The sequence below is a fragment of the Panicum virgatum genome, chromosome 9K, assembly GCF_016808335.1.
Source record: "Panicum virgatum strain AP13 chromosome 9K, P.virgatum_v5, whole genome shotgun sequence".
NCBI lineage: Eukaryota > Viridiplantae > Streptophyta > Magnoliopsida > Poales > Poaceae > Panicum > Panicum virgatum.
In genome coordinates this window covers 8,806,438-8,876,940 of record NC_053144.1, presented here as the reverse complement: position 1 = coordinate 8,876,940, position 70,503 = coordinate 8,806,438, and the positions used below count along the sequence as shown (strand labels likewise).

Sequence of the window (70,503 nt, the reverse complement as noted above, 5' to 3'; positions counted from 1 at the left end):
CGACTTCAGTATTTAAGCATTTCTTATATACAACCATGCCATATATCTCCATGCTAAAATTGGCTGCAACTTCATAACTCCATCTTTTCAGCACACTCAACTTCAACATTTTGCCCTGAAATCCCACAGCAACGCGCAGGGTATTCGACTAGTATACTCTATTGCAAATGTCTATTTGGTCCAACCACAAGTCATTTAAGATATGGCATGAGTGGAGAAAATGCATGCAGTGGCAAAGTTGTCTACAGATTGATCTCTTCTATGATACATACAGCTGGAAAGGACAAGACCCATTCTTGTCTTTCTCCCTAAGTCCAGTGCCCTGCCCTGCTCATTGCCTTAGGCTCCAATGCATTGCATCATGATTAAAGCTGTACTGTACCGCTACAAAATGAACTTCTGTAACCAGCCGGCTGGGATGGCGGGAGCTGGTGTTGGCTGGCTGTTCCAGCCCAGCCGAACAGGCTGTATCTCTATTGCACCTATGTTACATTAACCGTACTGTTGGTGATTAAAGCTACAAGTTCTGTGTCAATTGAAAAAAGGCTAGCTCCTTGGTGCACTTGTGATAACATATCATTTCAAGTATGTTGTATGGATGTATGCCAACATACAATTCACAATTCAGCTTGATAATATTTGAAAATGAACTACATGAAATGAAATTTAGCATGAAACTGAGGTAATTTAAATACCTGAGGTATGCACCCGAGCTCAAGAAGAAGTGGGCCAAGGATGAACCCACCACCAGATCCAAGAAGACCACCAACAGTCCCGCCGAGAAGACCACAGAGGGCGCAGAAGATCAGTTGTGCTGGTGACCACTCGATAGAGGCCTCACACACACACTCCAAGTTCCCATTCATACGGCGAGCACGACTCTCCCTGCATAGCTGCACGGCCTCCCACAGGAACACACTCACCGCAACTGGAACCTAAAATATTTAGCACAGCGTCAATAGTTATGAACCAGAAGTGTTTCGTGTGCTCTGATTTGTGTGTGTAACAGAATTAGCAGCCAGCTTTCCATGTGCAATAAAGCAAAGGTTGATGTTTGGTGGAGGTTTGGGAGCTGCTCAAAAGGTGGCTTATGTACATGCCAATCTAGGCCTAACATGGGCACGTGGCTATGTTCTGAAAAGACATACTAAATCCACATAAAAATGATGGCTCAAACTGCAACACAACAATATAGGTTTTAAAAATAATTTAAAGAAAGGAAGATATAACATTAGTTTAGACAGAAACAGTGTCACAAAGTAAAACAATCATCACCTGTAGAATGTTGATTGTCCAGTAGAAAGTGCTGCATGATTTCGAATTATTCTGCAAGAAAAAGGTACTGCAGTTAATAACCATTTCCATGTAAAGGAGACAAAGAAAGGAGTCAAAGGATTGTGTTTTATTCTCATGTGCATGATAGTAACTAAGCTCTGGATAGTCGGTATATTATTAGAAAGTGACCCTGTTAATGGGAGAAGGCCTGTTATCTTTTTAAGGTACCAATCACTGTTATGAAGATTGGCTGTTATTAAATAGTAAAGGTAAAAAATATTCTGAGTGTAGAAGGGATACCTTGAGAACTTGCAGCACCAAGAAACATGACCAGACAGACATTAGAACTAGGATATTCTTCCACCTCAAATTGAACAGAAAAGTCTCCTGAAATAACAAATGACAAATCAGCGATTAGATCACATGATGACAAGCTGTCTTTTGTTTCTTCTTGCCATCTTGCATGTTCAGAGCATCTATCAACATCCGTCCAAGCCCTAATTAACCATGCTAGTGTATGCTCATGAATACCCTAAGCAAGTTAGTATATATATAGCCAAGGATCATTGAATGGATCTGAATAATATTTGTCAACCAATCAAGGCATGGTTTGAAATGTTGATCTGAAAGCTCACTCATACTATATGATTATGTCATAAGCTCCATAGTTGCTTACCAATGCAGACTTCACCTTGGGCTGAGGTTGAGTCAAGAGAGGCTCCACGTAGCCTGAGTCAATGACCACTGCACACGTTCAAATCAGACCACATGTTAAATATATCATAAAATGAATATTAGCTGAAAGATAAAACAACTGATACGCAATGGTATCAGAAAAATCTGTGAAACAATCATGCAAGCAGTACATTTCTCACCATCATTTGTGGCACAAGCAGCCTTTGATTGCTCTTCTCTCTCGCGCGTCTCCATCTGCAACCATTCGCAACAGGGGTTAATAACAAAAAAAAGATACTATCAGGACACAATGATTCGACAACAAGCATCATAACTTTGACAGGAACCAACCAGAATCCTGGTCTCCTCCTTCCACATGAGAATTCCCTTGTAGAACGACCTTGATGAAGTACCTGCAGCAAATTGATCGCACGCAACACACCTCCATCTCATCAGACACAGAAAGTAGTAGGACCGAGCAAAAGAGTACATGCGGCTTGCTTAAATTGGCGGCATGTAGAGACAAGCGCTCATTACCTACAAAGAGGATTATGATGAGGACGGTGATGAGCCAGTAGGGGAAGATGACGCTGAGCTCGACTCCGATGGTGATGCCGAGCATGAGCATGGGCTGGAAGAGCAGCGCCAGCTTGTAGTCGATGACGGGCGCCTCCTTGGTCGGGTGCGACACCTGGAGATTGTACCACACGGATGACGCCGAGGCGCCCATGATCATGCCTGCGCCCAAACCGAACCAAGCCAGCACGCGCGTCATCGAGGAGCAAATCAGCAGATGCATGCATCGGCAGTTGAGTTCGGAAAGCCAGCCCGCTGCTGGTGGCGATCTCACCGATCTGTGAGTGAGTGCCGGGAAATAGCTTACATTTGGAGAGCGCGGCGGCGGACTTGGTGTCGAAGCCGACGAGGAGGTTGAGCATGGGCACGAAGATCCCGCCGCCGCCGACGCCACCTACGGTACCGAACGCGGAGCCGAGGAACCCGACGACGGTGGCCACCACCACCCGCCAGTTGAACGCGAGGTCCTGGAGAAATTGAGAAAACCGACCACAGCGACGCGCCGCGAGGTCAGAACTCGGCGCAGAGCGAAACCGGCTGGCCGGAAAGGGGAAGGAGACGAGAGGCAAAAGAGCAAACGCCTTACGGGCCAGACGCGCGGGGAGCGGGAAGACAGGCGTAGGAGGCCATCGTCGCGCTCGGCGGCGCGCGGGTCCGCGGCGGAGAGGACGAAGCAGGCGAGGACGGCCGCACAGGCGCCCCCCGCGACGACGTAGGCGAGGAACCCCCGGGTGCTGGACCTGTTGAGGCGGCCGTAGAGTGAGCCCGCGTTCCCCTCCATCACCACGCAGGCCCGCGGCGACGGCACGCAGAACTAGTAGTGTAGTATCCTAGCAGCTACGACACCTCCCCGAGTGGTGGAGAAATGCGGCGCGAAGAGGAGTCGACGGCGAAGGGGAGGGGGGAGAGGGGAAGAGAGAGAAGGGGAATGGCGGGCGCCCGCCTCCGCCCCGGTCCTTTATAGGCGGCGGCCCGGCCAGCGGGAGGGCGGGTGCGGATGAGATCGAGATGGATCGCGGCCTTGGGGCCTGGGGATGTGGTGTGTGGTGTGATGGGCGAGCGACGGAGCGAGACGAAGAGGAGGCGCGTTTCGATTTTGGCATCGCCTCCCTCCCTCGGGTCGTGACCAGGTTTTTTTTTAACCGCCCAGTCTGACAAAACCGGCGCCCTCCAGTTCCGGTAAATCGAATTGGTTTCATTGGTTACTGAAAAAACCATCAAATTCAAATTCAAATTCAAAAAGATAGGTTAGGCCGGTAAACCGGTCCGATTTGAGTGGGAACTGGAGAGTTGAAAAAAACCTAAAAAAATCCACTTTAGTTCAAAATTTGAATGTTTCTATAACATGTTTTAGTCTAAATGAACTCTCTAACCATCTTTTGTACTACTTTTACATTAATACAATGTATAACATGTTTTACATTGTATTTTTATATTTTTGTATGCATGTTTTTTTGTTTAACTTCAAATACTCGCAAAGTATACTAAATGAATGAATATTTGAAAAAAAATTAACACCATTAGATTCGTCACAACTTGAAGTACTTTTAGAATTTTTTTATTTTTTGAATTTAAATTTGAATTTTGAATTTGGACCGATTTGAAACCGGAACCGTAACCGGTCCGGACCGGTTCCGGTCGGGATAAAAAACCCTGGCCGTGACGGACCGCAACCGCAGCGCCAGCGGCGAGCGAGCCATCGGGGCCTGTTTGGTTTGTTTGCGATAGTAGGTATCGCAAATTTTAATTAACAATTAGAAGTATTAAATAAAAACAATTTATAAAATTAACTTCACAATCTTTAACTACTTCGCGAGATGAGTCTAATGAGACCTTTGACCGATTAGATGTTAGTTACTGTAGCATTACTGTAGCCAACCATCAATTAGTTGCTGTCATTATATTCGTCGCGAAAAGTTACACCCATCTGGAAAAAAATTTACAAATAAATTTCGTTTAATACTTCATACATATAAGATTCTCTTCTACGATAGGTGTGATAGGTGGAACCAAAACAGGTCACGCACGTGGGCCCGAGCCGCCTGTCTCACCGACCCCTGCTCGCCTGCCTGCCTGGGAGCTGCCAGCCAACCTGTTGACTGGCTGCGGCGACGCCTGCCAGGTGCCAGCGAGCCGAGGCGAAGTTACCGCGCGGTGATTTCGCAGGTGTAAAATTGGTATTATCTATTTAGAGTTATTAATAACATACAAATTGGCACTATCTATTTGTGTTGGAGCGTGTAATTGACTCCATGCATCTCAGATTCGCAGCGGCTGACGCTCTCTCTCTCCCTCTCTCCAAACCGTGCCGTGGATGAAACTTGTCAGCTGACAGAGATCGCACGCATCCTCCTCTAGTAAACGCGCATTCGCTGCATGTGTCTAGCGGCCAGCGCGCTTTAAGACGGGAAACAAATGACTCGGTTTTAGTGAAGTATCAGAAAAAAACGATTTGCTTTTATATAGTGGTATAAAGAAATTATTCAGTTTTAGTTTCTTGCTAAAAGAGCACAAATTTATCGGCAAGAGCGGATTGCCAGTGTCTATATTCCCGAGCACGCTGGTCGGATAGATTTATTTCCCACCGTACAAGTAGTACAACAACGGGCCGGGCAATGTCATCAACTGTTTCCTTCAGACAAATGGATTCTTTGTTTTGTGTCAGGAACATATCCATAAAACTCGCTACACTAGTTTTAGTAGAACGTGTTGTTATACAGTTATCAAAACTGAGAATTTACTAATTTTGCTGGAAAAATGTCATCATCATTATACTCCTATCTTATCCCATAAAACTCCCGCTTCTCTCTCCTCATAAATATTATATGACATCAGCAAATTTGTTGATGTAGCATAATATTTAATACTAACATCCGTTTCAAAATACTTGGCAATTTTGACTAAGACATGGTGTCGGTACCCCAGGACTGGGGTACCCCCTCTTGCTGTGTCTAGGCAAGAGCCTTGTAGTTATTCTTAACTACGTCCAGCATCCGGACCCTTGCGGTCCGGAGCTCTGCTCACCCGACAGCGGTCCCGGACCCGTCCCCTGGTTGGGAAAGGTCCGGGAGCACCACGTGTTCCGGGAAAAGCTGGCGCTCAGCCCGAACGGCCGGAAGCTCCGGACCTCCCGAAGAGGTCCGGATCCCCATGGGGTCCGGGACCCCCTGTATAGTAACCGGACCCCTCTCCAAGGGAAGGAATCGACACCCCGCCTCGGGGTGGTCCGGCGCCGCCACGTGTCAGCAGGCCCTATCACACAAACAGGCAAGAAACGGTCTGGAGCGGTAGAGGTCCGACCTCGTAATCCCGACCTCTGATGTATACCATGACAACCACAATAATAAAGGAGATTTTCTTTCTCAGTTTTATCTAGGCTCCACCTTGATTACATTTATTCGCCTTGGATTAACTATTCTTTCCTTTTAAACGGAATCCTCCTTTTTGTTACTAACAATCCGAGTTAAGTTGCTGGCTTGTGGCCAGGTGGAGACACCCCTTCTAGCTGGAAGACAGTTCGGACCCCTAAGGACCTGCTCTGTAGAAGTGGTACTCGTATCCTGGGGTAGAGAAGCTCCGCGTAGCTTAGCCTGGTAATGTACCCTAAGTTTGCGTACTTCACTACCCCGTTACAAGTACTCTAGTATCCGAGGCTGCTGTCTTTAGAGGTCCCGAGCTCCCTTCTAGTATAAGGCTTGATTTCTTGCACCTTACTATGAGGTCCGGTGACATATTTCATCGGATCGTCAGCAGCGCCTCAAGTCCACTCCGGTGGCCCGCTCCGGCGGAGGCCGCTCGCCACGGTCGCCCCAAGTCCACTCCGGTGGCTCGCTCCGGCGGAGACCGCTCGCCACGGTCGATTCAAGTCCACTCCGGTGGCCCGCTCCGGCGGAGACTGCTCGCCACGGTCGCCCCAAGTCCACTCCGCTGGCCCGCTCCGGTGGAGACCGCTCGCCACGGTCGCCTCAAGTCCACTCCGGCGGAGACCGCTCGCCACAGTCGCCTCAAGTCCACTCCGGTGGCCCGCTCCGGCAGAGACCGCTCGCCACGGTCGCCTAGAGCCAGGTCTGGGAAGTGGTGCTTGCTCCCTGAGCGATCCGAGGTCTGTGTAGCCGCTTAGCTTGGTTCCGCACCCTAAGCCTACACCTTCGTCGCCCTGTGGAGAGCACTCTAGAGCCTGAACCTGGCAACCGGTGTACCGGCCTCAGGGGTCCGGAGCACCCGCTCTTTGCATGAGCACACCGACGCAATCAAGTTTGCGTGGAAACACATCTCGTTAGTGGCCCCACCCGCGGGTTCGTGCCTCTCCCGAGGTGGGCCCGGGGGCCACTGTCGGTACCCCAGGACTGGGGTACCCCCTCTTGCTGTGTCTAGGCAAGAGTCTTGTAGTTATCCTTAACTACGTCCAGCAGCCGGACCCCTGCGGTCCGGAGCCCTGCTCACCCGACAGCGGTCCCGGACCCGTCCCCTGGTTGGGAAAGGTCCGGGAGCACCACGTGTTCCGGGAAAAGCTGGCGCTCAGCCCGAACGGCCGGAAGCTCCGGACCTCCCGAAGAGGTCCGGATCCCCATGGGGTCCAGGACCCCCTTATAGTAACCGGACCCCTCTCCAAGGGAAGGAATCGACACCCCGCCTCGGGGTGGTCCGGGGCCGCCACGTGTCAGCAGGCCCAGACACGTATATAAGGCCGCTTGGTCTCCATATTAAGGCTCACCTACCATTGCATTCATTGCGACAGGAGGACGTCCGCATTGATGTAGCAGAAGCCGAGGCGATTCTTTGACCAGGGGGCACTATTGATCGCGTATTACCAAGATAGTGGAGCTGCTGGCGCCGCCCACGCCGCGCCTGCCAGTCTGCCATAATAGATGGATACGACGGCTCGGCTTCACCCATTATGACGCCTACATAATAGCCTCCACAGGTCACGCCGCAAGCTACATTCCCCCAACGGGCACCTTGCTGACATGACAAGAGAAGACCTCCCTTCGTCAGAGGGTGTGCAGGGCATGGAAGCATATCGGAGGAAAGATTCGCAACCATTGTAGCTGTTTAATTACTCTGCGCAGTACGCTGCATAGTCGCGTTGGGCCCACCTGTCGGGGCATCAACGCCCTATGTATCCGCACCCCTTGGTCTATAAAAGGGGGGCGTCCGCTAGAAGAAAGCCAGGCTGGGTGAAAGCCAAGACCCAGCAGAGGATAGATTCATACACAACCAAGATCAATACCACTCCCAGTCGACGTAGGGTATTATGCTCCGGCGGCCCGAACCACTCTGGATCGTGTGTTCTTATGTGCTTGTCTCAGAGCTAGATTAGCCCAATCGCCTAGTACCTTCCCGAGTACTCCCTCTCTGGGAATAGGCGGGTGCGTTCCGCCACCCGGCTGTGGGTACCCTAGAATTCCCACGACACATGGATACTAAGGCAATTCACCTTTTAATCATGAAATAACTATAATACCCTTGTAAAGGTACCTTCAAGTATTTCTAGAACATTCCTACAATATTCTTGTGAATGCAAAATAGAAAATTATGTTTCAAGGAACGTGAAGTGCCAAATATTTTAAAACAAATAAAGTGGTCAAAAGTAAGTATTTGAAAATGGAGGACAATATTCATCACACTTTTATGATACTAGCGGAGATGAACGTGCAACAAGCACGTATTTAATTTTCCTTCCATTAAACAATGATATTATTTATTTTCCTTTGAAAAATAATACACTATGTCCGGCCGAACCGCCTCCGCCGCTGGGCCCTATTTTAGATCTGGTGGCCATGGAGCCCCCCACCCTCAGCAACCCGGAATCATAAGTTCTAGCACCTCCCGCCACCACTCTGGCCATCGGCGACCTCGCCGGTGGCCGCCCCACCCACCTCCCACCCCTCGCCGGCCACGCCCTGCCTCTCCTCCTTCCCCTAGCTCGCCGGCGGGCGCTCCTCCCTCTCCTGACTGGAGGTAGAAGATGAATAGGAGCTTCTGCGACAGCTCCGCACACATTAGCGCGCGCGATAAATAGACAAGGCGGCCTGCTCGGATTCCATCCTCAACTATCGCAATCTGGATGACTCACTAGTGCTAAGGTGGTGTCTGCGTGGGTGGGTGCTTGTGGAGGTGTGAGTGCCTCAGCACGGCGCGTCTGGAGACTACTCGGATAGCCTCATGTGCGTTGAATTCGGTCAGCGTGGACGCCTAACATTTTACATGGCAGGCCGATGCTTCTGACTACTTTTAAAATATATATATATATATGTGATGAAGATCCACGTGGTATTCTTTTCTCGCGTTCCTTATTCAGTGCCAGTATATGTGTTATGATGTGTACACTTATTTTTGAATATGTGGTTTGGCTTAAATCCATAGTAAAAATAAAAGATATGGATTAGTATATTTTAACTTGCATGCACATGTAGAAAGTTTGTATACGTTGTTTGTAAGTTTAAAATTTGAAATTATGAAGCTTTTAATATGTCAATTCAAATTTACAATTTTCATGTAGATATTTTATAAGATTTTCAAATATATTCAAATATGCATATAAAATTTTGAACATGTATATTGAAATTTAGTGGTCTGTAGAAACTTTTGGATATATGAGTCGAAAGATTTTTAATGTCAATTATAAAGTACTGTATATTGTATATATATAAATTGAAAGTTGAGGAACACATAATTTTTTATAATAAATAGAATATTTTTATATACGTGGTTTACAACATTTTTCAAATGCAAACAATAAGTTTTCTAGTATGTACATTAAAAGTTAGGGAATCTAGAAAGTTCGGTATATCAAACAAATAGCGTATAGTTATGTCTATCTAGCATACGTAGCATAATAAACAAAATACAGTTGTCTATGTACTTATTTCCTGATCAGGAAAAATAAATAAACAATGATTTAGGGCCCGAAGCCAATCGTTCTAAATTTTCAATATATAGATGTATTACAATGAAAAGTAGCAATCAAAGTTGTGTTTTGCAGATCATATGAATTTCATAGATGTTACATATCTAGTTATTTTGTTGCTGGAGGGAACACCACTAAAATTAGAATTGACATTACTTAACCCATCACTTATCATTATTTCAAGGAAAAAGTCTAAATTACTCCCCTCAACTATAGCCAAAGTCTGGATAACCCTCTAAACTATTTTTTGGTTCATTTTACCCCTCAAACTATCCCATTTGGTTCAAATTACCCCCTACTGTAATTTGTCTTTTTCATTTCTCCATGAATAGATGGAGTTTTAAGTTAAAATTTTACAACATGATAGTACACACCATAACACATGTTAGAAAAATAAATCATAAATTTTTATCATTATTTTGATATGTTAGGATATTTAATAATAAATTAGTTGTTAGAGTTCAAAATTATATGAAAACTAATGGGAAAAATTATAAAACTTTTTCTAAATATGCATTGTGATGTCCACTACTACTCTGCAAAATTTAAAATTAAAAGTCAACTTGTGTAAGGAGAAACAAAAAAGATAAATTGTGTTATGGGGTAAAGTAAACTAAATGACATAGTTTAGGGGATAAATTGAACCAAGTTATAGTTTAGGAGGTTATCCAGACTTTGACTATAGTTGAGGGGAGTAAATTGAACTTTTTCCTTATTTCAAACATTCCTTTCTACATCATTTATCATTGAGACCTACTAAGAATTGAATCATTCTTATTCTATCTTGGTTATGATCATTTCATTTGGACTGGATACGTCAAAAGTGCCTCTCACGGTTTTTTTGTCTGAACCTTTTAAGATATAATGACTCCTTAGCGAACGGCCTGCCGGCTGAATGGCTAGCTGCGCTAAGTAGCTGTAACAGCACCGCTTAAATTAAACCGGCTTAACTGCACTAACCATCAATTTGATACTTAATCAAGTTACTGTGCATTTAAAACGGTGTAATTTGACAGGCTGTCGGGTAAATTCCGATTAAACTACTGTACTCCAAGATCATAATTGCACTAGTAGACCCGTACGAAGACGAATACAGATGATACAAGCATACAGCAAAACCAAATTAATTTACAACACTGAGTTTTCCAGAAAGTTCGATGGATCAAATACAGAGTTTTTAAACGTACAGCGGAAGTTTAAAGTGGGGTTTCAAATACAATACGGTAGAAGCAAACGACGATACAAGGTGAACTCCACATCTTGCCCACCGATGTGATGCCGATCTGCCCGACCTTCACGGAGAAGACGGGATCCACTTGACAGTCCACCCAGGAGGAAGTGGTTGTCCAATCCAGGACGCACAGACCTCCTCGAAGTCAGCAGGAACACAACCTGATAAAGGAGTTACAACAACAACCCTGAATATACTAATACTCAGCAAGTCTTACCCGACTAGTGGTATATACTTAGCCGACTCCTAGACATGCAAAACTTTTTGGCTCTGGAGTTATTTTGCTGAAAAGCTACTAATAGTGGATCCTTACTTTCAGTATTTTAGCTCAAGTTTATTATACAAATACCAACTAGGTTTGCATGAACATCTAGAGCAAGCATGGTTGACCACATTATCTTTTCATAGTACCACAGCCAAACATTCTCAGTTCAATCTCATTCCACTTCTTTACTATGATGTGACGAAGTGACCAATGTTCTCTTAACCGAGAGAGACGGCGAATCTATCCGATTTAACCTTGCAAGGTGGACCTAACTAACACGATACATGTAAACCCCGTCGGGCCACACGCATCAATTGTTTCCATCGTTACCACGACATCTGAATCACGCCTGCTAAAACCCAGGTGTTGGGCCCCTCACGGCGAACTCTCTGAGAACCCGAAGGTGGCATCTATCCAACACCTGCCAACTCCCACGCCCGGCGTAGCAGGTAGGGATTCAAAGTATCGTTGTAAAGTGGTACACAGCTTACCGGTTTCAACTACCTCCTACTTCCGGCATGTGATTAGTACTGTTCAATATTGGTCAGCACGGCCAGCAACGGTACAGTTCTCAATCGACACAGGCGGAGACTCAACTTTCCTTTATTCAATAGTCATGTCCAACTTTCCCTCCGCCCGGTCTCCATTTCCATTCTCATAGTATTATTTCTTACTTTCTTACTGAAGTATCAAACCTATATCTCGCGGGTGACAGGAAATCACCCGTCTTCTACCGTATCCTACTTAAGCATGGCAGTGCTATCGACCTATCATGCTAGTAAAAAAACCGGGGTTTCCTAAAGATAATGCATTTAAGGTTCCAAGTAACTCCTAGTACTTAATGCACAAGTACTTAAATAACACCTTGCATAAGTTTTAAAGTAGGAGTTATGCTCCGGGGCTTGCCTTGCAGGTCAGAGGGGTTAGCGACTTCTGCAGGAACTGGCTCGACAGCTTCTTCGGCTTGCGGTTCCCCGACTTGCTGCTCCTGGGTCGGCTCGGCAATCAACTCGTAGATAGCTTCGTTCGCGGCGTCTACACGTATGAAAAAGATGCCATGCAAGAGTTTAAACAATAGTGTGATGAAGAAAATACATAGATGCTCATGATACGATGCCATGCGATCCAAAGCACAAAGAGGCACAGTCAAGATCGATAAGCATTAATTGAGTAACCAAAACAACGAGGCTAAACTGAAAAGGTGTGGGTTCTGATGATTATTTTCTAACTTCAAATTATTTTAGCCTGAAGTGTTTCCTTTAAAGGAAAGCAACTAAACTCACTTAGGAAAATTACACAAGTATAAAGGAAATAACTAGCAACAAGAATAAAGGGAAAAGACTATATCTAAGAACTAAACAAAAACAAAAGCATAACTTGCTGACATGTTATAGCAACAAAATTTTTACCAGATCAACATGATAAAGGTAAAGCATGCCACATAATTTTTTTCCAGCATTTATTGAAGACAGAAAATATTTATTTTAGCCCTAGCAACATAAACTGAACACAAATAAATCTACACAAAAGTGCACAGTAACAGGTCATGAAAATTTTACAGTGGGTTACACATGAAAAGATGAGGCTGCCCCATGAATTTCATAATTTTTAGATCAATAGAACTGCAGATATTAAATAAATAAGCTCAAGCACAAAATAAATTCTAGCAGGGATAAAACGGGCATTTTAACATGCATGAGTATTTTTTCTCTGAAGTTCTGGATCTAAGAAAACTAACAAAATTTACCTTGCATTTTTAGCATTTTTATGTATTTTCCTACAAATTTTAAAATTTGTCAGCCAAATAAACCAATATTGGAAAACCCTAAACCCTGAACCGGCTGACAGCTGGCCCCACTGGTCAGTGAGAGGCCCAGCCCAGGCCCTCCTCTGCTCGCGCGCCACAGCCGGCGCACAGCCAGGCACGCGGCGGCGGCGATGTTCCCCGCCGGCGGGGGCTGACCGGCGGCGCGGCAGGGCAGCCCCACGGCCAGGGCGAGCCGGCGGAGCAAGGGTGTGCAGCAGTGCGGTGGGGGGCGGTGTAGAGGCGGCCCGCGGCGGCGGCAAGGCCGGAATCGAAGGGGAAAAGGGTCGGGGAGCATGAGTGGGTCGCCGGGATGCTCACCGTGCTCTCGGATTTGACGGAGGAAGGCCGGAAGAGGGGGCTCGACGGAGGGGGCGGAGCTCCGAGGGAGCGGCAATGGCGGACGCGGCGGTGCAAGGCCGATTTGGCCGGGAAGAGGGGTCGGTCGGCTCGGGGAAAGGGGCGGAGGAGGGTGCGTGGTGAGGTCGGGCGACTCGGGGCTCGGGGAATCGAGACACAGCGGCGAGGGGTGGCCGGAATAGGCGCCGGTGACGAGCTCCGCTCGGGCTCGCCTCGCCTCGCGTGCTCTACGCGGCCGAGGGAGGGGAAAGGGGAGGCAAAAACGAAATCGGCCAGTGCACGACAGTGGAGAGCTTAAGCGGTATTGGTTCTCGCCGGCACGGCGACGCGTGGCATCGCTGGCTCTGCACGCCGCCGCTCAAGCAGCAGCAGTGGAGCACAGTGACCACGGTCAAGGGTTTTGAGCCGATTTTGACCGTCTAAATTTCAAAATTTCATAATGGCACTCGAATTTCGGCCAAAATAGAAATTGTAGAGGACAAGATGATCGACAACTTTGTTTTTAGGCACAACTTGATATGAAGCTCGGATCATGGAGAAAAATGCGCTCGAACTCGGCTAAATGTAACTACACTGTGCAACTTGATTAGTGCTAATGACCTTGATTTTCCCTGATTAGCGACTAAACACTTGATTAGCGTCAAGATTAACACCAGGGTGTTACAGTAGCGCCCCCTACCTGCCGGCTGGGGTTCGATCCCCGTTGGGGACGGATTTTTTGGTGGCAGTGCAGAGGTAAAAAAAAATCTCCCTCGCTGTGTTCGCCGCAAGGCATTGCTCTTGTGGGCATGAGGCAGGGTTCGGGGGGTTTTTCCGCAGTCGGAGAAGCCGTGGTCGTTTCCTCCTAATGAAATACGGTGGGAGCCGTTTCAGCCCCCCCCCCCCCCCCCCCCCGCCGTGTTTTTTTTTATAATGACTCCTTATCTCACTATATATGTTAAGTAACTTTATGGGGTACTTCAGTTCCATGTTCCCGTAGGAAACAAAGAAGGTTCACTTTTACTTTATGTCTTTTATCAACTGCAAAAAGTTTGGTGCTTTGTTCTATCATCGAAGTGGACTCAAGCGAACTGATGGCGGTCCTAGAATCAAGTGATGGGATGAGATTGTCTATCGGAGGTCTTTGCTTTGATATCACAAACTTAGGCAGGAGTTTTAGTGATTTTAAAATTGCTTGGGTGCGTAGGGATGCAAACTCAGTTGCCATAGTTGTGCTTGTATGGGATCCAACACTGAATGCTCCCAGTTTTCGCTAGACTACATCCCTGAGTGGCTAAAGGGATTAGCGGCTGATGATTGTAATCATGTCTTGAATTAATGAAAATTTTGTGTTGTTCAAAAAAAAAGTTCGGTGCTTTAGTTTATTGCCAATTCAATCCAGCCGGAGATAAGCCCCATGGCCATTTGTATACGTGGTATCAAATTTCTACAAATCAATCTATTTCATATTGGGTCCATTATCAACTATAAATTTTTTTTTGGTGCAATGCAAGCTCTGCTCGTTTCTTCCCAATTCAATATAATCCAGCCCCCACGGTCGCTTGTTTAAGTGGTATTGCATTTCTGCAATTTAACCACTTTCTTCTCCTGTACTATAACCATAGGAATATCTACAACCAAATTGTGCACATGAAAGTTGAAGACTAGCAAATAGACGGCCCAGAAGAAAACTAAAAGGTGCCTATCTAAAACGAGTCTGCCGCATCTATGCATGAGCTACTAGCTTAACAAACACAGACCGACTAAACGAGCAGGAAAAGGAATCACGTCGCAGCGAATTGGCTTGTAATGTTAATGGTAGGACGTCCAGTGCGACGCTACCCACCAGGATTCAAATTCTGGTGCTCGCACCTTTTTTTGGTATTTTCCTAGGTTACACGTTAAGTGGTAAGCGACGTTCCCATCGACGACGAGCGCCAGTGGTGACTTTGAGAATCTTCAGATCTGCCGGTGCTCAGTCCTTCGGAGGTGCCCATAGAGGTAGGGTTTGCGTACATGTATTCATAGGGTGTGAGTGTGTGCGTGTTGTGGACATCTTCGTTGTACTGTGTGATTCTAAGAAAAGAAAAAGAAAGAAAAAATCACGTCGCAACTAAGTAGAACACACACTCAACCAAGGGTGTGTTTAGTTCCACCAAAAACCCCCACAAAAACATCCCTTTCCATCACATCCCCATCACATCTCCATCACATCGAAACATTAAATGTAGCAAATAACCCATGCATGGAGTACTAAATGTAGGTAAATAAAAAAACTAATTACATAGTTTTGATGTACGTTGCGAGACGAATCTTTTGAGCCTAGTTAGGTCATAGTAGGACAATATCTACCACAAACAAACGAAACGTGCTACAGTGCGCTACAGGAGTTTTCACCCCGCGCTACAGTGTATTTCGTGGGATCTAAACACAGCCCAAATAAAAAGCCATTTTGTCATCTTTGCGGGCTCCACTCTATCAAGCACTTTTTTTAACCAACAGCCGTACTGGTACCATGTGCACGAACAAATTACGTCCATCCAAAAAAAACTGTTGTCAGAGATGAGGTCGCCCGCGCTGTCCTCTCCTCCCAACCCAAGCGTTTGCTTGCCGCACTAAGACAGGGAGTGGGTCAATGGGCGCGCCACACACATGGCATGAGGCCATTCTCATTGTGTCATATAAATTTTATTTCCGTTAAATGATATGCTATTATAGTTAAAAATGATGATATGACATACAATTTAAGAGAAGAAATAATAAAGTTTATAGAGATGAAACTTGGTGTATATAGTTACCAAGAGCTATGAAACTGTTTGAAGGATTTAAGTTTCATCTACAAACATTCTTAAGTATATGATAATAAAAATATGAGAGCTGAGCTAACCAAAGCCTAAAGTCGTATCTCTTTAGTTAATATGCAATAATCAAATATGACAACCTATCTATTCAACCGTGTAATGAAACTGTACATTGAGGAGGATGGTTTGGTTGAAGTGTTAAGTTGTGTAAGAGCAAGTACAGTAATGAGCTTAAAGGCAAGTTAGTCAGTATTTTTGTTGACGTGGAGGAGAGAGGAGGGAGATAGAAGAGAGTTTGGCTCTTATTTTAGCACCAAGGCTGATGTGGAAGCATAGGTATTTGTGAGTCCAAATAAAAGTGTACGCAAGAAAGAGTAACAAAAAGGAAGCTAATAAAAATGGTACCACATAATAATAATAAATTTTAGAGACAATTATTGTATGGTCTAGTTTTTATCACTTGACTTATAGTCAAGCACTTAGCTCTATTATTAACCATACTCCAATGTTAATAATGCGCCGGTAAATGACGGGCGCGGGGCACATTGAATAATTCTCGGGCACGTTACCCCAATGTGCACGCCTCTTGTTGGCTGATGCTTCAAGAAGAAAATGACCTGCTCGGAAGTCGCAAAATTATTCTGCAGGGCCGTGTTTGGATGAGCATGGGAATTTTTTTTCAAAAAAAAACGAATGTATGCATGAATTACTAAACGAAGTTTATCTGCGAAATTTTTTCACGGATGGGTATAACTTTTCGAGACGAATCTAATGACCTAAGTTTCATCATAATTGGCTACATTGGTGCTACAGTACCACGTCTAATCATTTTCTAATCGTATGGGCAAAGACATCATTAGCTGCAGTAGTGCTACAGTACCATAGTTGTGGAGTTGATTTCGTAATTAGACTTTATTTAATTCCTCTAATTAGTGCTGTCAGGGATGTAAGCGAAGTAAGAGTACTCCGTACTTGCTTCGGATACTTTATAGCCACCGCAAATAGTTAAAGGAAGTGTGGCCAGTTCTGATTTCTGATTGGTTAGCGTCAGGGAGGGAAAACGGCCACGGTGTATCAGTTTCCCCAGCCACATCTCCAGATACTACACTGACCGAGAAATTCGCCAAAAACAAGTAGTACTGTACGAACATTCTTGACATGCCGTCGGATATCCTACTCTGCACTTCGCGTTCTCTATCTATCACGCGTTGATCTCCCCCCTTGTGCCACTGGTGCCCGGTGACTTCTTCTTTTTTTTTTTGAATGATTGCCCGGTGACTTCCACACGCGAGGGGAGAGACCATATTCGATTCGATCTCCCTTCTCTGCAAGTACAGGTAGCTAGCCTGTCCGCCGATCGCCGTCGACGTCGTCGGCCAGGCGGACTACGCCACCGTACCTGTTCCACATAGACAGAGTGGAGGGCCGAGCGCCACCTCACCCCGGCCGGCCCCCGTCATCGCCGCCCGTATTTAGCGCGCGGATTATTCCTGATTCCTCCTTGATTGCCAGTTCCTCCTGCCGTTTAAAATTGTCGTGGCGATCATGAGACCGGAGACCCTGGTTGCGATCGCCATCGCAGATCCAGCTCCCGGGTCGTCGCCTGGACAGCAATAATTCCTTTTCCTTCCCGGACACAACCACCGCGCCCGGCCAATCGCGTCGCGTCACCTAGGAAGAGCAATTTCAGATATGATGGAATGGGAGATTGAGATGTATTTTTTGTTGTCTATTTTTTAGAAGTCTTTTTAGTCTACACGCTTGCACATTATTTGTGGGTGACGCCGGTATATGCATCTGTATATCTAGATAAATACGAGACGCCACTTGTAGCTGTACTTGTACTTGGCACATTGGCTACTTGGCTCCGTTCTCGTACGGGGACACGGCACACATGGGCGCGCGCTGGACCATCCTGAAAAGTACATGCACGCATGCAGCTCTGTTTGTTTCGGTCCTACCAGCATGTGAGCATGTCAGCACTGGTGGTGCCGGTCCGGCGGGCTCCTCGGCGACACGCTGACACCGAGCTGGTGAAAAAACGATGCTCGCTCCAACTCTCTCTTTCCTATCGAAGCATCGTTTTGCACATTGCAACCAGCGATGCTTTGAATGAAAAATCCTAGCATCGGGGTATGTTCATGCATGTATACCAGCTGAATAGAAAATGATTGGGCATTTGCATTTTTACCCCTACTTTAAAGTGTAATTATAATTTTGCTTTTATTTTTTAACTTTGTAATTTTACTCTTTACTATCCAGAATTCAGTGTGATTTTACTCCTTGTCAACGGTCAAAACAGGGACAAAAACGTAAAGATTAAGGGCAAAATCACAACAACTTGTGAAAAATAAAGAGCAAAATCACAAAGTTAAAAAAAATAAAGACAAAACCACAATTGCACTTCAAAATAGGAGTAAGAACACACAAAAAACTAAAATGATTCCATAGCTGCTCGCCAAGCACAAACAACTCAGTGCTTGCGCAATGAAGATCTACTGTCAGATTATTTATTTGTGCACTAGGACCCACCATCAAGCCTTGCACGTTGCGGCTAAAATAAAAAATCAAGCCTCGGCGATGATGTGATATTTGGAGCATCATTTGCGTTTTGCACACAGCGCGGATGCTCTAAGCCGTAGCAACACCGGTGGGGAGGGTCTTGTGAAGGGGCGCAGGCTTCACGCAGGGGTGGACAAGATCACGAGGTGATGTGGGAGAGGGACCCGTCGTCCCTGGATGACTGCCTCGGTGAGGCATGGGAACGGGAGGACGCGTGGAGATCTCGGCAGAGTTCACAATGCGCTCAAGGGAGTCATGCGGTCTTTGAAACAACGGAGTGCAGTGAAGTTCGGCTCAGTCAGGAAACGGCTGGAGGAACTCAGAGCTAAGCTGCTGGCTCTGTTACAAGAGGCGGACGACGGTGAAGTGAAGTAGATCCAGCTCCCGGATCGTCGCCTGGAGCGAATTATCCCCCCCACCCCCCCCCCCCCCCCCCCCCCCCCGCCCCACTGGTCTGCTCCAACCACCGCGCCCGGACAATCGCGTCGCGTCACCTAGCCACACCTGCTAGGTCAGACAGAGCAATTTCAGGTGCGGTGATGGACTGTGACACTGGGAGATTGAGATGTATTTTTGTTGTCTTGTTTTTGGATATATATTTTTGTCTATACGCTTGCATTATTTGCAGGTGACGCCGCCACGCCGGTATATGCACCTAGCTAGTGGTAGTAGCAGACTGTAGACAATGATAAGTATACGATCGACATGCCACTCGTAGCCGTACTTCGTACGCTGGCTCCGTTCTCGTACACGGGCACGGCACACATGCATGTGACGCACGCTGCACAGATTGGTGCGCGCTGGACCATCCTAAACAGCACACCCACGCATGCAGCTCTGTTTGTTTCGGTCTTACCAGCATCTAACGAAGCCAGGCAGCCAGCGTTGGTGATGCAGGGCCGGCGGGGTCCTCGGCGACACGCCGACACAGGTCACGGGAGGGATTCCTTTTTTTTTTTTGAAAAGAAACGGGAGGGATTCTTGTTCACCTGGTTTGTCTGCTGCGCTGGACGGGCCCACCAGCTCCGATCCTCGTTGGATCTCAATTCTCACGGAATCCTCTCTCGCTGGCCGGCAATGATTCGATTCGATGGACAGTATGGGGAACGGTTTCGTCCCGGCCCCCGTACTCGCGGACGGCGGATCGATAAGAACGGACAGTTCATGCTCGAGCGAAGAGATGATCGAGTATGAACAACCGCTCCCGTTCGGTTCCGTGTGACTAAGCCCTGTTTAGTTTCAAAAAAAATTTCGGATCGAATCTTTCGACACATGCATGAAGCATTAAATGGAGTTAAAAAAAATAACTAATTACATAGTCTAACTGATTAGCACGAGATGAATCTTTTAAGCCTAATTAGTACATAACTGGACATTATTTGTTAAATAACAACGAAATGTGCTACAGTAACAAAATTCAAACTTTTCACCAACTAAACACACTAGTTTAACCTTTTCACATTAAACAAAGATCTTGCCATTTAAAAGTATTAAATAAAATTTGTTTACAATCTTTTCACAATGGATGCTAATTCGAGAGTGAATTTAATAAATTTTTTAATTCATAATTTGCTATAGTAATATAGTAGTAATCCGCTAATTATGGATTAATATACCTCATTGGATTCGTCTTACATATTAGTTTAAAAATTTTGCACTTAGTTTTATAATTAGACTTTATTTAACACTTCTCAATGATAAGATTTGTCTCGCAAATCAGCTTAGAAAATTTGCAAGTAGTTTTAGAAGCCAAACACGCTCATAAGTTCTGTAGCTAGCTGTTCATAAATTCATTGCACACGGCGGAGTCAAGACTAGCCAGCCAGCTAGTCCGACTACGAGATCGGTTCAGAGACTATGTAATGTAAATATAAAATAAATATTAAATAACATTTCCTAATAACATGCGTGAATGGCGCGAGTCGCGAGGGAACCGAGAGGCCACAAGCGCCCGTTCACCATGACCGGTGGCCCGCAGCTAGCACACCTCTCCTTCACGTCGGCACGTACGTCGCGACTCGTGGCCTCATTATGCAATTTCCGCAGTAGCCGTCTTCCGTTCCGAGTCAGGGGTACGGCGCGGCACGGTCTTTACGTACTGATCCACCCAAGCGGAGGTATATATACGATCATGGAGCTAGGTATGGCGAATCTGTTGCGATAAATAAATAAAAAAGGTACGTGAAGCATTGACTAGTGTCCCACCAAACACTGGACTAGCCTTTCCATAGCCAGCGCATCACATGCACGCCAGCATGGGCATTATTAGAGCAGCATCAGCGTTTAGCTTATTTGTTAGATGGGCTAGAGAATGACGCGTCACAGGGCTGCAGAATTTTCTTTCCTTCTCTCGCTCTCTTCTCCAGCCTGCCCCAAGATTAAGATCCGGGTTTCATGTGCTAGTGGACAAAATTGCTAGACTTTAGCACTAGTGTACCCAAACAGGATACAACTAGGGTGGGCTAAAGTTTGGTCAGATATGAGTAGTTAATACAAACTGGGCCAACCACATTTTCTTCAGTAGGTACTACTACTTGATAGCCAAACCCAAGAAACCTCCCACTGGGCACATAGCGTGGCCTAAGTAACGGCGCTATCTCCCCATGGAAATGCATGCCCCTCGTCTCCTCCGATGGAAATGCCATGCAGGCATCGACTCATCACTGCTCACTCGCGGCGGCATCCGGGGCGCGAAGAACAGCTGGGAATGGAATTGTGCCCGCGCGCGCAGGGCTGATGCGGATGGCAAATGCGAAAATTTGCCAACATGGACGGTGCCGCACTGCCTGCTGACGTGTGTGCGGGCAGTGCTATCTGGGCGCTACCTTTCGACGGCATCCATCCACTGATCGACGCCAATGGTCCAGGCACGGAGGCACCTGCCCCTCACGGCCGCACCGGCGGCGGCAGTAGTGGTGCGTGCGGTCCCGGGGCACGGCAAGAGCCAAGCAAGATCGCAGTTCAAAGTGAGTGCCAGCTGGGATTCCGGCCGGGACCGTCGCAGCCTCGCAGGAGAGGGTGGCAGCAGATATTTTCGGGACCTTGTTACCTTCAGTAACCGTCCTTGCTTAATGGAGATCGCCTTGCTATTTGTTGAGGGGCACCTACTTTAAGTTTGTGTGATCTGGTATCGTCAGTTCGTAACGACGTAAGTAAAATCTTCTGAACGATCTTTTTTGTTTTGTTTTTTTTTTGAACTCATCTTCTGAATGATCTTGTAACTGTAAGCAATGGAGTGGGGAACGCTCCTGCTCGCGGCTGCGGCTTTGCTTCCGGAAAGACTATAGATCATGTGTGCTGCAAACCATGAATCCATCGCCCATGAATCCATCGCCTGAAGAAGTAAAGTAGACGTGAGTCGGCCCAACAAGAAAATTAAAGCCTCGAGCAGGTGTGGTGATGGTGGTGGTGGTGTCATGGAAGTTTTGGGCTCCATGGATGGCAATACTCGACGAAAGCAAAGCAACGATGTAGAAGCCCATGTGGGCCAGCTAGCCAGCTAAGGAGGCCTATATTATGTATAGCCCACCGGACTAATTTTTCATCTCCGAGAAGCATGTTCATGGATATTAGAACTTGGTGAGTGACGACGTTAGATTTGGGTCAATTCAGATTGGTTCTTGGTGAGTGGTTGAAAGATATTCACAGATAGCGATATCAGAGCGATCTTTGAGGCAACACGACTGCTCATGGATGAAGCTTATGGATCTAAAAATGTACTTTTTGGAGTTTATGGACCTAAGTGACATAAATTATAAGTTTATGGACCAAAAAATGCACTTCCAGAGTTATGGACCTATGTTTTCAAAGTTTATGAACCTAATTGACACAAATTATAAATTGATGGACCTAAAATGCACTTTTGAAATTCGTGGACCTAAATAACATACCCTTACAAGTTAGTGGACCTCTAGTGCATTTTAATTTTTTTAAAAGGACTCGAGAAGCATGTTTTTTTAAGGGAACCGAGAAGCATGTTTTGTGGCCCGTTGAAAACCTCAGCCCAGATGACACGAGCATACTGCCTAGCCCTGGGCATAATTTCGCAATGGTTATGCAACGAGATCGCTGACTATGATTTGCTGTGACTGACCCGAGAACGAAGCCAATTCACCAGAGGACATGCTCTGCTCTGTATCAAATGCTTACGGTACAGGGGTTCTTGAAGAGAAAGAAGACATGCTAGCAATGATGCGCATGCCTCCAAGGTTGAAAAGTGTTTTGTCCTACTGTTCAGAACCCTCTTCTTTTTTACAATTGTATCATTCAAGAACAAGAAAAGCAATATATTCTGCGTGTACTATTTTTATAAAATGTGTTTTAGCACTCGACAACTCAAACCTGGTCATGCACATAAGTGGTCAGCCATCGTTGGACCAGAATCATCTCTGTAAAGGAAACCTACTCAACTCAAGTATAGGACCAGAATGGAGAACTTGTCATGAACTGAAATGGTAATGCCAGGCTACTGATGCACAAAGGAACACCATTTCTCTACTCTGATTAATTAATTATAGGCTAACACGGAGTAGCAATACTAAGAAGCAACCCTTGAAAGAGCCTGATCACTAGCCAAACTACAAGCATCTCTATTGCGTACCAAAACCTAGGTAGCGACGAGAACATCTAAAAGATCAGTCTATGATTAATGGCTCATGGATCATCCAACAGCTGAAATCAAGTCTAGTAAAAATTATCATGGGCTCGGCATCAGCAGCTCGAGAGGAGTCGAGGTCGCAGCCGGATCACGGATCCAGGGCTCGCCAGTCCGCGCACCGGCACTTCCAGTTGAGGGGCTTGTAGTCGGTGTAGCTCTCCTCGACCCTGGCGCCGGCGCCGGCGGCCCTGCTGTACAGGCGGGCGCGGCCGGGCGCGGCCTCGCCCCTGCCGCCGTCGACTACTCGCGGCGCGACGGGCACCTGCACCGCCTCGCACCGCCCGCACGGCGCGCACTTGCCCTCGCACCGCGGCGGCCTCGACCCGATCAGCGACTCCGCCACCGCCACGCCCTTGCCAATCTGCTCGACGTCGCCAACCGCACAACAAGCAACTGGTTGGTTCACATGTGCCATGGCGCGCGAGAGGGAGAAAGAGCAGCATGGAACTCTAGCATGGATTGATCCGGAAGAGAGGAAATTACTGACCTTTGGTGGATCCTTGGGCTGGAAATGCAGCGCTCTACCTGCAATCGAAGAAAGCGACGCACTCGCATGAACAATCTAGGAACCGAGGCAGGGGAAAATCAGGGGATCGGGGCGGCTAGGTTTAGTAGGCAGGCAAAGGATGATCTTACCTTCGGCAGCGTGCAGGCCGTGAGAGGATAGCAGGAGGAGAAGCAGCAGGGATGAGGAGTAAAGCTGGAGTCCCATGAGAGCTCGAGCTCGACTGAACGTCGCCTAGCTCTAGCTAGCCACTCACTGAATGAGGTCGGCAACAGTAGCTGGCGTGCCTATATATCGAGCAGAGGGTGCTACAGCGCCAGCATGCTCACTGTTCACATGGGCAGGGGTTCCTTGTGGCTGTGGAGTTGGGAATCAATGAGAGAGGGAGAGGGAGGCAGCCGGGCAGGAGGTGATGTACAGCAGTGTACCAAGGATCAGGCCATTGAATGCGTCTGAATCCTGTGACCATAAAGACTCCCGCCGGCCATTGCTTCCGGCTGTCCGGCAGCAGCGAGCACAAAAGCTGGAGGAGAGAGAAGCGGCAGCGGCCGCGGCCGCGGCAGGCCGAGGAGCCGGCGCCGAGAGCGGCGGCAATGCAAAAATGACGCGAGCCTTGCACGCTCAGGGGGCACGGATTGCTGAGGTCCTTTGACGAAGCACCACTCCATGAAGAAAAGGAAAATAATGCAATTTTGGTGGTACACGCTGACGCAGTGTGTGTTGTGAACTGTGAGGCCATGAGGCTGGAGGGGGCGAAAGAAGCAGGGGGAAATGCAAGCGAGAGCCTTTGCATGGAACTAGGCTTGCTGCCAAAAAAAGGGGCCCGGGTCATGTCCTGTGCAGATTCTCCCCCTGCGTAAAGGGGCACAGAGAGGTCCAAGAATTCAAGAGACAGCTGATGAATGGCACTGAGAAAGAAGCTAGTAGTAGTAGTGTGGGGCTTGAGGCGCTTGACACTTGCTGCTACACCTTCACCCTGATGACCTCTGAATTTCTTATGGTTGCGACTAAACTCGGGCTGCCGGGTAGGGTTAGCCATGTGAAAAATATTTTTTTTCTCCAAAGTTTTTTCTTCATTTTATACCTCTTTTATTTTTTAAATTCTGTATCCGAGCAACATAAGGCCTTCCGCAGCGTGAAGCTTCACTAGTGCTGCTTGAAACGCCATGTCATAAGCAATGCCAGCTTTGCTTGTAAAACTGCAGTGTGAGGCATCACTTCCTCCTGTAGCTGGACCCACAATATAGGAATAAAAAATATTAACTTGCTCTTTCTTTCTCTTCCTGGCGGCGGCAGCAGCAGCTTTTCAGGAGCAAGCAGCGCTGCTTCAACATTCACCGATGCCAGAAATTTTATTTTAGGCATCACTAGCTGCAGTGTTCAAGCACCACTCGAAGTGATGCCCAAAGACCAAAAAGTGATTTGAAGCATCACTCAGATACTACACTGCGGAAGGTCTAAGACTGTCCACAGCGAGAAGAGCAAATGAAGGAGCAAATATACTGTTTGGCACTGTAGATGTACTGTTTGGCACTGTAGACAGAAGGGGCGTGGAAATCGAGGAGGAGATGCTCCTGAGTTTGCTCGGCCCGTTTTGGACAGCCTAACTACTCCACGAGTAGTCATTACCATTGCTTTAGCCTTTCGGTGGATGATCAGTCAGATACAGGTAGCCAAGAAACGTTACTGCGCTGGGATGCAATGCTCATCGCAGCGTGCACCAGATAGGGGAATTAAAAGTGGTTCAGGTCTTCGCGCAGATAGGAGAAACCTGCTACAGCACTACCAGCAGCGAGGCGATGATCACACGCGACAGGAAGTCAACAGCCGTAATTCTCGCCAAGTCTCCACGCACGGGTTCTCTGTTCGAGAGCCGAAGCCCACAGCAGTCAGCAGGTTCGTTTTATTGCACTGCTCCATGGTGTTGGTTAACAGATTAGCAGAGGTTGAGCTGTGTGGTCCATCACTGCTGTCTGCTGGAGAAGTGGTTTAGAGAGAGAGAGAGAGAGAGAGAGAGAGAGAGAGAGAGAGAGAGAGAGAGGGAGGGGAATATCAGAATCTGGAAGAACTGGGCCGGGCCGATTGAATGATTGATTTCTGTGGCCTTCCTCTTGCTCTCCTCTTTTTTTTGGTGGGCTGGTCACCCAGAAACGAGATCTTTTTTGGGCCGAGTTCACAAAACACGCACACGGAAATGGCGGCGAAACAAGGGACGAGGCTTCGGCCTTCGGAGATGGAGGGAAGGTCGATGGTGGCTGATCGCGGCCGATCAACTTCGTTTGCTCCATGCTCAAAAAAAAGAAACCCTTTGCTCCGATTACTTCACCCACCATGTCAGAATTTGAGGTATATGCTGAACACAACACTAGCAACTACTGTAACCTAGTAATAGATTGCTATTATTAGCCGATGACTACAGATGATTTACGCTCTATCTTTCGGATGGGAGGAGAAAACGATATTCGACACATCAATGGGAGGAGAGAAAAGGGATTTTTGACACATCAGGTCTTCCGAAAAAAAAAATGTTTGACGCATCAGTCTGTTGGACAAGCAAAGGGGTAGATCAAGCTGACCTGCCGCATAAGCAAAATCTGGAACATTTTTGTGCATCATGTACAACTGAGTTCTGACTGAAGTCTGGAAAAGAAGCGAGAATACAACTGACATTCTGACCCAAGTCGGGAAAAATAAGAGAGAGGGAACCTAGGCGGCCAAAAATTTGGAGGAAGTTTACCCGCAAAAAAAAAAGGAGGAAGCGTAGAGACCCAACACACTTTCTTTACAATGGGTTCTACTGCTTTCAGTATTTCTCTAATCCTTTTCTTGAGGACACGGATATTTTTCACATGTTCCTACGACCGGAGTTCATCTAGATAAAGAAGAATCTAGCATGCTGGCACCACCTTAGTGCACGCATCTTAATAAATAAAATGGTCGATCATGTGAAAGATCACATCAGCGCCATCAGAGTTCAAGAAATAGGTCTTGACCTGTAACACAAAAGAAAGGGGAGCAATGGATCAGTGTTCAGACAGTGACTAATTTATCTTTCTCCTTTTAACACAAAAAGGAATGGAAATTACGACAAGTGAATCAATGAGTGACAGGTACAAATATAAAAAAGGTGACATACCTGAATTGTGCTATGGGCGAAAAACCTCTGTCTACTTTTCTTGAAGCTAACATCTACCCTTTCCCATGGAAGTCTATTAAGACCTTTGAGCATAACTTCTGAAAAAAACAAGAAGAATTTGGTTATGATAAAAGAATCTCAATAATCATAAAAATACACAAGGTAACCAATTTAGAAATGCGAAACAAGAACATTTCAGTCTCACTGTAAACATTTTTTTTAAAAAAAATTGCAATTTAAACATTCAGTCATCCCTAAAGTAGTCACGAAGATAAATGACATAAAATAGTCATGCAAATAAGTGAAAAAGGTTTCATCCATTTTCTCAAAGAAGTCCTTTGGCAATGAACACCGATGAAGATAGTTATTACATCACTTAATTTATATTCTTATTCTCAAAGAAGAAACTATTGCAGACTGATGTGCAATTTCTTCGTCATTCTAAAATGTGAGAAAACTTTGTACCGTACCTTCCATTTCACTCGTAGTTTTTGCCTGATAAATCATCGCATCTGGAAAATCAACATCCTGAACCTTCGGTTCCTCCACATAAACAATGTGTGGATATCTACCATCGTTTATAAAACTTTTGCGCTGATACAAAGACTTTTTCAGACACGGAAAACATGTTTAAAAATCCAAATGATCTTAGGGTGAATATATTACCTCAGGAAGCTCATGCTGATGACGTATTGAAGATGTCCTCCAGCCAACGATAACTAATTTGTTAGTCAAGGATATCCTTTTTGTAGTTCATAGTTAACGAAGATATAAACTAAAACGGTTTATATGATCTGAAAATTGGGAGCATTTATGCAACAAGGATACAATCATTGCAGACATTGGAGTAAACAACACGACGTTTGAAAGAGCGTAGAGCAGACCTGCAGCATAAGCAAAATATGAAACATGTCGCAGCAACAGGACTAACTTCCCCCTTTCGTGAAACAAGTCGAATTGTTTTCATTGCATACATGAAATGGAGACCACCATAATCAGTAACCATCTGTAGAAGGAGCGGTGGTTTCTCATCTTCTACATCTTTCAGGAAAAGATGTTTTCCGCTTTTCCCAGCAATCCAAGACATACGAAATGCCATCTTTTCCAATTTGTTGGAACCACGTAGAATTGGCATCTGCTAGAGGAAATCAAGAATCGAGTCAGTAATTGTGCGCATCATTCATGACTATAACAGATGCAGCCATGAAACCCAGTAGGCCCTGTACTCCCTGACCCGTCACCAAAATACCAAATACAGACCATCTTAAATACTTTCATTTGAAGCTACAACATAAAGCTATTATCTTTACTAGTAGTGATAAAAATATCTTTACTGGTACAATATTAAAAAAACCATTGTTAAAAGTTTGCATTTGGGACTGGAAAAATTCAAAGAAAGACTTACACTACGTGACAGAGGGAGGAGAAGGTAAAGGTGGTATGAATATGATGAAATAAGCACGTGCATTTAGTACAACAAAGCAATCATAACTCATAAGAGCAAAGCAAAGAAAATGAGAACATTTTATTTTGTAGCACTAGCACCTACAGGCACAAATTCATTATAAAGAATTTATGCATCTAACTAATTACTTTTCTTATAAAACTCAGTTTATAACGTCACCAGCGTAAAAGGTACTAACAATATATCTTTTCTTCTGAAAAGAACTAATAATATATCCTATGAAAGCAACAGGGGTCATAAGAAGTTTCATGAAAACAAGTAGGGTTCTGAGAAAGAAATTCATTATTAAACCCAAGATCAACAGTTTTAACGTAACTTGTTTGTGTGATCTTGTACCGAGGTGTGGTGTTGCAAAGGTGATGAAGTTAATAGGCTCCAAACCAGCAATTTTCCCTCCAGAACTATGCTGGTTACTATGATAGTCAATGACATGCTTCTCACACTCTTCATGAGGATCTTTTTGTGTCTCTCTCTCATATAATAGTGCAATAGCATATCTTGCGATCAGTCCACCCAATGAATGTGCAACAAAGGAAATCTTGCGAAGCTCTGGTCTACTCTCAACAACAGCGGTCACCTTCACCACACGTAAAAGTAACAGTAAATTCAAAAGACATGTTGAAGAAAACAATAGGATCTGATGACGATATTGGATAACGTTGTTAATAATGAAAGAAAAGGGCAGAAAGTATCCATCAATACAGATTATAGTACACTCATTTTTTATTAGGTTCATAACCTGAGATTCTTTCAATATCAGTTCATCAATACTTACCTCCTCTGCCAATCTTCTTCCCATCACATCAATTCCATCAAAGGTTCGAGCTGCTGTGTTGCACCCACTGCCTGAGCCACCCAATAAAAATTCCGACTTAGCTGAGTGAAACAGTATGAATGAACAGAAGGGTGCTAGTATGGATGTCGAACAATCTTTTGGGATTGAGTAGAGAACTGCTTGCATGCTGTTTAACTTACAGTGAACAGCCACATCTTCAGGGTGTTTCTTGATGAAGTGTTTCGCAGCAAAGCGCCAGTTTTCTGCACTGTATAGTTGAAAGGGCACACGTTTGTTAAAGGTATAATTGGGTCTCACCTAGCAATGATATGTTAAAATCGCCGAAGTTAACTTGTCCAGTTGGAACTATCATAAGGTGAAGTGGAGATTTTATTCCATCAGTAGATGCCTTCACCATTGCGAATTTGTACCTTATTTGTATCCCTACTGCTTCCGGGCATTGCATTCGGATGCTGTAAGCCTCGCCAGTCATGTGCCAACATGATAGTTACAGGCCTCATATTGTCACTCAATGACTACATGTACACTGTTTTCAATCCATAGAGGAAACTCGTTCCCATTTCTTCAGAAATAAACATAGTATATGTACTACTACCGTAGTCCTTGAATGAAGTTTCAGACCTATAGGCTACAGCTGCAATGTTCATGTTACCGGACAGTGAATCAATGATTCCGCGTGATCCCAGGGATCTGTGCGCGGGCCTACTGCCAACCAATTCGCAACACAATGCTTACAGTATAAGCCTTTTGCACAAGAATTGCTTCAGTACCAAAAATGTTGGACTATGCAAGGCAACCAAATTTGGTCGACTACATGCGGATGCAGATGTTCACTACCACTGACACTGAAGCTTTGGGTTGATCATAGCAGAGTTCCAGAACGTGGGTGTAAAACAGGACCAGTGATTCGCACAAGAATTGCAACAGTAATCTTAATTTTGACTGAGAACTCAAAGCTATTAATACGGTTCGCGCGAATCGCGTGATGGCCACAGGTGCTGGTCTGTGAGCAGCGGAGGACAAGCAGAATAATAAAGAACAAAAAAGGAAGGAAACGAGAAAAGGCAGAGGAGGCAGAAAGAGAAAGATCACCTCCCGACGATCCCATTGACCGTGACGACCAGATGCGAGGGCGTCGGCCTGGTGCCCCCTTCGCCGGCGGCGGCGGCCGACGTGCCCTCGTCCTCGCCCGCGGCGGAGACCGTGAAGCACCCCGGCCGCGGGAGGCACGCAGCCCACAGCCGCCGTCCGCGCCCCCGCCGCTGCCTCCCCTGCCTCTCCTCGTCCCCGCCGCTCGCCATTTTTCCCTCCCTCTGACTCGGCCGTGTGCGTTGGGGGAGCTCGGGCGCTCGGCGGATCTTTTTTTATAGGCGCGCGCTTGGATTCTGGAAGCCGACCAGAGTAGCATACCAAAGACTTGGGGCAAGTCTGCTGCGGCTGCGAGCGCGAGCGCGAGGGCGACTAGTTGCCGAGGCGTGGCGCGAGGGCGGGGAGAATTCAACCGACGCTTCCTGCTCCCTGCACAGCGACTGAGACGGAGACGAGCGCGGCTTGGCTGCCTCGTGGCGATCGCCTGCTAGCAGAAACTCTTCCCCCCTGCGGCACTGCGGAGCAGGTGACCTGTGTGGCTGCGTCCCTTCTTCCAGTCGCCACTCGACCGCTCGGACGCTTTCCCTTTTGGAGTTTTGGTCCGGCGGGCAGCGGAGGCTCATGATGCGCGCCGCCGCCGCCATCGTCGTGTCATCGCACCAGCGACGGGGACGGATCTGGGAGCATGCCTTTTGTTACGTGTAGCCAATATATGGGAAGACCTGTAGGCTAGGTGCACTAGACCCATGCGCTCATCCGCTTGCTCGGTTGCTTTCCATCCACGCTTGCTGCATTTTCACGCACGGCATTTTCGTACCCGGGTAAAGTTTATTAGTCCAAATACAGTCACCTGATAGTAGTTACAACTCGCAAGGCAGAGCAGCAGCGCAACGTAACCACCAGCCGTTGCCCGTTGGCGTCGTTCCTCCCAATCATCTGGAATAACGGGGGTCATGCTAATTTACGGTCAACCGTACGGGTCCCGTACGATCGATTTTCCGATAGTTTTTTTTTCCTGTTTTTAGAATTTTTTTGTTGTTTTCTGAGAAAAATAAATTCAGACATTTTTTATGAGTCAAATAATTTTTCGAGTGAAATTTTGGTGGGTAGAAAAAAATTTCAAGAAACAAATTGGTGAGATAAAAAAAATTTACGAGAAAAATTTTGATAGAGAAAAATTTATCAAATGGAAGAAACAAAAAAAAGTACATCCAAAAAAAATTTGTATGCAAAAGAACAAACAAAAACTGGATCTGGGCAGGGGCGGCGCTGGTGGCGAGCGCCGCCGCCCCTGCAGGCGCACCGCACTCCCCGCCGCCGGCCCCGCTGCGGCTCGTGGCGGCCCTCGCGCCACCGGCCCCGCAGTCCCCGCCGCGCCTCCCACCCCGGCCCCGCCGCCGACTCGCCATGGAGCAGAAAGGAAAAGGGGAAGGGGGCGCCATGCTCGAGATGCAGATGGGAGGGAGGGGGGAGAGCCGTGTGCAGTGGAAAAGGAAGGAGAGGACGAGCGCGGAGGATAAAGGCACGTGGATGGAAAAAAAATCGACCGCTACAGGGGTATATGTTATGGTCACCCGCAGATTCAGCATTGCGAATAATGGGCAGGTACCAGTTACCAAAACCGTAAAGATCTGAGCCGGAAGAGTGTCATGTGACATCACGACACTCCCACTTATTTTTCTTCTATTATATTAGCAATCCAGCTTGGCCTAAAGATTACAAAAATACAGAAACAGGCACGGCAAATGCAGGCCACAGAGTCAGAAGCGCACAACCGCCGTTCCAAATCTAGAAGGGCGTGTGTTCTAGAACAGAGTGCGACGTTGAAACCAGTATTGACCGACTGATTAGGCTGGTAAACAACCTTTCTTTTCTCCCTTTTGTTCTCTTCTCTAGAAGGGGGCGGCAATTTCAACCCGAATGCAGCTCCGCGCCCCGGCCAAACCTGACGAATGCGTCCACGTAACTAACGGTCTAGAGCTTTCTGAAAGAAATCTCAGAGTAAGATAATAATCTTAAAATGGTATCATGATGAGAGTCGCCGGCCTGACCTTGTAAACGCTGACCAAGTTTAGCGGTCGGCGACCTTGACGGCAACGGGATCGCTGCAGTAGGGGCAGTTCCCGAACAGGACATCGAAGGACCTGCCGGCACGAGGCAAAGAACAGAGGCCTCGTGAGAGCAGACGACCTAATGATCCAACACGACATGACGGCAAAGCAAACCAAAGCTCGGGGGGGGGGGGGGGGGGGGGGGGGTTCATTCGCACGTACTGCCTTGTCGTGGTGATGGAGCGGAGCCAGTCCCTCAGGCAGACGGAGTGGAAGGCTCTGCTGCAGCTGGGGTTCTCGCACGTGTAGTCGGTCGCGCACCCGCTGTGTGGCCCGAGCTCGTCATCTGGATCGGAGGAGCGAAGACGCGAGCGTTGCTGTGATCAGGATTCAGGGGCAGAAGGGATTGCGTACAGGTAAATCTGCTCACCGACTGGCAGGTGCCTGGCATAACATATCCCGCAATCAGCTTGCTCGTCGTCTCTGACGCTACCGACTGAAGGTGGCGCAGGCAGTGCAAAATCCAAGACGCCCGCCAAGTTTTCATGAAATTTCTTCTTTGTGTCCCTGACAGTGTAAAAGGCTAAAAGCATCAGTAAGCACATATCACGGGAAATTTCGATTACCCATTACTAGTCCACTACTAGTGGCTAGTATAAACCAATATCTCTGTTTTACAGGAAACAGTTATTCATGCAACAGAGTTCAATTTTGGCACATGTTACCTTCACAAGCTCAGTGAAGATAATTAAATGCAAAGAATATACAATAATACATGGGAGAAGATACCGGATGCTTGGCACATGTTGCCGAATAAAATAACAATTGATAAACTACTTTCGAAAAGACAATAGCCAGGTAGCCAACAACATAGATTTGCCACGGACAAGGATCTTGCCACCTTATTGTGAATACCCTTTTTTATTCAATTGTGTACTCGTTCCTGTTGTTGTGCCATTAGTGACTTGAGAAGACTGTGTGAAAGAGAGCACGATGCCGACCAAGTCACAAAATAGGTTCTCCCGATTTCAAAGTAATTTGTTGATGCTTACACAATAGGTAGACCCCACTCTTCTCTTTTTCTCCTATCCGCCTTGCCTAATGTTGCCTTTGCAAGTTCAATTAAAACATTTGAAAAAAGAAAACAATACTGCATCCTTGATAAGAATGTGCACAGTGCGATGAACGAAGCATGTGAACATACCATCTTTTGCGATTTTTTCTCCAATTCATGATGAGCCGATCAAGTTTGCCTTCTGCACCCAAGAAGCGACACCTGAAAAAATGGTGATGCATGATCAACCATGGTTGGCTTGGAATGGAGTCTTGAAAAGTGGCCTTACTCTGGTAAGGAGCTGGGCTTGTGTGCGTCAACATGTAGTAAAATATAGCAATCATCACCTGGTGATATCAGGCAACATATAATTTAAACAAAGATAAATAATAGTAAATCATTGTTACTTCCAAACTGACAAGGAAAATACCTAAAGCTAAAAGGCGATGGGACATAGCATAGGTCGGCTTTGTTGCGTCAACTACCCGAAGGACCTTATCAATCTCATCCATTGTAGACCAAAACTCTTGTAACATCTTCAAGTGCTAGTTGTGTCAACCAAATAAGAAAGCACAGAACAGCACCACAATATAAAAGGTAATCCCAGTGAATAGGATGCCATGTGATCTAAGGAATAAGAAAAGAAGTGCACCAACCTCTTGAAACTGGCAAATAACATCTTTCAGTCTTGAGCTTTTCGACCACTGTATTTTCGGGAGGTAAGGTACTTGCTGTTAAACGAGACAAGTTAAATCATATGGCATGCACTATCATAGTGGAGTTCCTGCCATTGCACAGTATGTAAAAGAAACATTCTTAGTTTACGGAAATACAGAGTTGGAGACTGACTGCCGTGATTGAAGGGGGGCTTGCAGGATAACCCATGGGCAGTGTGATCTCCAGTAAATGAATCCGTCCCTTATCATCCCTGGCAGATACACCATCAGCCATAATTTCATATAATGGATTCGAATTAAACTAATTCTCAAATAAACATTGCTACACTTGCAGTTGTTGTCCCTATGCATTATTACAATGTTCAGGCAGGTCTCTGAAACAACCTTTTTAGAACAACTATCAAACTAGCAAACTTCAGTATGTAATTCATGCGCTGGCCTCAGCTCAAGGGCGGATACTTTTATCCCAAACAATCGGTGCAGTAAATTTATAATTGGCAATCACTACTTAATGCCGATTGGCAGCAAAGGAGGGGAATCCTCCTTACACGACGCGGAAGGAGAGACAAGACACCCCATCATCCCCTGTGGCGCTCACCACCCGCTCCCACCCGATCTCTTCGATCTGCACGCGCGAACGCCCAAAGACAAAAACGAACGCGATGTCACCAACCCCGCACATGGGGGAACGAGAAACGCGAAAAAAACGATTTCCTCGTGGGTTCTGTCGGCGCAGGCATTTCGCCGAGCGGCTGGCGCACCTGAGCGAACACGCAGCTGTAGAACGCGGCCGGCCGCAGCGGTGGCGGTGGTGGCCCCGCTGCCGCCTGCGCGTCCGGCCGAGCATCCGTGTAGGCCTCCTCGCCCGCCCGCGCTTGCGACGTCGCGGGCGCCCGCGAGAGCGTGGCCAGCACCTCCATTCCCCGAACCGCCGCCAGTGGCGGCGGAGCCGAGCTCGCCGTCCAGAAAAGTGGCGGTTCACGCAGGGCCCAGCACCCGGCCCAGAGAACCGAGACGACGGCCCGGTTTCTTCTCGAAGGCTGAACTTGAAGGGCCTACGGCCCACAAGCGAGCCCAGCTCGGTACGCTCATCACGCACGGCCCAGTTCAGCTGACGGGGCACCTCCGCCTCCCGGAAACCCAACCCATGCGTCGTGGGCGCCGCCCTTGCGACGGTTCGTGACCCTCTCCGCCGCGACGGAGGACGGAGCTGCGGTGGCGACGCTCCCCGTCTCTGCCCACCGGCCGGCGGCACCGACTGATCGTGTGACTGGTAAGTACGCCCGCTTGTGCTCAATCCAGCCTCGTTCCCTTTCCTTGTTGCGTAGATTCTGGGAGACTAGTGTGCCCAGATTGAATTGCATGGCGCGTGTAGAATCGAGGGAATTTGGGATCTTAGTGCGGTGGAAAATATGCATTGGGCACTCTAACTCGAAGGAAGAAGCCGAAGCCGGCTCCACTGATGCGATCGATCAAACACGTTCAGGCTCCATACAAAATCTGATCCCATGGTGGCTGTAGAGTTTAGCTCGACGAGAGAACTCGGCAGACAGGCTATGTAGAATGCCATTCTGTGCTCTATAGGTGAAAAACCAAATGTACAACAAAATCTTCAGATATTAGAACTCGAATGCCGTCGAAATAAATTACACATGTTAAAATGACGAAACCTAAGTGGTACTATAATAAATATCACATTAGATTAGACAGAAACGAGCTAGATCGTGCAAATTATTCAAACATGTAGGAATCAGTGATCCATCTGTCAGGTCACGCATACAACCACACAAAATCAAAAGCACACCACCACAATGTGGAGTAGGACCTAAAGCAATGTTCATGCATGTAAGCATAGGGCACAGATATAGTAGCACTTGCAACAAAATAGTTAAGCATGGCCTACTTACAGCCCATGCATGCGGCACACAACATTAGATAGCTAGCCAAGTCTTCAGTACTTCTGACACTTGGAACCATTAGTGTTTAGCTAGGTAGTGGTGTGAAATGGAAGCGATAGTGGCGCTAGCCGAGCCGGTACAGCCCGCCATCATTGATGAAGTGTCCGTCCATGTAGAAGGCCCCAGTTGTGTGGTACCCATCCATCATCAGGTGGTGCATTTCCTCAGATGGCTTCCAGTGCCGCTTCCGCTGGTTGATGAACCAATTGTTGATCTGCTTCAGGTCAAGCCCAGTCGACTCTGCCAGCGCCACCTTCTGAGTCTCCTGCTTGAGTAAATGTGGAGTGAATTCGCGTCCCCAGAAAATATAAAACAGATAGTTCAACACATATGTTGGGATAGTGACAGGACATAAAGGCTATGCCATGTATAATGGATCTCATAAAATGAAGAAATGAAATAAAAATATTATAGTGAAAGCTCCTTGAATATTAATGTTTGTTCACTTAAAACCCTGAACATGAAAAAAAATACATTTGGATCCTCAAACTTGTACAGGCAGGCAATACATACTTCAGTTGTTAGGCAGTTCCCATTTGAAATCAATGGGAACTCACTTTATTGTATCCAGGCGAAGGTTTCATATTTCTTCAGATAAATTTAGTTGCTTAACTTTAAATGTCATTTAACAATACTGTGAAAGTATAAGAATGACTTAAATAAGTTGAATAATATGTTTAATTAACAGTCACTCATCAACATTAAACTTCAGCACATTTTGATCCACATATAAATGCTGATATTCAAATTAGGGAATATTCAGGATTGCTAAATGTGTTTTATGTATGCTTCCCTTTGAATTATCCTGTGACATAGCAATCAGTGAAGTGATTACATTGAATTTAATGGGCCCTAAAAACTGCAAGTAGACTATAGCTTCTGTGTCATGGATCGCCCTCAGAGAATAAAAATGGAAGCATAGAAAGAAGACGTACTGAGGGGTAAGGCCATTTGTAGTGCAGATCCCACCAGCTAAGGAGCTGCTGGCGAGCCTCCTTAGGGAGCTTCCCTTTCTTCTTCTTCTTTGACAGTTCTTGCTTGAGAGAACTCAGATAGCCACTGTACTTCTTCAGGAGGTGGTGCTTGAGCTCTTGGTCAACACCATGTGCATCAATTTCAGGGAGCTCTGTCTCTCCTCCACTACCTTCTTGATCCTCCTCGGAAGAGCCTTCAAGCATAACACATGGAACTGTTAGCCACGATGAAATAAGTGATCAAACGGTATCCACAGTCAGATTTATTAAAACATCTATCTCCCACAAGTACTGAGTTTATCTACTAACAAAATACATCATCCATATATGCAAGGCAATGAACACTAGTTTCTTTTTTTTTAAGAATTGAACACTAGTTTCTATGTGCTGTAGTTAAACAAAACCAGAGAACAATTATGACTTTATGGATGTCAAGTGTGATGCCACACGATAAAGTAGCACTCAATCTGTATCTATATAAAAAAAAAACATCACCAAACTCCCATACGAGTTCAGTCTTCGGAAATTTGCAAGTTTCATTATTGATATTATTCCTTTAGGACAATGGCTGGTACTCTGCCTTTTCCTTAAAGTAGAGTAGCAAATATGTCCAGGTAAAGCCTAGACATATGTCCAGGTAAAGCCTAGACAAGTTGCCAGGCAAGAGGAGCTACAAATTCAGGAGCTGGCTGATTGATATAGTCCACCTATCTATCACCTTCACCATATCCATTGGAGTGCATACATTTGCATACAGGTGCATCTGCAACTTTTTAGTTTGTGAACTAGCGCATTCTGAAAAATCTAAAAGAAATATTGATGTTTCTCCAAATACTTGTGTTTATGTGATTTTTTTATACTGTCCATAAAAAAGTTATATTGCAATTGTGTATGCACCCACTTGTTTTTTTCTGAAGTCCACAAATGTTAGCATGTGCTTTTTTCTTGTGCATTTGCAAATTTAACTATTCTGTTACAGAATTGGTGCAAATGCGCCCATCTACACTTATTTTTTGGCAATTGTCTACCAACATCTTGTTGACAATATATCAGGAAGTGATGTAAAAATAATCAACAGAACACAGGTTAAAGAATTGAAATAAAATGTTTCCCTATGTAAGGGCACATTAACCAAAAAAGGAAAATGAATTATCTTCTCCGTTATTGAGTCATTCCAACTTTTACCTTTATAAGAAAATAAATAAGCTTATGTTGTTTCAACAAATCTTGTGCCTGGCCTAGGTAAAGGAGGGTGTAAAAACCATGCCATTTTAACAAGGATCAAACTCATAGTTATCTTTAGATAAGATCAGGTGGTTTTAGCAACTCACATGCCCAAACAAGGACCTAGGGTATCGACCTCCCTTTTGTATTGTTATTATTATTATTAGATTTATTCTTACAAGTTATATCCTTGACTATTGGCCTGATCAATGATGTAGCAAAGCCACCACATAAAAATGATTGTTTGATGCTCCAACAAGTTCTCCTTACTGGCACAAATTCTTTGATAGTGGGGCCAGAGGCTTTGTTTATGTTGTTGCAGCTACTAAGGCTGCAAATTCAGACTAATAATAGAACAAAAAAGAAATACCAAATATTAGATATATTAGCTGGGGGAGGGTCTTTTCTTCATTCTAAATCTCATTTGAGAATGAAGCAGCCAAGACGAGCTAGCCACACCCCATGTTTTAAGAGTAGCAGTGGTGAATTACGAACTTGAAAACTGTAATGTTCAATTTTTTTATCAGCTAAAGAAAAATCATTTTCATCAGGTGTGAACTCTCCTTTCAACCATGTGCTTGGAACCATATGTAATGACTGCATTTTTTTCAAATAATTATGAACAAGGCTTTCTTAATTGTCATTTATCATGAATTATATTTAGGAGCTGCTTATATATATGGACTTGATCTGTTAACCAAATGAATCTGCACAAACAATGGAGCCATGGAGGATCTCTATAGCTACTAAAAAATGGATTAAGGTTATTAGGGGACATGTATACTGTAGAATACTGCTGATTTTTTAATGGATCAGATGATGGTTACCCATGTGCAATCTTGTGCTAGTCAACCTTAAATGTACATTCCACACCCAAAGGGATGAAGCACAGTTTGTCTTTTGTGTGGATGCTGCTGTATCACAGACTGTTTAGCCTAGAAAGCTGAGAGAGAAATTTGAGCAACAGAACCTTCCTAGGCTGCATTAGTAGGTTTTTATTTGCTCCAGAAAACCAGGTAATGAGCATATATATATACATATATTTGCATAAAGGAAACAAGTATGTCGTATGTGTGCATCCTGACGGAGGTAAAAAATATTTCATTTTTGAAAAATAGCTTTTGAACACATGATGCTCATTTTCCCCCGGAATTACTTATTAGGTCAGACTAGCGTGGTAAGATGTCACAGCTGGAGTAATAATAAACAATGATATGTTCACTAAAAACATCTGCAAATGTGTGCAGTTGTCTTTAAGACGAAGAAAGAACAACCATTTGTTCACTAAAAACACATTGCCAGCCAATTAGGATACAGTACCCCCATGAAATTATTTTGGCATATTACTTTGTATTACTTGTTTATGACACAAGAACTTTGTGGTAAATGTTGATGGCCTTCATGAAAATGAGAAAAACAAAAAAAAAGAAACCTGGTGTGTTGTTGGTGTTACATCAATCTGAAAACCAACTGGAAATAGAAATATGCACAGAAACTCAAGTAGTGCAGTTTGATGCAAGAGACGAGGAAATTAATAGAAATGTGCACAGAAACTCCAGTAGAGCAGTTATGATGCAACTGCAGAAATAGAATGTGCACAGAAACATAAGGGAACTCGATTTAAGACTTTCATGTTAATTTTAGTACAATAACCTATGAAATAGTCTTGCCATAGAAATCCATACGGAGCCATTCCAAATGTTTCAACATTGATACATCTAAATCCTCTTGATTTCTTTTTTCTTGTTTGCAAGAGATATCAAACAAATAAACATTTAAAGCAAATGAAGAACAAGAACAATTGGGGCCAATTTCTACATGCATTAGTGGTGGAAAATAAAAAAATGCAGCGCTCCGGATGGTATACACGGTAAAGAACCTTATCACAGTATCATATGTAATCTTGAACATTCAGATAAATAAAATAATGATGCGTGATTTAAAAAAACTAATGAGAACTGGTGAGTGCAGACATGATGCTGTACTTAAACAGTCAGCATAGAATCTGAAAAGGGAACACAAAATATGGAACCAACACGTTCAGCAATGAAGAATAGCACAATGCAATGCAAATGGTCATCCAAGAAAATTCTAGATGCAGAGATGGAAAAGCCAGATAGTAAATTCATATTTCTTTATTCTCCAGACGCATTGTCTTGTCCACTGGCGTTCCAAACGTAAAATCAGTCAGCTCTTTTTTATCCTTTCGTTTGTATTTTGTTCGCTTCCAGTATCTATTTTGGTGTTACCTCGAGACAAAGGGTAACTCGTGATATCTGTCCCTTTGCTTTTGCATGGCCTTGAAAGAATGCATGCAGCTAAGAATCTTGGGGTACAGATGCAACATCAGTCAGAAAAAAAAGCAGTGTTGTTTTGCGATTAATTCAATGTGTTGTTTGTTATCTCCATCAACTGACAGAAGTGATCTATATTTTCCATAATAAAAGAAAAACACAAGAGGTCGGTCTACCAAGGTCAAAGAACAGTTGAAGCTGTGAAGAAATATGAGTTGACAGCTGAGAAATGCAGACGCAGTTGTACTTGGACTCGAATCGGAAAGCATCCAATGTCCTTTGACCACCATAATTTATGAGAGAGAATGCACGGAGAGAAGTCTGTCACAAAATACAGGGGCATGTCTAGGTAGACGCATATATTAAAAGATCACACATCTATTGCTGGAGAGATCTCACATCAAATAATGGGGGCTGGGCATGCACTTGCCAAACTGTTTCTATGGTTCTCGAGGCACACAGACCATTTTGTCCACTGCACCGGTCAGAACACAAAAAACCGAGCCACATACATAATGCTGCCTCATTCTTCACTCATCAGCCTGGCTATGCATGAATGAACATAGGCCCGGTCAGATCACAAACCCATAAACCCCGTAAACAAAGGAAAAAAAAATATATCGCATTAAATGTTTCGACACATACATGGAGTACTCAATAAAATCTATTTACAAAACTTTTTTGCATGGATGAGCTGTAAACCGCGAGACAAATCCAATGAGCCTACTTAATTCATGATTTGCAACAGTGATGCTACAGTAACCATCTGCTAATTATAGATTAATTATCATCATTAGATTCGTCTCGCGGTTTACAACCCATCTGTGTAAAAAATTTTATAAATAGACTTCATTTAGTACTTCAAATTAATAAAATTCTATCACAATTTTTTTTAAAAAAAACATCTAAACACGGCCATACTAGTATTCATTTTTCCTTGCAGTGTTTTTGCCCTGAGCTTGTGAGGCCTTCATAAAAACTCTTACGGCAGTAGCACTATTCATGCTGCTTCTAAAATCAGATGGCAGCTTCTCACCTACATAGATCATGTGCTCAGCAATGAAGTGATTGTGTTGTTGTGGTACTAGCAGTGCTGCAGTGATGCCGAAGTGAACACTCCGGACCAGGGAGTAACTGTGGTAGTACGAGTTGTTACTATAGCCTCGTGATAGGTCATTAGAAAGCTCTGCCCTGGATCGTCTCGATGCACCTGATGTGCGGACGCATTTTAAAATTAGTAGAAGAGCGGACGGGCAGATCTGTGTCCTGTGTTGGGAATGCATCGACGATGCAAACCATGCACATCTGGAAGACCACACCACACAACAAGAGATTCTAGGACAACAGGTAGCTTCATTTTTTGAGGGGGAGAAAGATGACAAGAATGTTGTGGTCTGGGCGTCTGGCTACTAGCTTGCGTGACAGATGGGGGATGACTCTCTCTCTCTCTCTCTCAGCAAAACTACGTGGGTGTACTTGTTTCACTGACATACGGCAGTGAGACTCCTCGGCCATGGACTGTTGCTTGCACGATGCACAGTACTGTGCCCTTCCCCAAACCCTAGGCTAGAACAAACGAAGGGCTCCATAATTCCCTCAGGTTTCCCATCATGGGAAAAGATGGGTGCCTGAACCAGCAACTACTCGCAGTCACATGCACATATTCCATTGGAAATGGAATCAATGGAGGACGAACACGGCATCCATGACAACAGCCAAAGGAGAGAAATATCAGATCAGCTGAAGCCAGGGAGATTTTAGGACGGCCCTTATCCTAATCGCAGCGCGGGATTGCAGCGGAAAAAAAGATGGGATGGGCCGGATGGAATGTGTGAAAAGAATCAGAGCTATCTGTGTGCTAGATCGAGCAGCACGGCTGCACATGTGAGGACTATTCCTTTCCAGCAGAAGCAAAGATCGATGGAAGCCTGATGGAAGAATCTCACAGATGCATGGCCAGGAACAGCAAGCAGGGAGAAGAATCTTGTGAAAACCCCTTGTTAGGAATGCTGCCACATTTAAACATCAAAGGCATGGACATGTCATTCATTGGCAGCTAGCCATACTCGACATGCATGCGTAGCAAGATGCTCTTAAAAAAGGCAACTATACGCATGCCAAATCGCTGGTAAACCACAACAATATTTTTGTTCTTTTTTTAAGATGCAAATCAGCATATGCTAAACCAAGACCCATCCAAGAAATCATCCGAGAGATCTCTATACCAGAGGAAAGGATATTGCGCAACGATCCGCCGGAGATGGAGAGCGAGCTGAGCTGCGACTCCACCCTCCGCATGAACTCCATCGCCTCCTGCAGCGGCCTCGTCAGCTCCTCCCTGAACTTCACCAGCATCTCATGGTATGCCTCCTGCACAGAAAATTAAAACCGAGTCGAAAGCAAGGACACGTACGCCTCCGTGAGTGAAATATATAAGCCTTGAAGAGCAAAGACTGACGCGTCCTTCCTCTGAAGAGAAGTTGTTTATTTGTTACTAGCCGAGATGTATGGCAAGCTCACCATGAACTGATCCAGCTCCGGCTCCGTCGCGGCGCCGAGCCCGCCGAGCGCCGTGCGCTGCCGGGCTTCCAGCTCCTGCGTCATCGCCGCCAGCCTCGCCGACACCTCCGGCGGCGCCCCCACCTGCAAGCACCCACGGCCAAAAGTTCTGAACACTAGCTAGATGCACATGTCTGCATGAGCAGCGTGCATAAACTATAGCATGCTATGTAAAAGCAAGCAGAAAGTCTGCATGCGCCATGCTCGACATCAGATGTAGGAGAAACTTCTCGAGCAGAAACGGAAGCAGCAGCAGCGCTACTGCAGTTTTAGACTGTTCCTAGTACAGGTGGTCTTGCCTTCTGGCACTCGAGGTAGGCGGCGAGGAGCGAGTAGTAGTGCGGGTGGGACATGATCTTGGCCTTGATGGCCTCGACGTCGCCGGCGTAGGGCGACGACGACGAGGGCTCCTTCGCCTTGATGCACGCGTCGAGGAGGCTGCCGCCGTTGGCAAGCTGCAGCACCGGGTTGCCGCCGTTGGCGCCGCTGTTCACGGTGGCAGCCGTGTTCAGGGTGAGCGGCAGCCCCGCGCTCGGCGGCTGCGGCGGCGGCGGCGCGACGACGGCGCTGAGGGAGGATCCCCACAGGTGGTGGTGCTGGCCGTGGCCGCTTGCGCCAACTCCGAAGTACTGGTGGGTGATCTCCTCCATGGGAGTGGGCGGATCTCCAGTGAAGTAGTGGTGCAGCGATGAAGCTCTCCGCCCACTGTCTCCGCGAGCTCCTGCGCAAAAGGGGAATGGCCTGGAGATGAGATGAAGTTCTTGGGGCAGGGGAAAGAGGAAAAGGGTTTGGGGCTTGGAGGAGGAGAGGGAAAGGAGGATGCCTGGAGCCTGGAGGTATGTCTTCTCTCTATGCTATCATTAGAGTTTGAGAGAAGGGAGAGGGAGCGAGGGAGGGAGAGGGAGAGATATACGCGCTGTGTTTATTGCAAAAATGATGGAAAAGTGTTTGCAAAAAGTATTGTAACATTTTTTGTTTGTATGTGATAAATATTGTCTTATCATAAACTAACTAGTCTCAAAAAATTCGTCAAGTACATCAAAACTATGCAATTAGTTTTTTTATTTAACTATATTTAGTACTTCATGCGAGTTATTTGATATATTTAATATTTCGATATAATGGAAAATTTGGAGGAGTTAGAGAACTAAACACAGCCACAGAAGGGAAAAGGCTGGAAGCCAATGCACCTGCTGCCTTTGGAGAGAGACAATGAGTGCAGTAGTGTAGAGTGGTGTTTGTGGGGGGCTTCTTTTTCAGGTCAAATCAAAGGCTTAGAGTGGCTTTCTAGGGAATTTCTACCTTGTGTGGACGGAGACGAAGCTGGAGGCGTTTCCTTTTGTTTCATTATATAAAATCGTCAGGGTGCATTCAAAACCACTATGATCTCTTGTTGGATTAGTATTGAAATCTCTTGTTTATTTAATAGGGGTCAATTTTTTGCGAAGACAGGGAGCAGGAGTTTAGGTGTAACTCAACTCGCAATTCGGGCGGATCCAGCGTGGGTGCTAGAGGGGCTCCAGCACCCCCTACATCCTTGCGCACCATGGAAAACTATAGGAGGTAGGAGGTAGAAAAAGAAGAGGATAAAGAAGAATAGAGTAGCTGAGGAAGGAAGAAGGAACTCAGCCCCCTCTTAATTTCTATCCTGGATCCGCCCCTGATGCAAATTATGGTGGTATAATCGGGTGAGTTTTACGCTTTTGGTGGAAAAGCAATATATATCTGTAGCTCGTTGTAACTTCATTATGATTCATTTTTTCATACACAAACTCGCCAACCAAACAATGATTCAATTTTTCAATTTACTGTCGTAAATTAGCCTGTTCGTACGGCCGGCCGCTGCAAAGCACTTCTGGTACCATAAACTATGAAGGGCAAGGAAAGATGGCAAATGGAATGAAGTAAGCCCACCCATGCATGCGTGAGGGAAGAAGAATGGGCGGTAGCCGTGCACGTGCCATAATTTCAAAGATAAAATAACCATAGTTTCAAAATGGAGCATCGAAATTAAAATCCGATTACACTGTTGTATTTGTTTCAATAAGAGCTTCAAAACAAGAATATTATTGTTTATTTGCAACTAGGACCTTATTTTGTTTTTTTCATTATACATTAAGCAATTTATGTGTTTTTGAAAAATATTGTCAAAATATATACAACTGGAATCTTGTTTCGAAGATCTCTTGGAGGGAGATACAATTGTGCAACTCGAAATTTGAATTTTCTTGATGATTTAAGAATTACAATTTTTGAAGTTTTGAATTTGTTTACATGTGCCCACTAGTCCGCCGCAATAGACATTGCATGTGGGGTGGATGAAAAATTAGGTTGCCGTGCAATCAAGCAAATTTATGGCCGGCTGGAACAAAATTATTATCTACTACTCCCTCCATCCCATAATATAAGTATTTTTAGATTTGATCAAAGTCAAATTTATTCCACTTTGACCATCAATATTCTTATGAATGAATTACTTTAAATATAAATATTTATATATTATAATAATTGCTTTACTAACAAATCTAGTAATATTGTTTTTATCTTATAAACCTTTATAAATTAATTATTATTTATAGTCAAAGTTGAAGAAGTTTGACTTTGACTAAACCTAAAAACACTTATATTATGGGATGGAGGGAGTAATCCCCTTAATTTCCATCGCAAGCCAAACAAGGGTTAGTAGTGAAAGTCTAAAACCTATAAATTGCTTTTATCAACTCTCAACTCTAAATTTCTATACGTCTTCCTATTGCTTGCCAAACGAGCTGCTGGATACAAAGAAATTTCGCAACCACTAATGAGGCTCTTTATCAAGTGAATTGATCGTGTTTAATTTTCCTCAACCACAAATCCTTCTAAGCTCTTCATCAGTCTGCTTATTGTTTTCTTGTGGACGTTTGGCAACAAATTAAAGTGTCCGTCTCGCACACAATCTTTGATGAACACGACAGTACCTTTCAACCTCCTCCATAGCATTCAACATTCCAATATGCCTATCCGATAGGATAGGAAGAAACTTGGCGGTGTTGCCCGATTACGTCTACTCAAACTAGGTGCGTGAGGAATTTCCAAATACGATTGTGCTCATCCACAAGAGCAATAGTTGCAGCAGTTGGCCCTCGCCGTAGCAATAGCTGTTAGCACAACACCTTTGTATTATACTCTCTCCATTCACAGATGATAATTTTATTTGGGATAGACACAATGACCAAGGCAAAAAAAAACTTTACGTATCATTGTATCAATCTTACTTATCCCGTCATTATTATCTAGTGAAAAGAAATGACCTTTAACGCTTAAACCTCGTGACAACAAATAGTTTTTAAAGCCCCTCCTGCATGCAGCCAGTTTTTATCACATTACGTCGTTTTTTAAGGTATAAATTTATTTCTACGCAATTAATGGATGTTGGATCAGGAGGCAACAGGTGGTTGAGCTCAAATAAGATTATCAATTTTAAAATTTTCAAACTTTAAAATAAAACTATCATATGTAGATGGAGGTTTCATATTTTAAATAAAACTAATACATGTAAATGGATGGAGTATTTGTCGGCCGAAAATGTATCGTCAGCTTGATCGGCCTTGCCCTCTTGTGTGGCTGAAAGTTGATGCTGATTTGTTACAAGAGAAAAATATTTTGTTATAAAAGAAAAATACTGCCAGTTTTTTTTTTTGAAGTAAACACACGTTGGCTAGTTGCAGGTTGTTGGAGGCGATTTATCCCACGTCCGCCCGGCGAGCCTCGGCAGAAGGCATGGGAGCGAGTATGGTATTTCGCACCCGGAAACCCGGGGCAGAGCAGCAGCGCAGGGCGCCAGTCCGTCGGAGGAGGAGGAAGGCTAGCAGCGTAGCTGCACGCGCCGGCCGGGCCGGAGTGGGTCTGCCATTAAAATCCAGTGCCCGAGCTGGAAGCTGCTGTGCTAGTGACGGGGCATCGCGGTAGGAGGTAGCTAGGCAGCTACCTATAGCTCCCTGGTGGTAGAATGCTAGGGTAGCTCGACGAGAGGTGTCGCGGTGTAGCCAAAGCCAAGCCAAGCCCTGCCGCTGCGACGCGAGCAAGCGAAGCACATGCAGCGGAGAGGAGGGCAGGCGCACGCATGTGGGTGGGTTCCCGGCGGCCCGTGGTCTCGCGGAATTGGGCCCGAGCGCCATGCTTTGTACCAGTGACCTACTGTTCACTGCTAGTTGCCAATCATGGGCGCGCGCGCTCTCTCTCCACTCTCAAGTTTCTCTCATCATGCCTTTCGACAAACGGAGTACGGTAGCGTGGGGAGAGAACGTGAAGATCTAAAACCTTTAACATTTATGTTTTTGTCAACGGCAACGTCTTGCTAAATACTTCTGCAAATGGCAGATTAGTATTCTTCGCCAAGTGAAAAACTGTTTCTTTCATCGGAAAATATTGGTCGGGGATTTTGATTGCTAATTTATTTTTCTCTTGGGGTTTTCTAAATTATGTTAGGAAACCAGAACTAACTGAAAGAAATATGAGAAAGAACAATAACTTTCATCCTCAGATAAAAACACTCAAAAATATTAAATATGTTAAAATAATGCAGCCAGGATTGTATGAACTCGTCAAATAGAGCTTTACTTCTGAGCTCTCTACCCATTCAATGGCGGATCTACATGCACTCATGCCCCTTATGGCCCAACCTCCTCGAGATCAATGGATATCCCGCTAAGCTTCTCTCCATAATTGAAAAGAATGAACGAAGAAAAGGAGAAGGAAGATGAAAAGGAGGGAAAAGAAGACAGGAGATGAGCCCCATCTTCGTATATTGGTTGGATTCATCCCTATGCCCATTGGCTATACGCACCATGGGGCCACTATATATACTCACATATTTTATTGATTTATATTCTAGCCTGTCCAATTCTAAAAATCCAGAGTGTTGGTCATCCTTAGTTCTAGAAATTCTCTGATCTGAATATGTGGACAAAGACATTTACTTTAGCATTTTTGCAATCACTCTTGTTTAGATCACTTTATTCCATCTCACAAAATAATATCCTACATCAATCTCAGAACTGATGTGCCAAATGGCTCCTCGAGTAAAATTCTTGGGCTCTAAATTAAGGATATACCATTACAATTTTACAATCTGACAAGTTTATGCTTACTCTAATTTACTCAAGCAATACCATTGATTGGGCCTTTCTAAATTCCTAAACTTATTGTTTCCACGTGTCCGGACAGCTAGAAATGTCTTGTAACAACCATTTTATTAGCCTTTTAACGAGACGAGCAACTAATTTTGCACGTTTCTTTAGCGAGCTGGCTTGAGCAACTATTGTTCTGATTTATGTGTCTAAAACAAAGACGATAGTCTCGAGAGAGAATGTAAAGATCTAAAACCTATAACCTTAAAGTTTTGTGTTTTCTCAACCGCAACGTCTTTCTAAATACTTCTGCGGATGGCGGATGGGTATTAGTCTTTCTTAGATTTTTTTAGAATTATTCGCCGAGTGAAAAGTAGTCTCTTTTCTCGAAAAATGTTGGTTGAGGATTCTGATTGCTAGTTTATTTTCTCTTGGGTTTTCTAAATTATGTTAGGAAACCACAATTAATTGAAGGAAATATGAGAAAGAATAATAACCTTCATCCTCGGATAAACCACTCAAAAATATTAAAAATGTTATAATGCAAGCCTGTCGGACTGTATGAACTCATAAAATAGAACTTTACTTTTGAGCTCTCTACCCATTCAATGGCATATCATTCAGTGGCGTATCTACAAATGCTCATACCCCCTGCCTTTTCAAAATCAATGGATATCCCCCTTGGGCCAATCTCAGTGGGAGTGTCACAAGAGTGTCATGTCATTAAATTTGCTAATATGTACCAATAGTATGAGAAGAGAGAATAAAGGAGTGTCATCAAATGTGAGAGGGGTGTCATGGTGATGACACTCTACTGGCACGTGTCAGTGTCCGGATCTTGCGGTCTAGCACCAACTAGAAAAGATGCTGCGTGTCCCAGTCCCTAGATGGTTGATGCAAGAAGAAACACAGAGACACCGGGTTTATCCTGGTTCCGACTGATGAGGCCGTACGTCCAGCAGAGGAGGATGCACTGTATTACTTGCACCGGAGTGCTTGTAGTAGGGGATACAAGCTTGTACGAGAGAGGGAGGGAAGCTCCCAAGTCCCTAGTCGTAGGGGTGTTGGTGATTGAGGCGAGTGCCAATATCGGGTGAAGTGAGTGCTTGTGTTTGTGTGTGGCCGAACGTGTCCTGCTCGTGTGCTCCTCCCCCCTTTATAGGCTCAAGGAGGGAGTGATTACATGCGTGCGTGATTTCCGGGGTCACCCCTTTCTCCCCGAATTGGGGTGAACAGCCAACGGTTCCTGTCGCCGAGCGCTGTGGAGCATGGTGTTGGTCGTGATCGTCGTCCTTGCGAGTCCTTGACCGTGCCCTGGTCATGTCCCTATCCTGTAGCACCAGTCGACGGCATGGTGATGGCTGTGGAGGCGCGCTGTGCTCCGCGTTCAACAAGGCGGGGCGTCGAGGGTGCCGCGGTTGGCGGTCTTGCCCCAGTCAAGAGCCGTACTGCGTCCGAGGGTCGTTGCCCATGCCCGTCGAGGGTCCTGCTGGAGAGAAAAGTACAAGGGGTAGGCAGCGCAGTGGCGAGGCGGTGTCAGGCAAGTCCACACAGGGTGCTGTTGGCCTGCGCTGCGCCGGGAATAGCGGCACAGTGGTGAGTGCAGGTGGACGAGACGCCGGTCACGTCCACTGTGTGGCATGGTGGCCGACGTCGGCTTACGCCGCCTGACTCCATCTGACTCCCGCCCCATGTTGTGGAGTGGTTAGCGAATAAATGCACCCATCCCGTCGGGCGGTTGGGCCGCTGCCACAGTCTGCCGAGGGTGGTTTCGAACGAGGCGGAGTTTTCCCCCGCACCGAGGCCCCGCGGAGGGCTCAGCTAAGGGGGTCTCGAGCGAGGCAGAGATTGCCTGCGCTTCGAGGGACCTCAGTGGGGTGCCCTCGAGCGAGGCGGAGTTTGGCTCCACGGCTGGCGAGGCCTCGGAGGGGCTGCTCCGTGGAGCTGGGCCGTGGGCCAAGCGCACACTTGGGCTTTTCATACTTGAAGAGGCTTTGGCCCAAGTGTTTTGGTCGTGTTTCGCATTTTTCGGGGACGTTTTAGCCCATGGTTATGGTGCCCATAATTATGGTACCCGATAGTAGCCCCCGAGTCTCTGGGCGAGTCAGGGACTCGGTCAGAGGGTCAATTTGGTGGTCTTCACTTTTTGACATGACCGATCGGCACGATCTTTTCCGCTGGTGTGGGCGAGCGTACCCGGCGAGTGCAGCTCCCGAGCCTGTGCGTGATTTGACGGCTCAAACAGAGGGGTAATGCGCTCTCCGGGTGAGCACTCCGGGGCGCGCACCTTCTTGTCTTTCTTTGGTGGCGGGACTCATCGGCGTGTCAGGCGAGCCAGAGCCATGATGGCTCTTGCTGCCCCGCGGCTGGTGCTGACACCACGCAGCTCGGTACCCAGGGGTCCGGCCTCTCTCCTGCCAGGTCGCGTCGTGACCCACTAGTCAAGGACGGCGGGCAGTGCTGACACTGCGCTGCTCGGCGCTCAGGGGGCTCAGCCTTGCCCGTCTGGTCGCATCATGACACGCCGTCCGAGGGCATCTTGCGCTCATTGGGCGTTGAGCCTTCACGGGCGTTCCAAGCTGTGTGCCTGCGACAGGTTAAGCTTAGTGCCCTTTCTAGGCTATAAATAGGGGGTCTTGGGACTCCTTTGCTTCTTCGGCTCTCCCTGCTCTCGTTTCTAGCCTTAGCTTGTAATGTCTTCGTCCCTTTTCCACGGCCGACCCCCGGACCGGGCGGTCTAGTTTCGTTAGGTCCTGATGCTAGAAGAATGCTTGCGAGCGGAGGGCGATAGCTGGAGAAAACGTCCTTACCATCCCTCAGCTTCAGTGGAATCAACAGAAGAACATTGGGCTCGTGAGGGCCTGCTTCCGCGATGTCCCCCAGCCTGAAGGGGTGGCAAGGCGCCTGGGCTTGAAGTCAGCGCCAGGCTTTGTTGCCGATCTTCTCATCGTCCCTCTCGGCGACAAGGTTGCTTTCGAAGAGACGGCGTCGAGGGAGCTGTCTGCCAGCTTGACCCCCCGCAAGGTCTTCGGTGGAGGAGAGGCTAGAAGAAAGCTTGCGAGAAGGGCATTCCTCCAGACCCGTGTGGCCTGGAGATTGTTTCTTGTGCATTCCGAGCAGCCTGGTCGCAATGTCGGCCAAGGGCTTGGTGTCCTTCATTGGCGGCCATTCCTCCCCAAGACAGGGAAAATTGCCACGTAGGTGGCAATGCGTTTGTATCTCGTAATGGCTTTATGCCGGTAGCCCTTTGTAACCTTTATTTGCAAAAAGCAATGAAGTTTTCACTTCTTTGGCGGGGTTTGCCTTTTGCTTGCTTACTAGGGGTTTGGTTCCTCGAATTTGTGAAGTTCTCTCCGTGGGGCGCGTCAGCGCACCCACGGGTGTATCCCCCCGAGGCCTTGGAGGAGTGAGAACACTCGTCCAAGGGCTGTGAGCGTAGTGTTTGCGAGGTTGGTTGGGTAGCAGGGCCATTCAGTGTTCGTTTCAGCCGGCCTCGGCATTATTCCAGCTGGCTTCGGCATTCCTTTCAGCTGGTAAGGCGACTTTCGTCCCTTATGAACCAATCCAAACAGCTCATCGAGTGTGCGAGGGGGTATGCCTGACACGTAGGACTTCACAACCGGGCGGTGGCCGTTTTATTCGAGGGTGCGGCTTTAGCCGTAATCGCGCGAGGAGCCCCCGAGCCCCAGCCCGTGTGAGGGCGATCAGGGAACACTCGTCTTAGTTTTCGACCCTCGGCGGCCTTTCCGCAAGGAGGAGGGGTGAAGCAAAACATGCTACCCTTGCCCGGGCGGTGAGCCATGGATGCTCCGGTGAGCTGTTAACGGGTGGTTCGAGTGGACGTCCATGCCCCTTTCGATAGGGGTCAGCTTGTTGTCCGGAGACACGTTCCATAAAGCACTCGCAAAGGTTCGCTAGGCAGGGTTCGGACCCGTTCGATAGGGTCCGAGGGCTCGATGCTCTCCTTCGGTGGGATCCTCGTGCTAGCTGCCTCTGGCTGGCCTTGAACACAACGTAGGGCATCTCGAACTCGCGCTCGAGGCTTGGCTTCGTATGAGCATGCCCATGTTGCCCCTGACTCTGTTGCTTTGGGGTGGCTGTCGAACCCTCGGCGGGCCATCTCTCGAACCCCTGATCTGTAGGGCTCTGTTGGCGCTCCTTAAGTACCCATTTTATCCCTTGTTTATCCTTGATAATGGCATGAATTTAATATCAAAATCATTAACCGTCCTAACCCCGGCCTAATTATTGGTCATTTTTACACTTGCACATATATTTTGGAGGAACTTCGTTTTTGCAGGTTTTTGGCCTATTTTGGAGCATGAAATGACGAGGCCCGTGATCGAGCGCTGACACAGGGAAAGACGAAGGCCAAAGCCCAAAGGGAGGACCAAAGCCCATGTTGATTCGAAGCCCATTCACGCACATTCATCCTCCAAGAGAGCCCAAAGGACCGAGCCCACGAAGATGAGATCAAGATACTTCAGGATTAAGCAAAGCAAATGAAAATTTAAGGAAGGATTCCCTATCCTATCCTTTCCTCGAAGATATCTCCAAGATAACGACGTCCAAAGGGGTGCAACCGTGAAGGACATAAACTCTAGAAGATGCGAGGAGACTGCACGCAAAAGATGAGACCGAGGCGAGCCCGAAAGGGGGTAGGCCAGCCAGCCTAGGCCCATGGGGCCGGCCGGCCTAGCCCGTTTCTAAGGCGGTTCGGCCTCTCCTTCGACAGGTGGCTTCCTTGGCTTATAAATAGCTCGCACCTTATTCAACTCGCATCATCAATCCACCCAGAACTCGACGAAAACCTAGGGCCAAGACCGGAGGAGGCTGACGGCCGCCGCAAGTCTTCGAAGGTACCTAGGAGATGGCTTAGGCCACCCCTAGCCGCCATGGCCTCCCTGCGAGGTTGTGCCATGGTGGAGTTCGGGAGTCACCCCCAACATTCGTCGGGGTATGTACACACACGATGGTGATATCAATCTACTCTTTATTCTAGTTGTCTCGACTTTGGTCTACTTCAATGCATGCTTTCTTTCTGATATGTGATGCATCCATATGTTCATAGTAAGATTAGATCTATTCGTGGTGATTAGTCTATATCTTGCGGATACGTTGAGGTAGCGTGTTTTAGCTAGTTGGTTGATTACCCCGGTGTGGTGACAGCATGGCGGAGAGAAAAATTCTAGCAACGACATGATGAGATGATTTCGTGTACCTTTAGTTGAGATGCAATCTATGTTTTGATCACCTTTTTGACTAGAACTGTACCTAGAGACGATAGGCCCTAGCTCCTTAGTTGTGTTATCTCATCTACGGTTGTGGGTGTGATGAACACTTATGCTTCATTCATATCTATCAAGTGTTCAGTTTATATGCAATCTTCGCTTCATGTTTAGGATAGGTTCGATAGATTAGATGGTAAACCCTAGTCGGTTCGCTTCCGATCCACGGATTGATAAACCTTGGTGGAGTACTCTAAGGGAAAAGCTACCACGATCCGTGCGCTTGCGGTACGTAAATTGGCGCTCTAAGGAGCGTCAACAGGCTCGGAATAAAGTTCCTTCGTTAGTAAGGAACCCCCTTGGGGGGGATATTCGGCCACTATTTTTGGCACGCGGCGAGAAGCCGTTCAGTCGTGCATGACGTGGCCCGATGCGCGCGGAGCAAGCGCGCCTTTTGAGGCGGTATCCTCGGGCAGACAGAATGGCGCGGGTGGCCGCTGTGTGATGGGACGTCCGCTACAGCGCGCCTGCGCTGCTTTGGTAACCGCCCCGCCGCAGTTACTGCGTGTGTGCGCGTGGGTTCCCACGATCGTGGGGCTCGGTTTGCAGGGACAACGGTATCTGCCGCATTAAATGCGGCAGATTTGGAACCGCTGCGGCGAATCCGCCCATCGCCACAGTTAAATAGGGAGGCGCGGGGGCTTCCGCTCGGCTTATCTTTGCCATTGCCTTCGTCTTCTCCCGCCGCCCCGCATCAGCGCTCCAGAGCAACCGAGAGAGAGAAGAGAGAGAGAGAGAGTAGTGAGCGCACCTTCCCGCCGTTCAAGTCCCTTATCCCTGTTTCCTTCCGCCGTCGCCATGGTGAAGCCAGTGAGGATGGTCGACCCTGAGCCCTGGGGCCGGTCCACTGCGGACCGGTAGTTTCTGGAGGTGTTGGTCACCAGCGGGATGCTGCCGCCGAACGCCGAACCGGCGCGCCCGGTGTGGATCCCGTCGAAGTCGGAGAAGGCGCCGAAGTCTCCGAGCGGCTACGTCGTGAGCCTGGCGCGTCTACACGAGCGGAGATTCGGCGTTCCCGCCGGCCGGTTCGTCCCTGCACTCTGCCACCACTATGAGGTGGAGTTGCATAACTTTGCCCCCAACGCCATTTCGCAGGCGGCGGTCTTCGTCGCCGTCTGCGAGGGCTATCTGGGGGTCCCGGTGTAACATCCCAAAAATTCACCAAGATAACTCACGCGCTAAAATGTTTCAAAATTATTGTCATCATTGAGCTCAAATCATTTTTCCGCCCGATCTCCCAATCTCCCGAAAAACCGGTCCCGACATCCGAATCCATCGCTGTCCCATCTCCCTGTTTGCCTTTGTCCCGTGCGTCACGCCCGACCAGCACGCGTGCGCGTGCAGTCGCCACGATCGGCGCCGGCACGATCTCTCTCTCTCTCTCTTTCTTTTTCTTTTTCCCTCTCCTTTTCTTTTCTTTTCTTTCCTTTTTCCTTTTTTCCTTTTTGGAAAGTTCGCATGGCCACATACCTTGATGTGATTGCCCCCGAAGTGTGGTTGGCAACAAAGGCCGGGTTCACCGGAACTCCCACCTCGGAACAATTAAAGTGGAATGCCAAGGCTAGAAATGCAATTTTCGAAGCCATTAGTGAGGAAGTCTTTGCTAGAGTAAATGACATGGACTTAGCAAGTGATATTTGGAAAGAGCTAATTGAAATTCATGAAGGCTCCACAAAAGTTCGTGAGCAAAAATATCACTTGTTTAGAGCTAAGTATGATTCCTTTAAGATGCTAGCTCATGAAAATTGCAATGATATGTATTCTTGCTTGAATGTCATTGTCAAGGACATTAATGCTCTTGAAGTATCTAAAATTGACAGTGGCTCCATCAACCGCAAGATTCTCATGCTCCTTCCGAAGCGCAAGTACAACATCATCAATGCTATGCTTCAAAAGGAGAATCTTGATACGATGGAAGTGGGAGAGCTTGTGGGCGAAATTCGCGCTCATGAAATGGGGATCCTTGGTATGTTCGAAGAGCCAACTACAAGCAAAACAATCGCTCTCAAAACCAAGGCCAACAAGCACCGCAATCTCAAGATGATCAAGCAAGAATCAAGCTCAAGCAATGAAGAAGAAGATCATCATGAAAGCTCATCCGATGATGAAGAAGATGGAGACGTTGCTCTCATGATGAGAAAGTTCACACGCTTGAGCGACAAGATAAACAAGAAGGGTTACAACTTTGACCCTAAAAGAAGAATGTTTCGGCCAAGGGAAGATGTCAAGCACGAAACATGCTACAATTGTGGAGAAAAAGGCCACATCTCTCCCGATTGCCCCAAGCCGGACAAGAGAAAGAAGGACAACAAGAGCAAGCATCGCCATGATTCAAGCGATGATGATGAAGATGAAAAGAAGAACAAGAACAAGAAACTTGGGAAGAAGAAGAGCCATGACAAGAAGACCAAGCTCTTCCCAAAGAAGAAAGGTCACACCAAGAGAAGCTTCTTGGTGGAAAAATAAGAATGGGTGACCGATGTCTCATCAAGTGAAGATTCAAGTGATGAAGAAGACATCGTCACCATCGCCCTCACCAATGGAGAACCACCGCTACCTCCACCTCCCATGTGCCTCATGGCAAAAGGTAACACAAAGGTATGTGAGGAGGATGATGATAGTGATAGTGATGATGAGCTTGACCCTTATGAGTTTACTAACCTCATTAATGAGTATACATCCGTTATCAAGAGGGAAAATGGCAAAGTCAAGATTCTTGAGAGCACTCATGCCAAGTTGGAGCTTGCCCACTCCGATTTGCTTGGCAAGTACAATGACTTGCTCAAAAAGCACAATGAGTCACTTGTACTTGCTAAGCAAGTTGAAGAGAGCCACAAAAAGCTTAAACAAGAGCATAGGGAGTTGGCTCACAAATATCAAGAACTTGAATTTGCCTATGAAGCAATTGACCCGAGTCTTGAGAACTTTGTCAATGAAACTATTGAAAAGGTCAACGCTTCTACTTCATATGATGACCTACTCATTAATGCAAGTGCTACTAATATTGTGCCCGAGCTTGCTCCTTCTAGGGAAAAGGAATTGATGGATCAAGTGGCAAGCCTCAAGAGTAGTGTGGAGAAGCTCTCAAGAGGAGAATACATCCACAAGGAAATTCTCTTCAACAATGCTCGTGACTATGGCAAGAGAGGTCTTGGTTCATTTCCGGAACCAAATCAAGGCACTACTCCTTCTCCGGAGATCAAGACTAGCTTCATCAAGGAAGTTGGTTCATATTGCCAACATTGCCAAGTCACCGGGCACCACACTAGGGAGTGCACCTTACCATCACGCCTTCTTCCCACTTTACCAAAGAATTACTCATCAATGTTTCAAAATAACCATTTTCTTTTGAGTAAAGTGAAGGGCAAGGTGAAGGCCAAATTCATTGGCAAAATCACTAAGGAGTCAAAGAAGAAGCTCCCGAAGCAACTTTGGGTCGCAAAAGCTCTTGTCACACATGTGCAAGGCCCAAAGCTTGTTTGGGTTCCAAAAACTCAAAAGTGAATTCTCATGTGTGTAGGTGAACTACAAAACCGGTGGAAAACATTGGGTACTTGATAGCGGTTGCTCTCAACACATGACCGGCAACGATAGCATGTTCACCTCTCTTGAAAACCCCGGCGATCATGAACATGTCACCTATGGTGATAACTCAAGGGGGAAAGTCTTAGGTTTGGGTAGAATAGCAATTTCTAAAGATTTATCTATTTCTAATGTCTTGTTTGTAGAAGCACTTAGTTTTAATCTTATTTCTATTGCTCAATTATGTGATCTTAGACTAACGTGTACCTTTGACAAGAATGGTGTTATAGTAACTCTTAAAGAAGACAAGTCAATGGTATTCACGGGGGTTAGGCATGGCAACATTTACTTGGTGGACTTCTCTTCAAAGCAAACAAGCTCCATGACATGCCTCTTCACCAAGTCGTCTCTTGGGTGGCTTTGGCATAGAAGAATTGCTCATATTGGCATGAGCAACCTCAAGAAAGCCCACAAGAGAGGAATGATTACCGGCTTGAAGGACGCCACTTTTGACAAGAACAAATTATGTAAAGCATGTCAAGCCGGAAAGCAAGTCGCAACACATCATCCCATCAAGACGATGTTGTCTACCTCCAAGCCGCTCGAGCTACTACACATGGATCTTTTTGGTCCAACTACATACAAGAGCATTGGTGGTAACTGCTATTGCCTAGTAATCGTCGATGATTTTTCACGTTATACTTGGGTCATGTTTCTAGGCGATAAGCGTGAAACTCCGGAAGCCTTCAAGACATTTGCAAGAAGAGCTCAAACGGAGTACAACTCCCCAATTGTGAAGATCCGGAGTGACAACGGCACCGAGTTCAAGAATTTGAAGATTGAAGAATTGTGCGATGAAGAGGGCATCAAGCATGAGTTCTCCGCCACCTACATGCCTCAACAAAATGGAGTGGTGGAAAGAAAGAACAAGACACTAATCACTCTAGCAAGAGCAATGTTGGATGATTATGGCACGTCCGAGAAGTTTTGGGCGGAAGCAATCAATACGGCTTGCCATGCATCCAACTGAGTGTATCCCCACCGACTCCTCAAGAAAACACCATATGAGCTCATCACCGGGAAGAAATCAAATATATCCTACTTTCGAGTCTTTGGTTGCAAATGCTTCATTTATAAAAAGAAAATGCTCGGTAAGTTTGAGAGTAGATGTGATGAAGGATTCTTTCTTGGTTATGCATCAAACTCCAAAGCATATAGAGTATTCAATCAAACCTCCGGGTTAGTTGAAGAAACATGTGATGTGGAGTTTGATGAATCTAATGGCTCCCAAGAGAAGGTTGTTGGCTATGACAATGTAGGTGATGAGGAGATTGATGAAGCTTTGAAGAAGATGTCCATTGGGGATATCAAGCCGGAAGATGTGCATGAAGGCAATGATCAAGGGGGAGGGCCTTCCTCATCTACACCAAGCACCTCCACGGCACCCCAAGTGGACGAAGATCAAGAAAAAGATGATCCACAACCTCAAGAAAGTGTTCCAACGCCAACACCCCAAGTCCAAGAACAAGAAGAGCAAAATGTTCCACCACAAACACAAGTCACTCATGATCCACCCCAACAAACATCCATGCATGTACCGCTAGTGAAGCATGGTCACATCTCCAAGGATCATCCAATTGGTCAAATCATTGGTAGTCCTTCCAAGGGAGTAAGAACTTGCATTAAGCATGCTTCATTTTGCGAACATTACTTGTTTGTTTTTTGTATTGAACCCACTAGCATAGAGGAAGCGCTTGAGGACTCGGATTGGGTGATGGCCATGCAAGAAGAATTGAACAACTTCACCCGCAATGAAGTTTGGGTTCTCGAAGCTCCTCCGAAAAATAAGAACATCATCGGCACCAAGTGGGTCTTCCGAAACAAGCAAGATGAACATGGGGTGGTGATACGCAATAAAGCAAGACTTGTGGCAAAAGGGTTTTCTCAAGTCGAAGGTTTGGATTTTGGTGAAACTTTTGCTCCGGTCGCAAGACTTGAAGCTATCCGCATCCTTCTTGCTTATTCTTCACATCATAATATCAAGTTATATCAAATGGATGTGAAAAATGCATTCTTAAATGACGTCATTAACGAACTTGTTTATGTTGAGCAACATCCCGGGTTTGAAGATCCGAGGAATCATAACCATGTTTATAGGTTGCACAAGGCACTCTATGGGCTCAAACAAGCTCCAAGGGCTTGGTATGAGAAGCTTCGTGACTTCCTAATCATGCAAGGTTTCAAGATCGGGAGGGTGGACACCACATTGTTCACAAAAGACGTCAACGGGGATCTTTTCATTTGTCAAATTTATGTTGATGATATTATCTTTGGCTCAACTAATGACTTACTAAGCCATGAGTTTGCTACCATGATGTCTAGGGAATTCGAGATATCCATGATCGGCGAATTGACCTTCTTCCTTGGTTTTCAAGTCAAACAATTGAAGGAAGGGACATTCATCCATCAAGAAAAGTATACTAAAGATATCTTGAAGAAGTTCAAGATGGATGAATGCATGCCGATCAGACACCCATGGCAACCAATGGGCATCTCGACTTGGATGTGGACGGTAAACCGGTTGATCAATCCCTTTATCATTCTATGATAGGGTCTTTGCTTTACCTTACCGCATCTAGGCCCGATATAATGTTTAGTGTGTGCTTGTGTGCCCGCTTTCAAGCAAACCCAAAGGAATCACACCTCTCGGCTGTGAATAGAATCCTTCGGTATCTCAAGCACACCCCAAGCATAGGCTTGTGGTAGCCCAAAGGCGCTAGCTTAGATCTCTTGGGATACTCGGATTCGGATTTTGCCGGAAGCCGTGTGGATCACAAGAGTACCTCCGGGGGTTGCCACTTACTTGGGCGTTCTCTAGTTTCTTGGTCGAGTAAGAAGCAAAATTCCGTGGATTTGTCCACCGTGGAAGCGGAATATATAGCGGCCGGTGCATGTTGTGCCCAAATCCTATATATGAAGCAAACCCTTTTGGACTTTGGTGTGAAACTAGATAGGATACCACTCCTTTGTGACAATGAAAGTGCCGTAAAAATTGCCAAAAATCCGGTTCAACACTCTCGCTCAAAGCACATTGATATTCGCTATCACTTCTTGCATGACCACGAAGCTAAAGGAGACATATCTCTTCAAGGTGTGAGATCCGAGGAGCAATTGGCGGATATATTCACAAAACCATTAGACGAGAGTACTTTTGTTAGGCTAAGGAATGAGCTTAATGTATTAGATGCAGCAAACGTCATGTAAGTTGCCATGTCATATAGAAAAATGCATACATATAGGACACTTGTCTAACCATGGTAAGATAGTGATGAGCAAGGGTTTAGATAGAGGTGGTGGTCCACTTGTTTTCCTCTAGGCTTGTAGAAAGGCTCATCATGAAGAAGCTTCCCGTGGGTTCAAACTTGACAAGTAGATCTTAAATTCTTGTTATGCATTTCTTGTCATATAGATGTGCACTTCATGTTTACTTTTCTTTCGCATGTGGTTGTAGCTTGCACCATCATTGCATGCATAAGAGTCACAAAGGAGATCACTTGATGAAAATGAGACTTCTTTCATATGCAAGATCTTAATTCATGAAAAGTGAAAAGAGCAAAGTGTTAGGTGCGTTATTGCCTAGTGAGTCATGTCATGATGAGTTTGAAGCTTTATATCTTCAATATTCCTATGACATGGCTCATACATTTCATTTGGCGCTTTGTCTCGCTTTGCGGCTTTTCCTTGTATTTGAAAAGAAAATTATTAAGCTAGTGTGCTATCCTAAGTATTTTGAGGGGTAAAGTCGCCTATGCAAGTCCATTAACTTGAGTTTAGTTGAATTTTATAAGTTTATTGGACTTAGCATAGAAGAGTCAGCTGATTGAAGGTTTTTCGGGTTCACCGGTTAAACCGACGCTGAATGGATCTATACCCATCGGTTTAACCGGTGTTACTAGGTTTCTGTCTCAGCTCAGTCAAATGTCAGGCGTTCAACCGGCGTATGCAAATGTCAGAGCATCGGATCAACCGGTGAACACAACTCAGTTCTGACCAAGCAATCAACCGGTGATAGCAGTGTTCAACCGGCGAGTTCAAATTGCATATCGTCGGATCAACCAGCGTTCAGATGAATTTCTGCTGGAGTCTCGGGTGAACTGAACTGATGCAATCAACCCGCGTTCTAAACCTAAGCATCGGTTTAACCGGCGTTAAGGAAAATCACGGGGCCCACTTGTCATATATGGTTCTTGCCCGCGCCGCCGGCCTCTGTTTCCTTTTCTCTTTTCACGCCGCCGCACCCTCGCTCGCCGACTCCACGCCGCCGCTCACCCGCTCACGCCGCCGCTCGCTGCACGCGTCGCCTGCACGCCGCCATCCCGAACCGCCGCCACCGCGCGCCATCCTCGCCGCCGCGCACACACATCGCAGCGCATCCTGCGCCGCCCGCTTGCGCCGCCCACCTGCGCCGCACGCGCGCGCCACCGCCGCCACGCGCCGCCGTGTGCCTCCGCACCACCGCCACATGCTTTGAGCCACCGCTCCCGCACATCGCACCGCCCACGCAACCGCGCCTCCACGCCTTTCACGCCGCAGCCACAGCCACTCAGTGCTCGTAGGGTGCTCGATGATTTGCCTGAGCCACTTTTTGCACTGCTTTCGCGCCGCTTTCGCGTTCCTGCACTTCCGCGCCACGATCTAGCCACCGCCAGTCGAGATGGGTCACGAGAAGAGGAAGGGGAAGGAGGTTGTTGTCGAGAAGCCCGTCCGCAAGCAGACCCACACAGAGAGAGAGGCCGAGAGGGCCGAGATGCTGGCCAAGGCCGCCGAGGAGCAGGCATCAGGCCGTGCTCGACCGTTCAGTATCAGGGAGCAGCCCAGCAGGGGCAGAGGCAGAAGTATGGGCAGGGTCCGAGGTGCCAGGACCACCAGGGCCACTACTGAGGTAGCTGCAGAGTCAGATCGATCAGATTCAGATGCAGTTTCAGAGGCAGCACAGTCAGAGCAGTCTTAGGGAGAGAGTACTCAGGGGTCACCGACTCCATGACATTCTGGCCGCACTCGGCAGACGTCCCCAGCAGGAGAGTCTTCGCCCGCGACCGAGCGTCGCACTAGACCGAGGTTGTGAAGAGGTCACCAGCCACAGGAGCCTCGCAGGTCCGCAGCAGCAGCCCGTAGAGCCGAGGCCCTAGAGGCCGAGCGCGCTGTGTTCCGTATGGACACTGTTGTGCGTCTGGAGCCAGGTGTGCTGCTCCAGAACATGACCAAGGCCAATGCGGCGAAGGTCAAGAGGCTCAGGTGGAGTGTAGCAGAGGAGGACTGGTTCCCGTGACACGTGACAGCAGGGTTGACCATAGGTTCTGGACGCTCCTTCATGCCAGTTTCTACGAGACCTATCAGAGGCGGGTCCACAGGATATTCCCACACAGGGTGCTTGACTGGGTCTCACTGAGGACAGCCGCAGGGGGAGCAGATGTTAGAGAGCACTTTGCACACTTTAGAGGTCTGCCCAGGCTACTTGAGATGGAGCAGAACAGATATATAGAGGACTGGGTCAGAGTGTTCTATGCCACATCTTGGATAGCTCCCGAGCGCAGAGCCGTGCACTTCGTGTTTGGATGCCAGGTCTTTGGTCTGTCGAGGGCGACCATTGTAGGGATCCTTAGAGTCGACTTGGTCGATGTCTCCCTGCACGAGATGGTATACGGAGATGCAGATCCACCGCGCAGGGCGATGATTGGCGGGATTGCACCTTCTCACGAGGCGATCTCTCAGTGCTTCCGCCAGCCGTTTCCAGCCTCATATGCCAGAGTTCCTAGCCTACTGACCCCAGAGTCGTACGCAGTTCACATGGAACTCCGGAGGACTCTGTTACCGTGGACTGGCTACCCAGAGGGGTTCATAGGCTTGCAGCAGCTGCTACTACTTCACATCCTCACTCATGAGCCTTTTGACATAGTGGATTTTCTTCTGGCTGAGATCGAGGATGTGATCACTAATGGGATGGGTGTTGTACGTCAGTTTCCTTATGCTCACTGGATCAGTTATATCTGCTCTATGATCGTGCCAGCTGAGTCACCCGTCAGTGCAGTTTACCGTTAGGATGAGGCCCCCAGGTTCCCAGTCTACCGTTCCACAGCACCACAGGACAGGAGGAGGGGTAGACAGGCAGATAGAGCCGCTATGGCACGGCTGTCACCTGAGGTGCAGGCCCGAGTGGCACAGAAGGACGAGGCACTACTAGCTGCCGAGGCACAGCTTCCCGTAGGAGATGATGAGATTCACTAGTCTGAGCTTGAGTCAGACTCCTCCGAGGATGACGAGTACTTTCCTGCAGCACCAGCCAGTCACGACCACGAGGCAGGAGGGTCCAGAGAGCCAGCTCCCTCGTCACTCACAGCTACTACAGTCACAGAGTCCCAAGTGACTCAGCCGTCCGAGCTTACCTCTCTCCTTCAGCAGCTTGTCACTCAGCAGAGAGAGGATCGGATAGCACAGGAGGAGGCCAGGAGAGCACATGAGGCTCAGCTTGCAGCCATTCAGAAGGAGGCTGCCCGAGAGCGTGCTGCAGCCGAGGAGCGTTTTGTCGGGCTCATTGACCGAGTTTCACTGAGGACAGACGCTCAGTTCCAGCATATGCAGCAGGGCATGATGGCGATGTTCAGGATGATCACACAGCTTTACACTCACACCGGACTCGCCCCACAGCAGCCAGGCCTTCAGGGTGTTGGAGCACCTCAGCTTGCAGTCACTCCAGCTCCAGCCCCTACTGCAGCTCCAGCTACTTCGACGACACCAGAGACCACGTTCTCGATGTCCGCACTCCTTGGGTCTACCGGTCGTCCGCTCTTCTCGCCACTGCCAGCGACTACACTCTTTCAGGACTCACTGTCGGCAGTTCAGTCAGTCGCCCTCCCCGTCGTACCATAGACACTACCTTTAGGGGGAGGAGGAGAGGAGTCTATACTTCAGCAGTCGACACAGCTGGCAGGTTCAGCAGTCACGACTTCAGATATTGACACCTCTTCTGCTGACCCGGTTACCACTTCTACGGACCCTCTCCCAGGCAGTGCTAGCACGAGAGCCTCCACGACAGCTACACCCCCAGTCAGTTTAGACTAGCAGCTCCCGTCCGTCACCGAGGGCTCTCCGTCCGATGACGACGACGACCCGGACCCGCTTCCTCGCCGTGCCACGACAGCCGGATCAGTAGCTCGCCTTTTTGGTGCTTTGATGCCAAAGGGGGAGAGAGTTAGGGGGAGTTGGAGTCAGGGGGAGGGTAGAGCTAGAGAGAGCTCGTAGTTACAGGACCCTGATGTTTAATATCTCATTTAATGTTAGTTCATGGATATGTACATTTGACTCTTGAGTATGCTGTGTTTTGAGACATATCTATGGATTTCGTTTGAGCCGTTGAGCTCCTTGGTTCTCTTTCGAGTTTGTTTGAGTTTATCTTGTATTATCTTTCTCGCTCTCTTGTTATATTTATGTTTGTGTTGTCATCAATCACCAAAAAGGGGGGAGATTGTAAGCATCTAGGCCCTCTAGGTATGTTTCGGTGATTAATGACAACCATTATTGTGACTAATGAGTTTGTGCAGCCTAATGAAATATTATTGCTCATTTGTTCATATGTTAAAGAGGCCCCTCAATTTCATTATTCAAAAAGGCGATCTCGGTATTCAACTCAAATATATATCAAGATTAAGGATCTTTCTAGTCCTAAGTGTCATAAGGTTGAGAAAGACACTTAGGTTAGTATAGGTTTTATAGTTTTGTAGAGGTCGCACTATTAAGAGGGGTTAAGGCTATGTAACTTGAGCATGGACATGGTCAATCAAAAATGGATGCACACTATGGTCACTCAGGTTCTAAAGAAGTTCAAATAAGTGGTTTTCAACTTATATCTCAAGAATATTTGGATTTCATTCAAGACTCAAATCAGAAAAGGCAAAATCAGAAAAAGTCTATACACCGGTTTAACCGATGACTCCATTTTTCTATACGTCGGTTAAACACAGTTAGCAGAGTCTGGACAAGTACTTACACCGGTTAAACCGACGATATGAAAATTAACGTCGGTGCAGTTGTCCAGAACGTTGGTTTTTCAGGGTGTTTCAAGTTACATTCACCGGTTAAACCGACGATGTTTGAAATTAACGTCGGTGCAATTGTCCAGTGAGTTGGTTTTTCCAGGGATTTCAGAAGTTATACTCACCGGTTAAACCGATGATGGATTTGAGTTAACGACGGTGCTGTTGTCCAGAGAGTTGGTTTTTCAGTTGATCAGTGGACAACTACACTCACCGGTTAAACCGATGATACGTCGGTTAATCTGCCCAAGTTGTAACGGCTAGTTTTCCAAATGGGCAGTTTACATTCATCGGTTAAACCGACGATGACAATTGGAGGACCGTCGGATTAACCGGCGTTAAGTACTTTTCTGGCAGCTTTTCTCCAACGGCTCTATTCGTGTGAGCTGCCTATATGTACCCCTCCAATGGGTTATTTTGCTCTCTCTTGACACCAGGCAACATTCATTCACTCATACTATTGTTGAGAGCCACCTTGAGCTTCATCTAACACACATTTGTTCATTCAATCATTCAAGAAGCAAGACTAAGGACTTGAGTAGAGAGAAGCTTGTGTGCATCCGTTCTTGGTGATCGGTTCTTGCTCAAGTGAAGGCCCTAGCTTGTTACTCTTGGTGATTGACAGCACCTAGGCGATCTTGGTGATTGAAGGTGTTTCTTCCGGAGCTTGCCAATGATTGTGGGAGCCCGAAGAAGTTTGTACGTGCCTTGAGCTCCACCACGCCGGGATGGTGAACGGACACTCTTAGTGAGCGCCCACGTCTCGGTGACATGGGAGGTGACAAGACTCTTAGTGAGTGTCACAACGTGGATTAGGGGTGTGTGCCAACACATCGACACCACGGGAAAAAATCCGGTTGTCTCTTGTCCTCTCTTTACTTTCAAGCACTTACTTTCATGCAATTATTCATGTGCTTGACCTTAGAGATCATAACTTAGCTCTACCTTGCTTAGTTCCATATCTTGTTGTATCTTTGATAGCTTGTGTAGTTTTATTAGTTAGCCGGTTGGTGAATTGAGCCTTACTAGCATTGCATAGGTTAAGGTTGCTTTAATTTGTTTTAGAAATTTGAAAAAGACCCAATTCACCCCCCTCTTGGTCCATCGATCCTTACAGACGCCGCTAGCCGCACAGCGCCCAGCATCGCCGCTCGAGCCGCGCAACGCGCCGCCAAGCTGAGCAGCCGGTCCCTCCACGTGCGTGTCTTCCCCTGCACGTTCTCCCTGCCTGAGCTGTCGCGTCGCCGCCGCGAATCGCGCGCCGCTCCACTCCGCGACGCCGAGCACCTTTAAAGCCGCACCGCACCGCTCGCCAGCCTCCCCACCGGCCACCACCGCTTTGTTTCCTCTCTCGGCCTATAAATAGGCCCCTACGTCGCTTCCTCACCACCACGACGCCGACCGCCACCTCTAGCCTCCTCCCCGAGCTCCCAACGCCGCCACCGCCCACCATCGCCGCCGAGCCCCGCCGGCCACCGCGGAGCCGCCACCTCGCTTCACCTCTGCCCAAGGTAAGGGGCGCATTAGGACCCCCTTGCCTCCCTTCCCCTTTTCCCCGATCTCCGGGCCGCCACCAAGCTCCGCAGTGGCGCCGCCACGGTCGCCGTCGACCGCCGCCGCCCACCGCCGTGGTCAAGCACCCACGAGCCACCTCCGCTCGAGCCGCTGCCGGGAATCCACTCCCCGTGCCGCCCTCATCCTTCCCCCCTCCTCCCGAAGCGCTGTCGAGCCCCAGGCCGCCGGCCTAAGTCCGCCGCCGGAGCGCCGCCCTAAGTCCGCCGCCGGAGCGCCGCCCCCTCCCCTGTTCCACGGGAAAGGGGAGAAAGAAGACAAGCGCTTTTGCACAAAACCCCCCTTCCTTTTTCTCCATTCTGTTACGAAACCTCCCACCTCTCTAATACTTTCTCCATATAAACATATTTCTAAATAAACCCCTGACCTTTTTCATAATAACCCGGATGTTTTCTAAAATACCAGTCAAGCCCCTATCTCCTCAGAAATAATTACAAACAGGTCCCTGACTCCTTATTTAACCCCTAAACCTCTCTGTAACCTATCATTTCATGCGCCAAACAATCTCCGATCGACCTAAAACTTTACCACACCATTTATAACATAGTTTTGGCCATGCCATTAGGAAACCACCCAAAAATATTACTCCTATCTCCATATCTTAATTGTTTCCGATTCAAGCTCAACGATAAAACCTTTATTTCTTTTTCTTAATTGGGTGTTTGTTTGTTTACGTCGTAGATCACGGTGTGAACAAGGGAGAACCCGTCGACGAGCGGTACGGTGAGCAAGTGAATGAGGACCAGTTCCACGATCCCGAACCCGAAGGACAGCACCCCGATCAGGACTTCCCGGAAGGGTTTGAAGACGGCAAGTTCAATCCCATCCTTTGATGCATGTTTTGTCCTAGTTTTATAAACACAACCTATTGGCCTGTTTTATAAAATTGCATATGTTTTGCTTGCTGAAAACATGGTTGGATAGCCACCCCTTAATTTGTTATAACCATTCCTTGACCACCTAGATTAATGTCTGAATGTGATTTGTTTGGACGTTAATCGCTGCTAGAACGCTTAGGACCTTATACATGGTACAACTTGTTTTAGAAAGAAAATGCGTGAGTGTGTGTGGGAAGGGAAAACACGGAATTTTCGAAAGATAAGTTTAGACGGGATGGATGGCACTTCTGTGTGATTTGCCAAATGGCGTGCTCGTGCCTGTGTGGTTGAGCAAGGAAGGAAGATATCCATCTTGTCACAATTAAGGACCGAGTTGGTGTGACGTCGCACCTAACTCCACTATCGTGTAAACCACTCGACTGTTGAATGGGCAACGGCTTAGCATAAACCCTACTAGTTAGTCTGATAGCCATCAGGAGAGCTGAGAGCAACGAGTGATCAAGGAGAAGAGATTAGCTCTGTGTGACTAATGCCCCGGTTAAAACCTCTGTGATAGGTTAATAACCCCTTGGTGGTTCCCGTGATGGCTAGTCAGGTCTATCTAAGGTGGGTAATGGCTTTGTTGGGATCTGCACTAACACTAAGGTGATCGAGTTGCGGTACCCCGCTTGTGGGTAAAGTTGCACACCTCTGCAGAGTTAAAATCTATTCGAATAGCCGTGCCCATGGTACTGGGCGAGTTACGGTGTGGTCACATAACTAGTGTTTCTTCTGGGAATGGATGGGTTGGCGTGAGTTGTTTTGGAAAAGTGTCCGGCAGTTGTGCCGTGTGCTATGGCGGATTAGGAGTCCGGTAGCAACTTAAAACTTGGATCCTGTGTGGATCAACACTACGGGTTACTCGGTATAAGAAAATTTGCTTGAAAATCCTTTCTTTCAAATAAACCCCTGCATAAAAATTAGCTTTCCGCAAATTAAACCCTAGCCTTATCCTTGATTTACCCTGTGCATTATATTCTATTTATACCCCTCCGTGGGTGTGGTTGGACTTGCTGAGTACGTTTGTACTCACCCCATTCTTAATTTTTACAGAGGAAGATCCAGACTTCATTCCCGAAGACGTTGAGTAGTGGTTCCGTCCTGCACCCAACCTTGCCTGTGTATAGGGTCACCCGCAGGAAGTTCCGTATGGCGCAAGACTCTGATGACCCCCTCTTCATAGTTAATATCGTTGTTTGGGTGTTAGTGGTTATCCTCGCGATAGTGGCGCTTCACAGCCCACTTCCGCGTAGAGTTGTACGGTGATGTACCATCTGATGTAATAAAAGTATTATCAGCCTCATGTGACTGATATTGTATCACTTTAAAGTCTTCTCTTATGAGGGGACGCTTCAGGTAGTATCAAAGCCGTAGGTTGGCCGTAGGACATGACCCTAGGACCGAGACCCTGTTTTCGAGTCTTTCCACATTAGGACTTTTCTTGCTTAATCCTTTTTCCACACAAACACTCACCACTGATTCTTGCCCTGTTCCAGATGGCTGACAATGGATGGAGTGGCGGAATCTGCCATGCAGAGCCCGGCCTTCCTAAGTTATTACTACTCAGCCTGGAACGCGTCGGAGTTGTGGACCCACCAGAGTACGTCTACCGAGAGTACGACTCCAGGGGCACCCTTCGGTGTGACATGATGATTTTTGTGGGAAAGAGCACCCGCTACCCTGACGTGGACCCCTGGTTCATCTCCACCACTGGCTTTCTCTTTCCTGACACCTACCGGAAGGCCACCCGTAAAGCCCTGCGACGTCTGCGTGTGGTCTACAAGCATCATCTTCAGCGGACTCCTATGGGATTTTTCCCGCCTACTGAAGGAAGAGGACGCTCATGGATTGCCCGGATGAGAGGAATTGGGAGAGAAGAAGAAGACCTAGAAGATACGGTCTCCCACCTATCCATCTACCTCACCGGCCTGGAAGAACTTTATCGTGAACAGGCGGCACAACTGAAGCACCAAATCCACAGGGCAGAAAAAGCAACCCAAGAACTGGAGGAACAATGGACAAGAGCTGCACGCGCCGAGTATTCCCTAGCCGCTCTCCAAGCCCAATGGCAAGAGTACGAGGCTCGCAGAGGAATAGGTTGGTGGATAGAGGAAGAACCCGAAGAAACCCATTGGGATAGTGGTACTCAGACAGAAGATGATGTGATGGATCAGTGTCTTCCACCAAAGAAGCGCCCTATCCGGACTGAGGAAGAGTCCCCATGATAGGAGTAGCACTCCAAGCTAGAACCCTATCCTAATAATCATGTATCCATGAAAACTGTACCCCTCCATGTTGTAATAATAAGTACAATCTACCCACTTTTTGTACCCAAACATTTGTGCAAAACTTGTTCACTCTACCTTTGCTTTCAGATGGCTGAGGAAGGATGGAGCCATGGCAATTGCCAAGCTGCACCTGGCTTCCCCAGCCTTTTGATTAACGCCCTGGAGAGCCTTGGCATTACAGAACGCCCAAGGTACTACAGCAGAGAGTACGAGCATCATGGTACCCTCCGCTGCAGGGTGATCCTAGTCATTGCCAGAAGTGACCGCTACCCCGACATTCAGCCATGGCGAGTGACCGCTACAGGGTTTAGGCACCAAGACACCTATCCCTTGGCCGTCAGAAAGGCGCTCCGTTATCTATGTCGAATTTTGGAATGACACATCGCCCCCACACCAATGAGATTCTTCCCTCCAACCATCTGGACCCCAGTTTGGGAAGCTCGTATGAGAAGTCTGGAACGGCGCCGCCATGAAGAAGACCCCCTGTACCAAGTGCCTACCTACCTAGCCTCCTTGGATCAGCTCTTTGACGAGCAAGCCAGCATCCTGAGGGAGCAGACCCATCGAGCCGAACAAGCAGAGGTCGCGGTAAGACTGCAACAAATCCAGGCAGCCCAAGCCGAGGCAAGAGCCGCAACCGCTGTCAGCTGCGAAGCGGTTGCCCAGGAGAGCCTCAGGCAGGCTCGGGACCGGCGTATGCAAGAATGGACCAGAAGTGGAATGCCAGTCCTGGCAATTGGGGAAGACCATGTCTTACTTGGAACGCTCGTCATAGGATGGGGACCACTCTTGAGAACCCCACAAGCCCCGCCCGAGAACCCTGAAGGGTCTACTGCCGCCGTTGAAAGAGAAGCTGCTGCGCAACCCCGGGAAAACGGAA

At 46.9% G+C, this 70,503-nt stretch overlaps 4 protein-coding genes across 4 annotated transcripts in view; all 4 read right to left on the bottom strand.

Moving 5' to 3' along the window:
• Positions 1-3,586, bottom strand: part of LOC120649907 (sulfite exporter TauE/SafE family protein 4-like) — a 6,750-nt gene extending 3,164 nt beyond the window's left edge. The window contains exons 1-9 of the mRNA XM_039926835.1: positions 3,113-3,586; positions 2,834-2,993; positions 2,488-2,688; positions 2,302-2,363; positions 2,151-2,205; positions 1,952-2,019; positions 1,576-1,662; positions 1,276-1,326; positions 696-935 (exon numbers count right to left, since the gene is read on the bottom strand). Of these exons, the coding sequence (XP_039782769.1) occupies positions 696-935; positions 1,276-1,326; positions 1,576-1,662; positions 1,952-2,019; positions 2,151-2,205; positions 2,302-2,363; positions 2,488-2,688; positions 2,834-2,993; positions 3,113-3,307 (1,119 nt within the window). The 5' untranslated portion in view covers positions 3,308-3,586. The remainder of the gene's footprint in view (positions 1-695; positions 936-1,275; positions 1,327-1,575; positions 1,663-1,951; positions 2,020-2,150; positions 2,206-2,301; positions 2,364-2,487; positions 2,689-2,833; positions 2,994-3,112) is intronic.
• A 19,267-nt stretch (positions 3,587-22,853) lies between these two features.
• Positions 22,854-24,217, bottom strand: LOC120648510 (EPIDERMAL PATTERNING FACTOR-like protein 2). The gene is made up of 3 exons (XM_039925272.1): positions 23,732-24,217; positions 23,583-23,620; positions 22,854-23,456 (listed from the first exon to the last, which is right to left on the bottom strand). Exons 1-3 carry the CDS (start codon positions 23,805-23,807, stop codon positions 23,184-23,186), a joined length of 387 nt encoding a protein of 128 aa, XP_039781206.1. The 5' UTR covers positions 23,808-24,217; the 3' UTR covers positions 22,854-23,183.
• A 1,945-nt stretch (positions 24,218-26,162) lies between these two features.
• Positions 26,163-34,868, bottom strand: LOC120647683. The gene is made up of 21 exons (XM_039924550.1): positions 34,630-34,868; positions 34,417-34,493; positions 34,041-34,119; positions 33,848-33,922; positions 33,622-33,736; positions 33,481-33,538; positions 33,342-33,413; positions 32,568-32,704; positions 32,360-32,483; positions 32,138-32,276; positions 31,762-32,031; positions 30,090-30,358; positions 29,177-29,244; positions 28,977-29,047; positions 28,518-28,778; positions 27,711-27,871; positions 27,565-27,620; positions 27,403-27,455; positions 27,207-27,330; positions 26,737-26,834; positions 26,163-26,593 (listed from the first exon to the last, which is right to left on the bottom strand). Exons 1-21 carry the CDS (start codon positions 34,786-34,788, stop codon positions 26,522-26,524), a joined length of 2,538 nt encoding a protein of 845 aa, XP_039780484.1. The 5' UTR covers positions 34,789-34,868; the 3' UTR covers positions 26,163-26,521.
• Positions 34,869-35,543: 675 nt separating this feature from the next.
• On the bottom strand, positions 35,544-43,786 carry LOC120649906 (homeotic protein knotted-1). The gene is made up of 6 exons (XM_039926834.1): positions 43,701-43,786; positions 43,177-43,598; positions 42,839-42,961; positions 42,544-42,688; positions 36,762-36,994; positions 35,544-36,091 (listed from the first exon to the last, which is right to left on the bottom strand). The coding sequence occupies exons 2-6, from the start codon at positions 43,525-43,527 to the stop codon at positions 35,891-35,893; spliced, it is 1,053 nt and encodes a 350-aa protein (XP_039782768.1). The 5' UTR covers positions 43,528-43,598; positions 43,701-43,786; the 3' UTR covers positions 35,544-35,890.
• Between the last annotated feature and the right edge of the window lie 26,717 nt (positions 43,787-70,503).

Excerpts from the sequence above, each read along its gene's own strand:
- LOC120647683 (XM_039924550.1), bottom strand. The coding sequence starts at position 34,788 with ATGGAGGTGCTGGCCACGCTCTCGCGGGCGCCCGCGACGTCGCAAGCG. Across the intron at positions 29,048-29,176 it reads TGAAGATGTGGCTGTTCACT|GCAGTGGGTGCAACACAGCA; the intron begins GTAAGTTAAACA and ends TGGGTGGCTCAG. Across the intron at positions 26,594-26,736 it reads TCGCCCATAGCACAATTCAG|GTCAAGACCTATTTCTTGAA; the intron begins GTATGTCACCTT and ends TTTGTGTTACAG.
- LOC120648510 (XM_039925272.1), bottom strand. The coding sequence starts at position 23,807 with ATGGGACTCCAGCTTTACTCCTCATCCCTGCTGCTTCTCCTCCTGCTA. Across the intron at positions 23,621-23,731 it reads CGGCCTGCACGCTGCCGAAG|GTAGAGCGCTGCATTTCCAG; the intron begins GTAAGATCATCC and ends CTTCGATTGCAG. Across the intron at positions 23,457-23,582 it reads AGCCCAAGGATCCACCAAAG|ATTGGCAAGGGCGTGGCGGT; the intron begins GTCAGTAATTTC and ends GACGTCGAGCAG.
- LOC120649906 (XM_039926834.1), bottom strand. The coding sequence starts at position 43,527 with ATGGAGGAGATCACCCACCAGTACTTCGGAGTTGGCGCAAGCGGCCAC. Across the intron at positions 36,995-42,543 it reads GCGCAATATCCTTTCCTCTG|GCTCTTCCGAGGAGGATCAA; the intron begins GTATAGAGATCT and ends TTATGCTTGAAG. Across the intron at positions 36,092-36,761 it reads ACAAATGGCCTTACCCCTCA|GAGACTCAGAAGGTGGCGCT; the intron begins GTACGTCTTCTT and ends TTACTCAAGCAG.